The sequence below is a fragment of the Chelon labrosus genome (assembly GCF_963514085.1).
Source record: "Chelon labrosus genome assembly, chromosome: 8".
Taxonomy (NCBI): domain Eukaryota; kingdom Metazoa; phylum Chordata; class Actinopteri; order Mugiliformes; family Mugilidae; genus Chelon; species Chelon labrosus.
The window spans coordinates 16037754-16109463 of NC_140358.1; the positions used below are offsets into that span (position 1 = coordinate 16037754).

Consider the following 71710-nt stretch of genomic DNA (forward strand, 5'->3'; position numbering starts at 1 on the left):
ACAATCAATTGTCTTCATGGAAAATCAACATAAGGTGATGAAAGTTAACCTAAGTAAGAGGATTTCCTTTTGTTCTCACTATCTCTGAGGAGAAAGGGGTTACCAGGCGATCAGACTTTCCATAACGTATTTTCAGTGGCGAAGAGGTGGTTAAGTTTAGACAAACGGAGGTTCGGCTTTCAAAAAGGCTCTTGAAAGCGACAAAGCTGCTACAATTTCCTTTTGATGTTGTCCCCCAAATATTATCATGTAGTTAAACACAATGTGTTACTTTATCACTTGGCAAAATGCAATTAATCTGTTTGATGACAAGCACAGAGATCGAGAACAAAGATGCTGCTGAAATACGTTTTCTGTTAAGATCCTGTCGGCATCAAGGCAATGAAAAGAACTCCATGGAGGTCTTCGTTGTCACTTAGAAACTGCCCACAAGTAGCACGACATGGACACGGTGTAATGAAATGCCTTTATTAAAACGCACACAGTCCTCATCTGAAATTTCCATGATTGTTCGAGACACTCAGGTCTCCACCCTCGAGCAGATTTATTTTCACACATGCTGGGTGAGGTGTCTGCAATTCCTCCCTGCCCTGTCATTGTTTGTTCTGCTGTTAAGTGTGAATGTGAGCAGAGGCTAGGCAGAAACATAGGCTCGTTTAAGGGCTTCTCCTGCTCTGCTGAGCGCCGCTTGCTGATGTCACACCGGCTCAACAGCTTTCCAGACGTCTGAAGTCCGCTGTGTCCATCAGTGCGGTGAGAACCAGACCTTGAGGCTCTGCAGTCGTCCTCAGAGTCAGAACATTTGACTGTGTGACGTAAAAATGCAGAAATGGCACGCACCATTCCCCCTGACTCAAACCTGACTTATTCATACATACATAATGCATCAAAACAGCTTTCTAGTCATTTCTCACTGCAGTGCATTCGTGTTAATAGGTTAATGGTAGAATGGATTAAGTCTTTTTCTGTGTTGTGTTAAGCTAAATTGCAAATGACGTGTGTGACCATGTTCTGTGAAGTCATAGCTGTGTTTTCTTGTACTGGTCTGTTTCTCTAATTGCTCCTGTGCTCATGTCTGATTTTCGCACACATACCTTTTGTCTAAATGTGGGCAACTCAAAACACCGCCGCTTTGATCACCTGGACACACACCAATGACAATATGTTAAGATGAATGCAGACTTTCCAATATGTGCTCCATATTGACTTCAAACGGATGCACACGCGATGAACTCCCCGTCCAGACTCTCAAGCATGCAGGGAATGAAATGGAAATCCTATCAAACTCAATACTGCATCATCTTGCGGTGCTGCAAGAAAAAAAAATAAAAAAAAAACACAGACAGACATAAAGTCTGCAAACACACAAAAACAAACAATGCCTCTTCCTCACGTGCACGCGCGCACAAGAGCTTTCTCTCCCCCGCGCAAACACATGCACACATGGAAACGTACACACACCTCCCAAATGAATCACCCTCCCAAGTGCTTAGCATCATCGGCATTCCCTGAATCAGCCGTGACTGCGGAGCACAACTGCATGACATGAGAGTCTCAGGGGTCAAATGAAATGCACACTCTAAGTGCCACTTCATCTTCAAGGCATAACAGTGAGCTGCTGCTCAAGAGCAAACTCAGCTAACACTGGATTGTGTCAGCCATTGTGCTCCCCTCGCCGGTTAATAAGCCTGCATGGTGGTTCATTGTTGGACCGCGGTCCTTTCGCACTTTTCTTCAGCCACGCATGACTTCTCCCCAAACGGGCTCTCCTCCAGCCCCTACTGTCTGTTTATGTAGACTGCCACCAGGGCGGCAAGGAATGCACTTCCAACGTGATGTGCTTGCACACATCTCTGGGACGAGGAGTCTGCCTCAACCTGCTGCTACGGGCTGTTTGTGTTTTACTTTTACACAGGGGTAAATGTTTTGATTAAAAGGCCGTTACTATTTTGCTAGTCACAATGACTTTGTAGTGGAGGGGTTTGCTGCCGCGCTGATGGATGGATGGCCGCTCCCTGCCTCCAGTGAGCGGTTGAATGAGAGAGGAGCTGTCATCGCCCGGCTGCCGACACTGTTGCCTGAAGAGAGAAAGAGGAAGGCGGGGTGGTGGTAAGTGGGGGGCGGAGGGGGGCAAAGAGAGCAGGAATTGGATGGAGAGCCAGCAACAGGACAATGTGTTGAAGTGGGAGAAGATATCGGGGAAAGGAGCAGGCCTCAAAACATGTGTGATGGAAGAGAGAGAGAGAGAGGAGGTTAGTGCTGGGTGCAGCTCACCTCACGCCCCTATCCCAGAAGGCACTGCAGAGAAGGAGTCTGGATTACGTAAATAAGGAAAGCAGGTGGTACTGTGAAGAATTCAAACCCGTCTACACAGCAACAGGCCTGCTGGGCTGTTAGAGTCCACGGTTAAACGCTCCTCCGACCCTGGGGTCCCATGATGAAAGGTTTCACAGCTTTCCGTAATGGGGAGACAATGACACTTGTTTTCGCACACTGCGTAGGACGACCACGTCAGACGATGACGGCATATCATAAATCTTGAGAACGGGAAAAGTCTATGGATGAAGCAGCGTCTCTCTGAAGAGATGGAGGAGGAAGAGTGGGAGGAGGAGGAAGGGTGTATTAAAGATGAGAGTTGCTCACTCATAAACAGAGATCAATGCTGATAGTGACATCAGCAGTCTTCCTGGAATTAGCTCAGTTTGTTTCTTTTTTTTTTCTTCTTCCACTCTTCCTTCTTTTAAAAAATCTCAGTGACCAGCGTGAGCCAGAAAACCACGGGTCTACGTTCAAACAAGTCTAATTACCAGTATAATTGGATACCTTGATGTTCACACACACTCATTCATTATACAGACTCCATCTCCTTTGATGCAGAATTCTAAAACTCGCGGCGCACGATCAACACGGCTAATGAGTTCACATTAAACTAACATTTGACTGCATACAAATCTGAGATTCTGTAAAGAGAAATGAGTAAAAGATGTGTTCTTAAACTGCTTGGATTACATCTGCAGCAGCAAAAGCAGAAAGTCACTGGTTTAAAGCGGTCTCACAGTGCCTCCTATTGGGAAGTCATCCAAAGTGCACGGGGTGTTGATTCTATAACAAAATGTCAAATTCAATTTGACATTTTAGGTGAGAAAAGAAACAAACGATTGCGACTCTGTTTTTTTAACGAGCATCAAGTTTTGAAAAATTGTAGATTCTGTCACCACACTCTTGAAAGCCAAAAACTGGTGGCAAGATGCTAAAGTAGAGAAACAGAAATGATGCAGTAGTTAAACAGTGTCTTTAATAATTAATAAAGACTGGACAATTAAATAATTTTGAGCTGTTTCTCTGGCTCCAGACGTCTTTTCAAGGAATGGGGTCATTTGAAGACTCAGGCGCAAAACTGTAATTAATGAAAAGGAGAGTTGTCTCCAGATTTGTTCGTTTCCATCAGAACAATCCAGAGAGAGCAACTCGAAACATGTAAATAAAAAGAAATAGAACACAGTGATGTTCTCACTGAGTCTCAGCACGTCTCGCTTTGCAGCATGCAAATGTAAATGCCATCAACTTTAGAGAGATCAGAGCATCGACACAGGAGCAACCAGGTCAAGGTGATGAAAAGGTCGGCTGTCACAGGCCTGAAACTGAGATTTCATTTTTAGCACCTCCGTGAAGACCAGAAGCATTGAACGCCCACAACTTCCTCCTTGTACCCCGGTGCTGTAACAAGAAGCCAAGTGAACTCTGCCCGACATCATGAACTTCAAGTAAACATGTGCAAGCATTGTGCACTTCAGCACTTTGGTACATGATGCTTGCACATAACTGTTCTCGGAAACTGATGTCACAAAGAAAAGTTCACGTCTAAGCGCTGCCTTTCTTTATTAGTTCGGTTTACTATATATTAATTCGACACGACGAGAAAGACAAGACCTCAAGTCACACGTGTAGGCAAAATGTTGACACAAATAAAAAGGAAAGTCCAAATCTTATTTCTACTGTGGTTCTTGATGATGGTGTTACACTACATTGTCGTAACACACGTGTAAGACTTACTGTACACACAAAAAGTAAAAAATTATTACATTAATAAGAAACAGGCCAAGATGATGCAATTTGCTCAGCGTTGTTTGTTGGGGTTTAGGAAAGGGAGGGCTCTTTATATTAAAAGCTAATTAACTACAGCAGCATTCAGAGCTTACCTTCAAACAATGATGAAGTCGTTTTGCTCTTGGGAGGTCAAAACAATTAGGGGGTTTCTTGTTCGTGTGTGGCCTGCTGTTGTGCAAGCAACAAATGAAGCACAGGGTGGTAAACAATTTAATTTGATTGAAAAATTACATTTAATAGGCTAATGTTAAATCATTGGCTAGGTGCAGCTGGCGACCCTTTGTCATACATGCAGTTTCTATTGTATTTAATTGTTCAAATGTTTGTACTTATTTGACGTTTTATGTGCTAATGTGTTTAAAGGGTCTGCTGCTACTAATTTCTGGATATTTTGTGAATTCTTTTAGTCATACATTTGGTTGGATTGCCCTTTTTTTTATGTTTCAGAGCCCTGGAAACATGTTATCCGTTAATTATATTACTTGAATTATTTTATTTATTCGTTTTAGCTGAATTATTACAGGGAAGTCAGGCACAAAGATGTAAATTAAGCCTAATTCGTATTTGTTTACTTAACTCTTGACTCTCTCATGTTGCCATGTTATGTGTTTGTTACGCTAATGCATAGAAATAAACCACAGTATGCGTAATATTAGCCACGTACTGCTATAAAAAAAACGGCAAAGATACAGATCTGGCAACACCAGTGCGTTGAATCGCTCCCCGATGTCGCTGATAAATCCCAGGAATTGCAGTCGAGCGCAGATGAGAGCGGCGTTTAGATGGGAGAATATGGCTCTCTCCAGAGGTTTGAGATGCTGTCAAAGGGTTTTCTCCTGGATACCTGTTCTAATCATAACCGCGGTTGTCTTGTGGTCGTACTACGCCTACGTCTTTGAGCTATGTCTCTGTGAGTATGACAAAGTGTTTGTTGTGATTTTGGGCCGTTTCTTCGCGGACGCCGCAGATTACCGCACAGACAGCAGTGTTGATAAAAATAACGTTGTCGGCTCCGGGGGCTAGCAAACTAGGCGGAAGTGGATTAGGGTGTGTGCTTTACATTTGCTTTTGAACTAATTGCGGCGAGCTGTTTTGAAGCGTAATTTAATATGTAATTTCCTCTTTAGAAATTAGTGTTAACCCCAGTTTCATACACAACTATTGTACCAGTGTTGCTCCTAGCTAACAGCAATCTGACAATCTGGCTAATCGTGTTAGCCGGCAAATGTTTCCCTACGGAAAAATAACAAATGTCAGTCGAAACAACTTCAGTGTCGCTAATCTCTGGTGTCCAGCTTGTGATTTATAATGTCACGTTGTTGTTTTGACAGTTACACTCACCAACACGTTGGAAAAAGGTAAGTTACCCCTCTCATATTTATGCCACAAGCATTATGCAAAGCTAAACCACAAGATAAAGTAATGTGGCGGCTGTTGTGTAAATGATTCTGGCTGGTTTTTGTGCTTGCAGCGGCCTATCTGCTGGTGTTTCATGTCTGCTTTGTGATGTTCTCCTGGACCTACTGGAAGTCCATATTTACCCCTCCTTCATCGCCATGCAAAAAGGTATACCTGCACACCAGAAGGTGGTATTTATTCACTGTAGCGCATGCTGTTTAAATCACCTGGTGTGGTTTGTGTCTGCAGTTTCAGCTGTCGTACTCAGACAAGCAGAGATACGAGATGGAGGAGAGGCCGGACGCTCAGAAGCAAATCCTGGTTGAGATTGCAAAGAAGCTCCCCATTTTCACTCGAGCTCAGTCTGGAGGTAAGCCGTGTGGTCAAATAATCTTGTGCCTGCTATTGTTCATTTATCTCAAAACCACCGAGGTTGCCAGGTGGTTACCTTAGCCACAATCCATCCTGTCGCACATAATCTGTGTGCGACGAAAGCAAGCAAGCAGGCTGGCGCAATTAGCTCCGAGCATCCCCATCTAGCGTGATCGGCCAGTGTATCTCTTTCATTAGTGCTGATCGCTAAGATCTGGGCTGCAGGAAGCACGGGAAGGGTAAGCTCGGCTCAAATGTCGTCCATTCAACTGGCCATCCTCTTGTCTCCAGCTATCAGGTTCTGCGACCGCTGCCAGGTGCTGAAGCCTGACCGCTGCCACCACTGCTCAGTTTGTGAAATGTAAGCCACTCTTTCCTCCCCAATTCATTCATCTAGAGAGGTTGGCCCCTGCGAGGAGGTATTTGTTGGCCAGGCGCTGTTGTGATAATTAGAAGATGTTGCTTCGATGGCGTGCTATCTCTTGGAAACAATATCTTAATGGTAAATCAGTGCTATCATGTGTACACGTGAAGAAGGTTGGAAAAAGTTTGTAATTCAGAAATTATTTAAAGGTATTTACTGCCCTAAAGTAAGTGTCATACTCTCAAAATGATAAAGTGTCTTTCTTTTCAGGTGTGTCTTGAAGATGGACCATCACTGTCCCTGGTAAGTTGTAATTTGAGCCGTTGCGATCAAATGAATAAATACTCAGATCTGATTCTCCCTACGCGTGTTGTCACTACTGGAAATACTCTGGACAATTACCTGCTCTATTCACAAATGGGCTCAGTCAGACATTACACAGACTTTGTACTAAAGAGCTGATGGTGTAAAGTGTGTTTAGTGTCTGTTTTGAGTGATTGTGACATTTGGGGTTTCTCTTACAGCTCTTGTGGTTCACGTCTAGAATAGTCTATGTGTAAATGTGCAAAACCTTATAGCTCAGTGTCCTAAAAAAACATGTTGATTTTCTCTTTGTTTTTTCTTTTTTTTTTTTTAGGGTCAACAACTGCGTTGGTTTTTCCAACTACAAGTTTTTCCTGCTTTTCCTCTCCTACTCGATGCTGTACTGTGTATTCATTGCAGCGACAGTCTTTCGGTATTTCCTCAAGTTTTGGGCGGTGAGTGTCGCTACTCTTGTTCGACGCCTGATAATACATTCATACTTTTAGTTTTAGATTCTTCACGGCCACACTGTCCACAAGAACAGAGAAACGAGCCTTCTGTCACAGGTTACGGCTTTCAAAGCCTCCTCATTTTTCCTCAAGCTTCTAGTTCTCCTGTTTCTCTCCTCCAGGGGGAATTGTCCAATGGGTCCGCAAAGTTTCACGTCCTCTTCCTCATGTTTGTGGCGCTCATGTTCTTTGTCAGTCTCATGTTCCTCTTTGGCTACCACTGCTGGTTGGTGGCCAAGAACAGATCCACTTTAGGTGAGGGTTTACTTATTTGTTGGGGGAAAAAAATAACTTTATGAGGCCGGTGAACATATTCAGTGTTGAATTTAATTGAAGCATAAAAACACATTTTGACCTGTAGTTCATTTTCCTTTTCTAGAGGCCTTCTCAGCTCCATTTTTTGTCAGTGGACCGGACAGAAATGGCTTCAACGTTGGCATACGCAAAAACCTGCAGCAGGTATTTGGAGAGGACAGGAGGCTGTGGTTCATCCCTGTCTTTACGAGGTGAGACTTCTGTCAGGATAGAGATGCATCGGCCCTATTAAACAAATACTGTTTGCAGCAGGTTTGCAATGATGAATAATAATCTAATATATAGGGAAGAAGGATAGTTGAGAGAATGGACAATACAACCGTCTGCAGAATACAGAGTGGTTTACATGTTGAACAAAATGTAAACTGATGGCTGGAATAGTCTTGGATCTTTAACAAGCTTCTTTCTCCTTTTGCACTTTGTTCATGTCAGCCAGGGGAACGGCCACTACTTTCCCTTGAAGAACCGCAGTTCTGAATCTCGCAACCCCTTATTAGCTAATGAGGACATGTGGGATGAGTCAGACGATGGGTCTGAGGAAGGAAGCTTCGGTGAGTTCACTTAAACTTTGCCATATTTATACGTACACGCGTTCTCTGTAGGATCTAGAATACGAAGGCTCTTCGGTATCACACCTGTAAGAGCAGTCAGTGCCTTTTACATTTAAGGAAAATATGTTTTATATTCAAACTGAAGAGGGTCTGAAAACATAAGTGAATACGCCCTTTGTAATATCACTGAAATGTCAGATTGACTAAGAATTATGCACTAATTGCTTTACTTCTAAGTTTCACAACAGGCTATTTGCACTAATTTACATTTTTCGGTTGGTCTTGGCTGTAGGGGATGTGTTGCTTTACTCTTAGGGACGGGAATCGAATTAACATAGCTCCAAACTAGCTATATGCTTGTGTTTGGGCTGCAGATGTTTATTTTATTTTATCATTTTTTTAATTATTCATAGTTTGTGTTCCATGTTACTTAAGTAATTTATTGTTGAGCATGTTGAAATCAAGTGTCAGGAGGAGATTGTACCCTGACAGATAATAAAACAGCTGGTTTGGTGCTGAAAAGTATGTAGCACAGATCAGGAATTGATAAGAGAATCAATAAAGAACTGGGAGCGATAAGCAAGTCTAATAAATTCTTATACCCCAAAGGTGTTTGTTGGTTTCAAGTCTCGTGACAAGCTTGGGCAGGGTATAGTTTTGACTTTTTGTCTTCTTTAGAAATTCCTATTGGCAGTATTCTTTGAATGTCAACATTATTTTCATCATCATGCTGGAATATTCTTCTTCTGCTAAGCGTCTAGACACAGGGATTCATTGTGTCAGACGGTGTCTTGGCCTCCTCTATAAAAGTCATGTTCCATCTTGGTCTCATCTGACCAAAGAATGTGTGCTCCTAATTTTTTATCAGCCGTCAAGATAAATCCTGCAGTTTTGTGCCAAAGCAATGTCTTGTTGTTGTTTTTTCATTTTAGGAAGCTCTGATTAATGACCCTACTGCTCTTTTTGTACTTCCTAATCACTGCTGCGTTTCAACAAATTCTTTTGTTAGTCAGCGATTTCTTGGTATTTTTTCATTTTGTTTGGCAATTTCATCCACGTAGAGCCGTGACAGAGACGTACAAATAGACACGGGCGCATTTGAGAAAGCTTTTGTAATGGTCACAAGTAATCACGGGGTTATTCAGTTTTGTTTGCGTGATCCAACTCGTGTCTCTTTTTGGAAGTGATGTCTGCTTTGGCACAGATGTGGTCAGTATAGTTTTCTGAAGTATCTGTTTTTTAAGTTTTCACAACAGGAAATTCTGTACTTGAAGTAATGCAATAACCGTGTTATTTCCGTATTTGAAATCATTGCATAAGATTGTACTAACTTCTGTGGCATACTGTGGCAGTGCCGCAATATGTATGACCTTATAATATAAAAAAATATTATTCTTAATATTGGTGAACTGCTGTAGATGTGTTTTCTTCCATGGATTATTGCGGACAAAATGTGTAAAGCTGTTTTCCCAGAACCTATAATGTGGATAAGACAGAAGTAAAGACTGATTCAGGGGTAAGAGCGTGTGTTAACTTGCACGTTTTGCCCAACATTTCAGAGATCCCACTGTATTCACGTCCAACATGAACATGAATGAGACTGCCTGTGTGACCTATAACTTGTCTACGTCTGCTTTTTTGGATTAAAGTTGTGTCTTAATTGTTACAGATGAATTTACTTTTGTGATGGCAGTCTTTTTAGACGCACTTAATTTCTATGAATTTAAGATGTATCTATACACACATACAACTGATCTGATAAGATCTTCCCTAGACCCTACATCTTCCAAGACTGGAAACATGAAAATTTCACATTTAAACTATAAAAACAAACAAATATGTTGTAGAAAGTCGCCTTCTACCACCAAGTGTAAGAAAAAGGACACACTTTGTAACCTTTGATTAAAAAATCCTTGGATTGCAAGCTTCCTTTGCTGCAGTAATCACACCGAACAACTGCAGATTTGAAAATACTGGTTCAGTTTCAGCGATCTGGAGGTTTATCAGTCTCGCCTTGTGTAACTGCGGCTGCTGTGTTCGGATTCCAGCCATAACATTCTGCTACCACCTGGTGGTCGTATGAAACACACTGTATAAAACAGCATAATAAGTGCTGTGAATTTGCATACTGAAATTTCTACGTTCTCTTCTATTCCAGTTGAGGATCAAGACCCCTCTGTTACCATAGAGATGGAGGAATAAGTCAGACTGATACAGAGGATGAAGACTTATACATCACACTCACTGTGTAACACGAGGTAAATGCATTCCAAGTCACGACGGTGTTCGGACACACTGGAGCGGGCCAAACGAGCGGAATGAAACCTGGCGTTTGGATCGCCGACTTTACCCCTTGTGTTTTAAATATTGATGAAAAAAATGAACTCGGTGGAGGAACAGTGGCAGCGTCGCCCCTCCTGGTATAGCCGGATTAACAACAGCATCAGTTTTATCTGTAAAAGATTATCGACTATTACCTCGTGTACAAAAAGGCAACTGTTATTCGCCGTGGTCATACTTGTACTGTATATTTGCCTCTCGTTGTTGATCATGATGAAGGCACTGGCCTCTTATTACTAATGTTACTTGGGAAGCTTCTGTCTGGCACTGTGATATGTCGTACGCCTCTGGTTCAGGGTTGAGTTTACAGTGCTGTACATCAGAGCCTGGTTCGCGCAGGGTGGTATCGAAATTGTCCTCGCAACCAACCACAAGGCTCCAGAGATCCCCTGTACTGATTCAGTTGTGTGGCCTCTACCAGTTTGGGTTTTTGCAGCACATAGACATTTGACTTTATTTTATTTCCAGTGAACATAAGCATTTTAAAGTACCCGACTCAACCTACGCCTTATTTAATGTAAGTATCCCTCTGTGTCAGGAGTCTGAAGAATGTACCCTCCTGCTCATCGTCTTGTTCTCATTTCTGATTATCATGTTATGCTTTTATTGAATACTTCTTTTTTTTTTTTTTTTGTAATTTCTGCTGAAACTGGTGACGGTAACAAAAACAAAACTAGTACAGCTAGAGCTCATTACATCTGACTGTTACTGCAATACGTTTGACATTTTTCAGTGTTGTCATATCCTGAATATAATAGTATATCATGACCTTAGTGCTGTTGGGTACATTTGTTTGGGGGGGGGGAAAAGTACAGTGATGGGGTTGATTTTTTTTTTTTTTTAAATCTGGGATGAGACATACTGTGAAAAGTTTTTTCTCGTTTTTGTATTATCCCAAAAATCAGATTTTCCATCATATCAGCTGTCAACTAGTAAGATAACACTTGCTGGATGATGAAGTGAAACAGCTTTCATCATCGGGCACAAAATCACTCATAGGAGAGGACGTATTTTCTTCTCCATTTCCATTTTTGATCATTTAAACGTTCAGATAATGTACATATCTATATCTTAACAACTGCTCCTCATCCACTGGTTGGTAGAGGACAGTGGTCTTCTGCAATATGATGTTGGTTTATTTTGTACCTGTGTCTATGTATTTTTAAATTTTTAATACCGATTAAGCAGACCCTCGTTGTCGAGGCTGTGTATTTATCCGGTGTACTTAGTTGAAAACCATTTTTTGTATCCAAGTACGCTCCTTTATTCAGTAAAACGCTGGGCCTAAATCCACCTTTGGATTGTTTGATCTTGACACTTTAAGTCGCTCCATCAGATCTGTATTTCTATGTTGGGTAAGCCAAATCGAATGCTGCTCATGTCTGAGACGTAGTTGTTTCTTGATTAAAAGAGTTTTATCTAAAATATGATTTCGTGTTTGAACGCACGTATCAAAACATTAGGAAAGATGTGGACGTTGAGTGTTTCTATGTAGCCTTGTGTCTATTTATTGTTATAATGTTCACCCTTATTTTCCTCTGTGTATTCATTGATTCATACCTGCTGCGGGCAGTGTCTGTATATTTTGCTCCATTAAGTGACGTTTAAAATGAACTGTAGAAATGATGTAGGATAATTTATAGAATTAGAAGATGAGAAATCATACCCAGTTGTCAGACGGGGATTAAGTATTACTAGAGCACATATGGTCCCATTTGAACTCTCTTTGGATCTTTGGAGTATGTGATTGTGGTGCTTCCCCTTTTTCCATCACTACCAAAAATACTGACACAGTTTCATTTGCAAATATAAAGTCTTTATTGAGCCGTCAATCGTTGTAACATGCAAAATAAAATGCTCCAAGTTAAACTCTTTATATGTTTAAGTGACTTCTTTCTATAGAACGAGTATACACTGCAAAAAAAAAAAAAAAACATAATACATACAGTGGATCAGATTAATGATTTGGTATTGGTTTGGAAACTTAGCAAATTAAGAAGCAGCAGCATTTGGCACAACAAGGAGAACATGAGATATGATGAGATAAGTATAGCCAAAACAATATGCAAGCCATGTTCCTCAGGTTGTCCTCGGTTCAGTCAGTGCCAAAATACCTCTGTCCAAAATGCGTTGGAGCCACAGGGTGGACCTCTGTGGTCAAGATGGTGATATCTGGGAACTCCTGGATGATAGAGTTGGCTCCTAGAAGAGACACAGGCATCCAAGTAATCAGTGGTGTAATGGGAAACGTAGCTGTAACAAGTTGAGAAACTAGCAACCAAAATCATCTGAGGTGAGACTGCTATTAAATGCTAGTAGGGATTTCAAAAAATAGAACACAAAGACTATTTCCACCAGCCAACTATTTTCTTTCTGAGGTATCTCTAGTTGCCGCTTCATCTGTGGCATGTGGGTGCAAGGGTTAGTAAACACTGGGTGCTCTTTAATACGCTGTGGCTAACAGTGACGTCAGAGGAGTGAGACAAACAACACTGCAAACTTGTGGTCTGTGCAGCTAAATTATTAACTGAAGCTGACTATATCCTCATATGAATTGAAGGAGAGCTGCACATACAGGTTATTAATTGTAGCTCCTTGAAGGGTGCAAATACTGTTGAGGGACATTGGGGTAATTCCACACTCATGTAAACATGACTCAACATTTTAACACTGCAAAGTCCTCTGGGAATCCCCAAAGGCGATATAACGCATTCCTATAGGAATAAAATAAGTCAAATAATATGGATTTATCCAGTTTAGAGCATTAAATAGATTTTAACATTTTGTGGAAACATGCCCTTCGGATTTAAATACTTTGTGTGTTTAAATGGAGACTTTGAACACAGAGGTTTACCAGAAGAAAGGTCAAGAGGTTTCCCTCATTAGAAATCTTTCTCGAGGAAACCGTGAATGTCCACTTTAAATGTCACCACAATCTGGACCGTACTTGGCAGCCCAGTGTGTAGGATTGGGGGAGATCTATTAGTTGAAACTGAACATAGAATCATGTTTTTATTACTGTGTAATCACCTGTAATTATTAATTGTTATGTTTTAGCTCAGAACAAACCCTTTATACATATATGGGGGACATGTCCTCTTCCATGGAGCCCGTGCAGTAGATAAAACAAACACTAGAACTAGACAGGGCCCTGAGTGTTTTTACATCTTCTTCGAAACTGAATACCCTTGTATTCAGTCGGTTGCAATCTACAACCTCACCACCAGATGTCACAAGATCCTGCACACATGTCCTTTAAAGGAGAGAAACATTTTGTAAGGAAACTCACTTCTCACCTTCTGCTTCTATATCAGTCAATTTAGCCTATGTCAGCATCATTACTCTTGTCCTTTGATTTTTCCATCAGCCTTCTCAGACCCAATCCGTCCCAAGACCCTGTCCTTTCTGTTAGACGTCTCCATCAGCCTATCTGCTCCACCAACCCTGGACTCTAGACTCCAGGGGGCGTCTACTATCTTCAGCTAGGACTCTGAGGTTGCTTCTCATCAGTCTGACCTCCAAAATATTTAATCTCACTAGTTCTTGTTACTTGAATAAATTTTCCCCTCCTTTTTGAACTGGATGTTTAAAACGTATGATCTGCAGTGTCACTGAACAGCACTGCTATACGAAGACAAAGACACAGCAGAAACAGAGCTGGGAGAGATAGAGGACAAAAGATGTGGTCCCGTGGGTAAACAAAAGCAAACTGGTGATATATTGCGGTTGGATTGAACTGGGTGGTATACCATGAGGTGTGGAGAAGAGACTGAGTAGGATAATATGTTTGGGCTGCACTCCGTGCTCTATCAGGACCCTCACCGCCTCAATCACAGTGTTGCCTGTACCTGGAGACACAGAAAGTTTAAGGTTAGAGGTTTGCATTTACAGAAATAATAACTGTGTTAGATTTGCTGACTCACCTTTACAATATTGAGGGTTTATACACTATAACACTGCATGACATTTTTCTTAAAATGCATTTCACTGGTTCATTTTGCTAGCATCTCAAAAGATACAGACTAGTGAGCCGATTGATCTGACAATTAGTCTGGGACATGACAGGCTTTAATTTTTCACCCGGTCAACGTGTATAAATAAATCAAATGTTTCATCATTCTGACATAATAAAATATACCTTCCTTCTGGCCAGAATCACTTTTTTTTTTTCTCCAAAATCTGAGAACAGAAAAATGCTGCTTTGTGACATTAGGAAACCAGGGCTATTAAGCTACTATTTTTGTTGGCCCTCATTATGCTATTCAGCAGCCTGGTGGCTATCTCCCAGGCAGTGTATAATTTCTCCCATGAGAGCTATAATTATCAGAGCAGTGTGAATGGGTCTGTACGATGTGGAAGTGCAGACTTTGTGGTGAAGGTCAACCCGAGGGAGATTTCTCAAAATGAATAAATGCATAAAATGTTTTTTTTTTTTTTTTTTTAACTCAAAATCAGATGTCTCTTCACATTTACCTGCTAGTGGAGGTGATAAACTGGAGTCATCAGTGCGATAAACTCTGCTCAACCCTCTGTTACTTACTAAGAATGGGGTACATGAGCAGCACTTTTCTTCTGTACACATCAGGGGGGAACTTGGCATAGTAGACCTTAGCTTTCTGTGTCTCCTCATCGCTCTGGATGAGGATCTTGCCGATGCGGATGGAGCGGCAGCAGTCCCGGAGACCCTGCTCCATGGCCTCACCTGTGAGAAAACAACACTCCTCAGTCTTGCGAACAGATGTGATGTATGCATTAACTACACTTCCTTTGAACGTGCCTCATAAGCATAAAATCAGCCAAAATATGTTGATTTTACCATTGTGAACCTGATTTTCAAGTAGATTACACGAGCAACGGCCATAAATAATCACTTCAGTTTAACAGATTCTGTATATCTCTGGACATGAAGTGACGTTTGTGTGCACCGCTGTACAAACATGCAGAGTGGAAGGAACAGCTGGGAACAAGTCAATCAAACGTACATTTAAAATGGCAATTACAGATGTGGGAAATGCGCACATTGTTCAAATACATTTGACACAAAATCTTTTAGTCACCCCCATTCTGGCAGAAACTATGAAATTAAAGATTTTATTAATTGCCTCTCATATATATATTAAAATGTCCTTGTGGACTAATGTACATAGGCCAAACTAAACGCAATTTAAAATTAAGAATTGCGGAACACAAAGCAGCAATTAGAAATGGTAACTTTGATTACGCAATTGCAAGGCATTACCGAGATAAGAGTCATGGACCAGCGACTACCCTCAGGTTCATAGGTATTGAAAGAATCAAACCCTAACTACGAGGAGGTAATTTAATCAAACAACTTTTGCAGAGAGAGGCCTTCTGGATACATAAACTCAACACAGTAGAACCATACGGTCTGAATGAGGTACTGGATCTAAGTGTATGTAAAGTTTATTATGTATATAGATTATACTTTTGTAAATAGAGTATATTTTTGTAAAGAGTATATTTTTCTATATAAATGAATTGTTGTTGGTTGATATGGGTAATGACCTAAATTAAAATTTATTGTACTTTTTAAACATACAGCATAATTTTGATACAAATGCGCTGAAATGACATAGATTGGGTATATGTACATGCAAGCTATAATATGCAAGACATGGATTTGATGATATTTATTGTATTCTCTGGTGTGTTAGTGTGTGGAGTATTCTCACTGGGTCTGGTGTGGTCATGTGATGTTGCTACCATCTATTTCACCTGCGGATGTCAGATTGACTGTGAACCTGATGAAGCAAATTGCGAAACGCGTTGTTCACGCCAAATAAAGTCAGCATAATACTCTCCAGTGTGCGATGTATACTACTTTTTGATTTTGTAATAGTTATATTGCACACCATGAGCACCTGGAGGAAGAAGGGCTGTGCACAGGGACTTTGTACCTTGGTACATTTAAAATATTTATAAAATATCCACAAAAAATATACGTATATCGATGCCTAAAATCAAAATCACAGCAACAAACCTGTAGACATTTGCCCTCCACCTATATCAAATACTAGTACTACTGAGTACTGCTTAAATTTCCCCACAATCTAATACAAACAAAAGAAAAACAAACAAAAGAAAAACAGAAGAAAAACAAGAAGAGCACATGTTTTGGCTTGCATCACACACTTCCGATGCACGATGCCTTTAAAATGTAGCTTCTAAACAACACTGTGTGTCTGACATGCCCACATTACTCATTCTTCGACCTTGCGTTACCGTCATAAAATGATCACAGGGGCTTAGCATAAGACTATGATAACAGTGTCATACAACTGGAAGGTGGAGGACAAGAGAAAGTCCCTCCTGCTTGTGTTTTGTTTCGACTGTGGTGCTATCAGAGATCTTGCTATGCGAGCATGTAGAAATCTGTCCGTATCTAACTCAAATGCCCAAAATAGAATGGTTTGATGGTGTTATCCAGTAGCCAAGTTTCACTGAGACAAAATCTGGCTCTGGATAATTGAAACAACAACAAACATTGTAACTCCTTACATGCCTTACAAGGGAAAGACAGGTTTAACTCACCACTTCTCATAATGCTGACTCCACAGTTGCCCCTTTCAAACTTGACACCATCATACTTGTACCCTGAGGGAAAAAAAGAAACAGGAAGAGTCACAAGTGTAGCTTTGCTGAATAAGCCCACTCAGTCATATATTATGCTGGAGGTGTAATAGTGCAGGATGGGAGGCCTGCATTTATTCATGCATTTAAAATGGTTAGATGGCTCATTTAGTTTCTAACCTTGTTTTTTTAAACCTGAACAATGGGCCTCATGCGTGAATGTTTGCTATGTTTCTGCTTACATTTGTTCTTATTCAAAGCAGTACGAGGAAATAAGAAAATCCTACGTGGGATTCCTGTAACATGCCCTGACGGCCAAATCCAAAGCATACGTTAGATGTGCGTGCCAAGCACAACACAATTAGCATAAACGTCACGTTAAACCCATATAAGGGCGGCGGACTTGAGTGCTGTGTGGAGAAAACGCGAACCCCTGCAATATGACAGGTAATGTTATACGTAGACAGGTAAGCGAACAAGAAAATTAGCATTTTGCCTAAAGAGGCAGACCTTTAAGTGTAGTTAATAAAAATATATTTACTATTTTCAAGTGTGTGCTAGGGTCACACCCATCCATAAAAATGCAAAGCATGGAACATCATCACTGCAATTAATGCTGTGGCTACGCAGCAAATTGACACACCTGAATTTCACTTCACCCGTAGCTTACAACATGCACATTTTTGTTTAAGTTAAACTAAAACATATCTGGCAACAGTCTTTACTTCATGCATCTGAATCCCCACCTGTTGGTGTGGTCACAGTGCACTCCGAGTAGGGGAGCTGATTCAAGCCCTCTTCAACAACTAGTCTGATCTGTTGTTGGACAGAAAAAGTGATATGTATTCTACAAATGTAAGCCTACATACACAAATGTACAGTATTTAGTGACTATATCGTGATCTTACCAGTCGGTCTGCACAGAACACAAAATCTCCTCTGCTGGTTGTCCTGAAAAAAAAAAAAAAAAAAAAAAAAATATATATATATATATATATATATATATATAAAAGGTTACAGCTGCTCAAGATCTCTTAACAATAACAGGATATGTTCACTCACTCATAGACCTTTGGTGCTTGTGCAAATTATTTTATTGTATTTTATTATCCAGATTATTTCCGTGACTAAGAAACATTCCGCACCCTTTATCAGCTTGTGTCTTTATTAGAACTACATACCGATCAGCCACAACATTAAAACCACCGACAGGAGAAGAACATTGACCATCTTGTGACAATACAATGTTCTGCTGGGAAACTTGGCATTTGTGTGGATCACCCAAGCACACACACACACACACACACACACAAAAACGGTTTAGGAACAACTCAAAAAAACATGTAAAAGTCGCTTCTGTTGATTCTTGGTTGTTTTTTTGTTTTGTTTTTTATTTTGCCACTGAAATAGGCCATCGCCTCTCAAAATAATTTCATGACTAATGCTTTGCCTAGCCACAAGTTTTTAGTTTTCTTAAGTTTGGTTTAGTTTCTAACCTTATGCTCCACTAAGGAGCCTACAACAAGTCACAGTAAAACATGAGCATTTTTTTTGCCATAATAACTAGAACATTTTTAACATTTTTTGTATAAACGGTTTTAACTTGACAAAATTAACAATCTAAATGGAATATTATTTTATTATTTATTTTAGTATGAGAGGGAAGAAACATTTACATCCCGCTCTGTAAACCAGGGCGCGATCAGCGGCAGCTTTGCGAAATGCGCCATTTAGTTTGCAGTCTGGACGCAGAGTGGCGTGGGTCACCTCTCTGCTCTGACCGCTGTCTACTGTGAGACTGACCACCTGTGAGTGCTTTGGGACGGCAGCACCCGCTGCTTGTTGAGGACAGTAACTGAAAACCGATGAACCAGAAAAGTCTCCAATAACACCAGAGAAAGTCGCTAGATTTGTCGCTTTTGACAAAAAAAAAGTCGCCAAGAGGATTTGAAAGTCGCTAGATTTAGCGAAAAAGTCGCCAAGTTGGCAACACTGTTGTTGACCTGGCCTCCAAATTCCCTAGAGCCTAAACTGCTCATGTATCTGTGGGATGATCCATAGATGTCCCTCCCCTCAATCCATAGGACCCACAACTGTTCTGAGTGACAACTGTTTTGGAGGCACAAGGGAGACCTACACAATATTAGGTAATATATTAATATGCAGTGGCAATAATGTTATGCGTGATCGGTGTATATATTAACAGTAAGTTAAATATTCAAACTATTTTTTTCTCCTTTGAAATGTAAATATTATATAAGTCCTGCACAGATTTCCACCAGATTCACATATGTGGTTATCACTGTCATGTTGTGGCCTGTGTGTAAGTACGGGACAGAGGGGACTCACTTGTCTCTGATTATTGTCTGCAATTCTCGGATCTGGTCGTTCAGAGGAAGCAGTTTGAGCTGAGGTCCCAGGTTGTCCTCGCTGTCAGGCTGTGTGGGGACATCACTTGGTTCTGAGTTGGGCAGCACTGCAGCGACGTTGCTGTTGTCTGCAAACCGGACCTGCTTCATTGAGTGCTCCTGGCCACTGTTGACACTGTTCATCTGCTGATTGTGGCATGGCATCTTGAGCATGAGACCAAAAGTCCCTGAGCTAAAGCTAAAGCCTGCTAGCGCAACTTGGCCGAGCGACACTCTTACTAACAGTATCCCGCCGATTTAGGGAAGCAACGCACGGACAAAAAAAAGGCAAAAAAAGCACATATATACTCTACCACGTCGTGTGAAAAGCAATTTAACGGGTGTTATTTCTCCAGAAGCGTTTCATAAAGCGTACGTGTTTGCTCGCTAGCTTTGACACTGACGCGCTGACGTCAGCCGGATATGACGTAGTCGGCGTGTTGACTAACCGCCTTTCTACTTTCCTCAACATGGCGCCGATGTTGGCACCGCTGAAATGCGGCTTTCACTTTCAAAGGCGAAAACTGGCGTTTATTATCCGACAGACGAGCTCGTATCACGTTTGGAACAAAAGTCGAGCTGATCACGGGACGGACCATAAACGCCAAAGTACATATGTGGTGAGTGAGGCGGCGGTCGCTTTGGAGAGGACACGGTGTTTTTGGTGCGGCAGTCACCACCACGCAAGGGCAGAGATGCAAAGTATTTCTAAGTAACTTCCAGGGAAGCCAGGATTAATTATTTGGCTTAAGTTTCACGTTTATTTGAAAGTCCGTTCGCTGTCATGTTAATATACTGTTTGTTGACCATTCTTCTAAGTTTGCTCTGGACGACACGGCTAGCTAACCGGCTAACTTAACAACTTAGTTCAGTTACCTCTGTTGACATTGGCTATTTACCATCGTTGTCAGTGGTTACAAATGCGTGAAATGTACCTTGAATTGTGACAGAATGTCAAGTGAACGGATAATATAACACATATATTTGTTTTCTTAACAATAGCAGCCGGTAATCAGCGTGTGCTAACCATGTAGCATGACAGTGGGCTCAGTCACGTGTTATTACTGACAAGTTAGATAAGGTTGTCTGTCCCACCCGGACAACTGGTGTTGACAGACTGGTATAAGATGATATGGTACTTTTACTATTACCCAGCCACCAGCCTCTTAATTAACTCTTTATCATAAAGCACAGCATGAATTTAGTTTGTTTTAAATATAGCAGTGATTCAGGTTATGTCTATTTCTGGGGGGGTCACAATTAGTTGTTTTGTAAGTTTTTCTGTTATTTTGTCATCCATCCGTCCATTTATGTCTGTGAGATCGTTGCATTAGTTGTAGCTGGTCTTACCCAATAAGCTCCCAGCTCAGTGGGGTTTGCCAGTATTTCATACAGAATCTGTTTGCATAATGTGCCAGGTCATCAGAGATAAGCAAAATATTCAGTGATTCAGTGTCTTCAAGGAAATAAAAGTATTCAATATTTGCCCACTCACACATCAATAAAGATACGCATGTTTTGTTAGAGTCTTATTGTAAATGTGGCTTAAACATAGTCAAACCACCCACACCCGTTTTGCATTATGAAGCATTCAACCTCTGTAGGCGTGTTAGTCGGTTTCCTCCTGCATAAACCGTGGCTGCTCAAGTTGAGTTTTTATTTTCCACGGGTTTTGAAACGATTTGAACGTGGTTTGAAGTGGATCCTATAGATGTTTTACAGTGTCTGCTAGTCGCACATTTACAGAACGCTTTCATAGCATTAATGGCACCTTCTCAAATCAGTCCTGCAGCTCAACCAGCGTCTCCTCTATTCAGCTCTTTTCCCATCTTTGCATAACCTTTGAACTTGGACCTGTGTTGACTTTAAACTATGAGAACTTTGGTGAAAGTGCACAGGGAAGAAACTGTTCTGTCTGTGTTTGTTTCTGTTGGAATAAAGTGCAATTGCAGTCAGTTATTAGCGTGTCTGAATATTTAAACATTCGAATGAAGCGATGAGAAATATCAGTCAAATGAGCCGTCTCTTGTGTTTCAGTTAACGTCCCCTCCCCTCCTACGAACAGCAACATGGAACACAAACGGGAGCACAAACAGTCGTCAGATTTTGGAGGCGGCAAAAGTAAGTGTGCTTGAGAAACATATCAAGAGTCAGTGTCTGTGTGATCACAATCAAACATAGAATAACAGTTTATTATGTTTTCACAGCATTTGCAGGTGACGGACAAACGGACATGTTGGCACGGACATGCGGGAGGAGGTCTAAGTGCAAATCCAAAAAATGTGGTGAGTTGAAATTATTCAGAGAAACACTTTTTTTTTTTTTGTTGTTGTTGCTGTGTTTGAGAGCTAAAACAAACAAAGCTCTCATTTTAATACAGTGTACTCTGCCTAAAACCAGTGGGTATAGTCAGTATAGATTTATGTTTACTTTAATATGATAAGATCCTTTCGGTTACAGTTGCAATCCTCAACTTTGTACAGATAAAACTTTGCTGTCTTTGCTGATATATCTGTTTATCAATTCATTGTTATCTAGCCTTTGTGTTGGGGTGACTGTGTTAGCTTTCTAAAGCTATGTCCACACGACTGATTGAACTCTTGCAAAAGGCTGCAAGTCATTTTCAGTGGAAGCTGCCGATATGAAGCTATAAACCGACGTCAGACATTTGACGCTGTGTGACGCATGTGATGTCCAGCTTAAATTTAAACCGGCTTCAGCGTTTTTCATGGCCTTAATGAGCTCTTTTGATGCTCCGGCCAATCACACGTGTTTTCCTCACCAGCTTATTTTGTAAATGTATGATGACAACAAGCACTTGAGCAAAACTTCAGTTGCTACTCACTGGCCGTGTACCTGTTCATGCTTGTACATACGGCTGATAGATTAAGTAACTTTTGTGTCATCTGTGCTCATTTAAAAGCAATACAAAGTTGTATTTTTGCAGTTTACAGCTTAAAATGTTGTATTTAAGTAAAGGACAGTTTAACTTTAACCGAAAGCTGTCTTAGTCTTTCTTCTTCTGTTTCCTCCTTCACTCATGGTTCAGAAAACTTCAATAATACGTTAAACTGTTTGTTAGTCCTTCCTTCACAGCGTCACATATTGCTTGATAGTATTTGATTAAAAGCAGGTGTTGGGCACATTCACTGTAATTTGCTCGGAGGTGCTGCCATACAGCAGAGTTGTAACACGGGGGGCCACCATATTGAGTGGATTAGAGGAATTACTGCATATCCTTTGGCCTGCGGAGAGTCCCTGTGGCAGATGTGTGTCGGAGTGTAGGTAAACAGCCATGTTGGCACCAGTGGGCTCTCAGCTTTAGCTGGGATGACAGCCCAGGTGTCTCCTGGGACTTGTCGTGTCAGACTGGATCCCCAAGTCCACCTGGAGACTCTCCTGTCGTTGCTGCTGCCAGATCTCCCGGGGGACCCCCGTTGACATTTGATGTTTCTTGTGTCTGCCCAGAGGTTATTGTGATTGTCACACTGAATGGAAAATGCAAGCTAGTTGCCAATACTGGAAAACATATGGCAAGTTGTAAAGTTCACATTTTAGTAATTACAGTTGTACACACTTGACATGTGTTTTTCAAGACGGACTGATTTCTAAAACCAACACTCTGTGATCTAATAAGAAGTGTTGTTATCATTTCTTCTTCACAGCTGAAGGAGGTGAATTCAACCCAGATCCTGTCAGCAATGCTGTCTTACGTTTGGCCAAAGGACAGACCAGACCTGCGGGCCCGTGTTGCCATCTCTCTGGGCTTGCTCGCTGGAGCCAAGGTCAGTGGACAAGTCACGTTTATTAAATTTAATGGCATCTTTCCCATTTATTTCTTTTTATTTTTTTGTAATATAAACCTGATGTGTGATTGAGAGACACATTTATTCCCTTAACATTAAGGAAGTTGCTCCAGTCTATGTATCATTTTTGTCCTTACTTTAGTCATACTTCTCACTTCTGCTTTGTTGATTTCTTCCCCCTCAAAGTAAAAGTTTTAACAACAGCTAACGCCCTCCTTTATTTCATTAAGACTTCGATATTCTCAGATACATCTTGATCAAGCTGAAAGACTCCAGTAAGATGTTTAGATGAAATAAACTGTGCTGATTATAGGAGCTATTGATGGCCTTGTTGGCCATCATTAGCTTTGTGGTAGCTTACATAACACCCACTCCAGGCTTCACTCATCATCCATTCCAACAGCTTCAGAGTCAGTCTTGCGTGTTGCTGCTTGTTTTAATTTGTCCCTGTATTCAAAAGGGATGCATCATAGAGAATTGATAATTGGAAAAGGCAATTATTAATTTTTCCTCCGTTGGTGAATAAACAATACCCAAATTCCTAATAAGAATAATAAATCTTGTAAGTAGCTGCAGATATCCAGAGCCTCTTTTTTTTTTTGACTGGGTCTTGCATTGAAAAAGCAGCCGTACCTTTTTACAGTGAAACCGTGGAGTACGCTGAACAAGAGAAGGGATGATCCAAGGTTGCTGCTGACATGAATTAAACCCACAAGATTAGTGTCAGAGATCAGTCTTTTAAATTCATGCCGTCTCTGAGGCAAGAATTCAAGAAAGAATGACGGTGTTCAACCAATAAGCCTGAACAGGCACAAAGCCTCCTAAACACTAACTCATGTCAGGGAAGGCCACAGGATCACTGGTTTGGCAGCAGCACATCATTGTTTTTTGGCAATTCTGGTATGAAAAGCACGGTCATGTGATGCATCTTTTCTCTGGTAAGATGGTCTGAATTCCTACAGCTGAGATTTGGCCACTCATACAGAAAAGCACTAGTGACCAAATAGTATTTAGTAACTCTGGAAGGGAACAAGCAATCACGTTTGCAGAATTAAAGCCTAATAATTGCAGTTATAATATTATGTTGTGCATTTGCTTGCTATTTTGAATTGCAGAGGTATTCCTTAGTTACATCAGAACATAATAATGAATGTGCATAAAGTTGACCTCTAGTTTCACAAATGACAGACAAATGTCTTATTTCTTAGCATTTTAGAAGTCTAAACGCATCTCTGTAAATGACAGGAGAAAAAAGTTTTAATAATATATCTAATAATAATAACGCGTTTACCAACTTATAATCAACTGCTCAAAGAAAGTCTTTTGTTGTCATGGTTGACCCCTAGCCCGCTGCGTCATTTTGTCTAAATGTCTGTAGTGGCCATCGAGTCTTTCCAGACCAACCATAAACTGTAATCACTGCTTTATGAACTGCCTACATCATTTTGTAGACATCATAAAATTGATAATTTTGAAAATTACCTACCCATGATGCCGTTGTCTTTTTCAACTATAGTGGTGTTTTATTGAAAACCAACATCAAAACATTGTAAGACGGGGTTATTAAAAATCCTTCTTTGCGTAATCAGATAACCTCTCTGCTTTGACCGCCTTTTGCTCAAACAGCATGAGCACTTACCATAGGTGATTGCACTGGGTAAAGAACCCACGTAAAACTAAGAAATCAATGTGCATTTAAAACTGATAGCATTTTGCTAAAATAAATAATTGCATGCATCAATCAGTGTGTGATGTAGTTCCTCTTCCTTTGTTGATGGTCTCTAATTTACACCCTGGAAAACAATCACAAATTCACAGCTCCTAAATAAGCATGTCCTGCTGCCACTCAGCATGGCTCCCTCTAGTGTGTGCTAAGGAGGAGAGAACACGCACATGCAAGCCAATCTTCTCCCCCTATTTTCCTGCTTGGCTGGAGTTAACCTCGATTTCTCCAGTTTGTCTGGTTGAACCGAAACCACCAGCAGTGTGGTTGCAATTTTTAAATCAACTGAATAATTATGTGGTTACAGTGCATCACACCTCTGCCAGCCACATTATCATTGACATTTTCATTTCAAATAAATGATTATACACAAGCTCTTGTTTTGTTGCCCTCTCTGCCTGCCTGCCTGCCTGTATGCCATACTATAAGCTTAAGCTGATTCTTTATAGCCTGAAGCCTTTTCTCCTCTACTTGACACAGCCTCTCTATTACAGGATGACACACTGCCAGGTACAGATTGACATATTGCCGATTTAATCTCGGCGTTGGTCGTTAATGGATTAAAAGAGTGCATCCAACCTTATCATGCATTAGTCGTAAAATTGAGGACATGTTTTGGCCCTCTGATAATAGGCTCAGGCTATTTTTGTGTCATGTTCTGTTGTCTTGGTAGCAAAGTGGCAGATATTGTTTTTCCTTGAGGGACTCGGAGGACTTCTATTGTCTGAGTAATACCCAAGTGTATACAGCAAGAACCCTGGAGATGTAGCTTTTGCGGTTTAAATGGTGCATTATTAGGTGTCCTGGTGTGGGTTTGTTCTTTATGTGTTATTTTTTTTACATCATTGTAGCTATTTTATCGAAATTGTACTTATTCGGAAATCGACAGGAGCGAAAGAACAAAAGGCAACCCTCCGCTATGTTAGGTGAAGAGGTTCAAATGAAATGGGTTTCAAATGAAAATGCTTTGCTGTGTTCTCTCTGTCCTAATGTGCAGCGGACCGCCCAGCCTGAGTCACACAGCTGTCCCTGTGCTTTTAATTAGCCCTAATAACCATTTCAATTCCATTAGCAGGAAGCTCCAGCCTCCTCACCAGCACCAGCACAGCCAGTCAAGAAGAGTACATGTGCATGAATGCACGTTCACACAGCATACTATACATAGGTATACTTGAATGCACCTGAATAGGTGGCATCGGATGTACCTCGTAAACTATTCTTGGTATGATTGGTGTGCATGCATAGAGAGGCACCGCAGAGAACTAGAAAAATGGCAATAGGCTGCATCGAGCATATGTCTGCGTAATAGGCTATTTGAAACCGTTTCCACCGCTCTCTTTTTTTTTTTTTTTTTTCTCCTCTTATCTGAATGTTTCCTTCCCTCCCTCTCTCTCTCTCTCTGCCTTTCCAGATCACCAATGTGATCGTGCCCTTCATGTTTAAGTATGCAGTGGACGAGCTTAACCAGATGTCGGGACACATGCTGAACCTGAATGACGCGCCAAGCACTGTGGCTACCATGGCAACGGCTGTGCTGATTGGCTGTAAGTCCCAGACTTGTACTGCACTGGCAGGTGCCATGCTCATCAGAGGGGACTATGGGACTGCCTATTATCTACAGGTTGACCTTTCGCAACACATTCATATCAATGCCGCTCCCCATCGTTCGCTTCTCCCTCTCATTGTTTACACTATGAGCTTCGTTCTGCATCAGAGTTCACTTCTTTTAATCCACACGACCCTCTTGTGAGTACTGACGACTTTTCAGTGTGATACTTGTGTGCTCCCAAGGCAAACGGAGGTGGATGCGTTCCTAAAGCAAAGGAAAAGAAATGTCCTTTGAAAGAGGTTGGATATGTTTTTAGTGAGGCCAGGGATGTCTCTTTCACTTAATTTCTTGAGAGTACTTCTTTTTTTTCTCGCTCTTTTTCCAAATGGGCAAGCAAGTAAAAAAAAAAAAAAGGGAGCGAGGGGTGAAATGTGAATGTTTAGTTCCCTCCTGATTAGAGTAGTTTCTCTCTGAGCTGGTGATGAAAAGTGGTAAAAATGAATAAACATCGTGAACTTGACACCCACTGCAAGGCCTTTCCTGAGACCAGCTTGGATGCAATGTACACCTAGAACAGTGGCCACTTATTTTAATGAGCTCACTTAGGCCTTGCACACTAATGGTACATGTATAATAAGAATGCAGGCATTTCCAATATAGAAGATTTTTTTTTTTATTCCTTCTTCGTGACACCCAGGACCTGGTGCTTGGAGCCTGCAGTGACTGGTGTAATTTGGCTGAAAAGGTTGCACAGTGCTCATCCTACCTTGTCAGATGTGGACACATTGTTCATTAGATGAGCATTCCTATTTAACGCCACATTACAGCCCCATGAAGACCGGCAGACAGAGCGATTATTACCCTGACTTTGGTCTCGGCAGACAAGTCATGTGTTCACACAACTCGGCGAAATCACCACAGGAAGACCATGTGTCATTCAAACACAGACTAATATCGATTTGTGACAGTCATGCTAGCCACCTGGTTGTATAACAATTTATGAGCAGTGTGAGAGATTAAATAATTGACTTTTTTTTAAGTATTACACTGGGTAATTTGTTTGGACTGAACTTCTTTGGTTTTGCAGCTTTTCGGTTATCTTTCTTCAAAACAACTCCCCGTTCATGCAATAACAAAAATAAATTACAGAAAAGCTATGCTGCTAACATCCACCCTCATCATTTAGAGCCAGTCTCTAACCATTGTGAATTTTATTGACATTTTTTCCATCACAGTCTTGCTAAACCTCATCTACCTCTTCTAGTATTCTGCTCACTTGCACACAACACTTTTGTGCACCCTCCTTTTCTTCAGTCTGCAGTGTGCCGGCCCGCCATAGTAGCGAGGTTTCAGACAGCATCCTGCTCTGTAATTACAGACGCAGGGCTGTTGCAGCACTGCAGGGCTAGCAGACAGGAGATGATTTGAAAGACCTGTCCTGCCACCTCAAACAGTATTTCCCTTCAGAGCAGTCGATGTCCTTAAAACCTGTCTATTCTCAGCTGCCTCAATATGCTGTATTACTTCTAATAGGACAGGAAAAAAGTATGGGTCAGATTCTTGTTTTGCTGCTTCATAACAGTCTTCAGTATTTAAGATGACGATAGATTCTCACTTGATGGCCCTGCTGTTAAAACCTCCCCGATTTTCACAGCAGGTGTCCTAAACTCTCCGTCTCCTCCGCTATCCCAGATGGTGCCTCACGGGCTTGTTCAGCCCTCTTCAACGAGCTGAGGAACACTGTGTTCGGCAAGGTGGCCCAGAGCTCCATCCGTCGCATAGCCAAGAACGTCTTCCTCCACTTGCACAATCTGGATCTGGGTTTCCATCTCAGCCGACAGACGGGGGCGCTGTCCAAGGCCATCGACCGCGGCACACGGGGCATCTCCTTTGTCCTCAGTGCTCTCGTCTTCAATCTAGGACCCACAGTCTTCGAGATGGCCCTTGTCAGTTCTATTCTGGTGAGTTCCAGGGCTAAATCAAGGCAGTGTTGATGGTAATCACAAGCTTTGTTGTTGTAGCATGCTACTAGAAACACTACTTAAAATTTGTGGCTTTTATTTCTTGTTGCCGTTGCCATTTCAGTCCTTAATGTTAGCTCAGGACCTTCCATCACCTTGACACTCTTCGTAGCAGATTGTCCGTAAATTAATTTCGGGGATATTGTCTCATTTACATTCTAAATGGAATATGAATCCCTGTGAACTTTTAGTGGAAACACAGAGTCCATTAGTGTCAGTGATGAATCCCAATGCTTTGTAGCAGCTTAATGTCCTCCTGCAGAGTATGCCCTAAACAGATGCCCCCCCCCCCCCCCCCCCGCCCCCGCCACCCCTCCTTGGCCACCACTGAAAGAATTGGCTCATCTATAGCTTCATGCTATTACTCCATTCTGGACCGTAATGTCAGATTGCCTGCAATGACGGCAGACTCCATTGCCCAAATAGCTAAAGCATTAGCACGATTACTTCTTGTAGTTTCCCGTCCATTTGTAACACTCAATTTCATAGTGGAATGGTCAAAAACAGTACCTTCTCAAAATACCGTGTGATTTCATGTATAATGAACACAGAAATCTGGCGGTGTTATGTGGTCGCTTGACTTTTTATCACAGAGCTTGTTGAGTTACATTATGTAAAAGATCCTTTGTCCCGACTCTTTTTTCTTCTTCTTTTCATTCCCCAGTATTACAAGTGCGGTGGACAGTTTGCAGCAGTGGCCTTGGGAACCTTGTCAACATATGCAGCTTTCACGATTCTTGTGACTCAGTGGAGGTATGAGGGAGGATTTTGCTACTATCTTCTGTGTGTAAAAGACATTCGGTAAATCGTTCTGTGTCTCCGCCGTTAAAATGGTCACTAATTGGCCGAAACGTGTCTCCGCACGCAGGACTCGTTTCCGGATAGAAATGAACAAAGCTGACAACGATGCGGGCAATGCAGCTATTGACTCGCTGCTCAACTATGAAACCGTTAAGGTGAGTTTCAGCCCACACACACACAAACAATCACACATGTGCTCACGTACACACAGCTATCATACACCCCTTTTTAAGTCCTCCTCGACTCCCACCCCTCCCCCTGCGTCAATCCTTCCCTTTTATCTCCTGCTTGCTGCTCTTCTTCCTCCTGCTCACTTAAGCCCGGCACAATGATGTGAACAAATATTTGCTTGTCTGAGATAATAGTGTTTCACTGGCATGATTGCCACTGTCACAATTTGCCTTTTAATCCCTCTCTGTGTCTCATGCTACGTAAACATCTGAAATCTTTTTGACAATCTCTTTGAGAACAGTGGAATTTAGGGTCGTCATAGCCAGCCCCTGTATCGGTTATCAACCTATTACAGAGCTGTGTCTCAACAATATAAGCCCATAGACCTTGGTTGAGATTACGATTTGAAAAACATCTTCATATAGAGTGATAGAGTGATCTTGAATTTCCCTCGGGATTAATAAAGTATCTATCTATCTATCTATCTATCTATCTATTCAATATGATAAGATTTCAAATACTAATATTCTCTACACTGATCAGGCCTAATATTGTGTAGGTCTCCCTTGTGCCTCCAAAACGGTTTTGACTCATCAGGGAATAGACACGGGCCTTCTGAGGGTGTCCTGTGGGTGTCTAGCTACAGAATGTAGTTAGTCGGGGCTTTTGGGTCCTATGGGTTGAGGAGAGGGGCCTCTGTGGATCAGACTTGTTCCAGTGCATCCCACAGATACTTGATCAGTTTGGGATCTAGTGAATTTGGAGGCCAGGTCAACACCTTGTGCTGTTCTTCATGTTTTTTTTGAGTTGTTCCTAAAGCGTGTCCCTGTGTCAGGCTGCATTCTGCTGGGTGGGGGTCTGGTCTGGTCTGGTCTAGGTGGGTGGTACATAGGGTTAGGGTCTAAGTAACATCCACGTGAATGCCAGGTCCAGAAGTTTCCCAGCAGGACATTGCATCAGCACAAGATGGTTATTTACGTCACCTGTCAGTGGTCATAATGTTATGCCTGATCGGTGTATGTTGCCACTAAAATTACTGAAAGCGTACTTTCCTGTATAAACTGGACCATTATAATCAAATCTTTGCCCTTAGAAGTAGGATCTTAATCTGAATCATTGATGGTTGACCAACAATCAGTGTCATTGATTAATGTATCTCGCTCATCTAGATCAGTGGCCCCCAACCTTTTTTGCGCCACGGACCGGTTTAATGTCAGACAGCCGGAAGGTGTAGCAGATAAAAACAAAATAAAATGATAAGATCGGCATAAAAACTGTAGTATTTTCTCTATAAAATAATAATAATAATAAACGTAAATCCACTGTGTATTCATGTGCAACTTTATTAGCAGCGTCCTAATAACGTCACACCAGCAACAGAACATGACATGAGTAACATCCTCTCTGCCCCAACGCTCTCTGGTCGCTATGGTAACGTTAAAACATGCCTTCAAAATAAGACACACCACAAAAACAAAAAGTGCATGAAAATACTAGCTACTAGCAATAGCACTGAATCAGTGGGAGCCCTGCGCTTGTTTTGCTCCAACGAGACGGTCCCATCTTGGGGTAATGGGAAACAATGAAACTCGAAGTGTGTTGCTTATGTCCAGTCTGCTCCGTAATTTTGTTTTGGTTGCTGTCACTGCAGAAAACCCTGCTTCACACAGACAAGATGTCGGAAATGGCAACAGCGTTTTCAATGCTGTTGTGGCTATCTCCAGGTATTCTGCCATGACTTTAATCCAGAACACCGGCAGAGTTGTTGTCTCGAACAGACGTTTAAGGCCCCCGTCATTTGCGATCTCAGGACGTATCACGTGATCTATGGTCTCGAGGCCTTGACATGCGTCAAGAGTGAGTCATAGACGGATGTAATGGAGAGAATCTGGTCATTTTTCAAAATAAAACATCATTCAGACTCAGATAATAAATCAAACGGAAATAATGGAAGTTATTTATTATCTCTGTGCGGCCCGGTACCAAATGACCCACGGACCGGTACCGGTACGCGGCCCGGGGGGTTGGGTATCACTGATCTAGATGATGTGGGTCACAGTTCTCACTTCTTTGTTTTTACCAAAGCAGAGTGTGGGATTTTAAACAAGTCTAATAACAGTCTTGCACTAAATCCCCCTTCATAACTGTTATAATGTTCAGTTTATGTTGACAGTGTAATAAAAGGTGGTAATTCAGCTGGATGCTCATTTTGGTGGATGTAGTTTGTGGTGCTGTTGAACTGAATCATTTAGACAATAGATGCATAGTATTACAAACAGCCTCCAAAATAAATAGCACAGTTGACTCAGCAGCTCCCTCAGTTATTTTAAGCCAATGCTGAACACTATAACCTGCATGAAGATGAGATTTAATGCAGGGCTCATTATATTAGAATGTATTTCACTAGTGTACCTAATAAACTGGCAACTGAGGGTATGTTAAAACTTAATTATGTTAATAGAGATCATACAGTAACAGTTATTTAAACAAATAAATGTGTACATATGATTTCTACTGTAAACCACTGACATTTACTTACTAATAAATGTTTTAATGGCAAAAAATGCCAAAAATACTAAAAAACAAATCCTTAATCTCAGAATTATGTTACCCAAATAAATAGCACAGTAAGAAGAACTGGAATTATTTAGCATTTTTATTTGAAAAATTAAGCTCAAAATAGTTGATTCATATTCTGTCGATAGATTAATTAATCATTTCAGCTCTAACACATTCAGAAAACACGCAGTTTGCCAGATTTCTACCTTTTTCTTCTTTCTTTGTCTCCCTCTCTCTCTCACTCTCCCTCATTCTCAGCGATGCTCTTCTTCTCTCAGTGTGAAATTGTCCACCCATTTTTTTGTAAATGTCACTCCAGTCGCTCCAAACAATGAGACATTTATCACTGGACATTCAGGACTATTTTCCTGGGTTAGTCACTGACCCAAAATTGTGTCTCAATTATAGTTTTGGACTGAAAGGTGGCTGCCATTGGAGGTTTTATTTAGAATAGAAATGTCAGCTGAGAGCCGGGGTTGTTTATGGGTGCATGTGAGACTCACAGACACCTGGCATGTGTGATTTGGTCTGTAAACATTACTTTATGGTTATTTTTAATCTGCATCTTTTGGTGTTTTAGGGCTCTTTCTAAGTAAACGCGTTATACACATACAGACGTAACCACCATCAAGTTTTGGGTGATTAGTCGGCCGTTCCAGATATATTTCGGTTACCATGTTATTTTCTTTGCTGTATTATTTTCTGTCTTGTTTTTCTTAACGGTTTGTTCTGTGTTATTTTGTGTCATCTGTGTCAATGCGGCCAGATTTAGCATCACTCTGAGCTGTGAGTGTGCATATGTAATTAGATCTCCGCCCACTCAGAAATCCGTTCCACTTTCACAAAGGGCTGGATGAGAACCTGAACACGGTGCCTTGCGCTGCTTCGGTTTGTCCTCCATGTGCTACTTTCTTGTCTTTCTCTCTCTTTCTCTCTCTCTGATTCGCTGCATTTCCTTATATGCAAATCAGTGGCAAGTCGGTAGCTGCACAGCCTCACTGCCGTTAGCTGGAGAAGCAAATCGCCCACTTAACCAGAGCAGGGGAAGAATAATGCAAACTAAACAAACAGCAGCACAGCAACAATATTAAGTAATTGGCAGCAGAGCTGAGGAGGTCTGTTGTTATGATTATGCTGTCGTTTTATGTGCTCAATATAAGAGATGTGCTTGTGACTGATTCATGAGGCCTTTTCTTGCTAAATGATAGCTGTATGTCTTAATTAGAATTAGTACTGCTTGTGTTGCATTACACTGAAGAGAGCTATCCGTGCTCTGCAAAGTAGGTGTCTGTGGAAGCTGCTACACATGTAAATACTGAGGGTGATGACGGCGCCAGTGATGAAAACTCTGCAGCGGGTTCTTGTTTAACTTGCAAGCGATGATTTGGCTTTCCCTCCAGTGATAACTGTATAAGATTTCTGACTATTGTTTTGCCACAATCGCTAGGCTCTGCCAGTGCTTCAGATCTAGACCGGTTTGCAAAGCGGGCTGTGGATTTTGCTCTATCGCCCTCTACATCGTTTAAAATCTGTTGGGAGCAGATGAAGATACAGAGACATGAAAAAGTGCTTTAGAGGCCAACCGAGTCCCAGACTATGCCCAGAGCGGTCACTGAGAACAAATGCAGCCTTGAGGCAGGCTGTGCTAAAGTGTCTATCTGCCTGACACTGCTCTCCATGCTTCCTTAACCTCTAACCTCAACCATATTTGTGTCTCTCCCTCGTTCTCCCTCATCCTACACTTCCTATCCTTTTGTGAATCCTTGCGTTGTCTCCACGGTCTGTGCTTACTTCTCTCCTCTTTCTCATCATGTTTCTCTTGTACCGCCACAGTACTTCAACAATGAGAAGTACGAAGCTGAAAAGTACGACGCATTCCTGAAGATCTACGAGTCGTCATCCCTAAAAACAACATCCACGCTTGCCATGCTCAACTTTGGCCAGAGTGCCATCTTCAGCGTCGGCCTCACCGGCATCATGTTGCTGGCCAGCAAGGGCATCGCAGCAGGTGAGCGGGTCTGGAGTTTTTAGTTGGTGATGAGAAAATGTGGGTTAAAGTTGAGGAGATTTCTGGGAAATCATTCTTTCAAGACATAAAGCATGACTGTTGTAATAGCATCCAAGAGTAAAGGTGAACAGTACCTCACCTGACCTGAATTCACTTCAGCCCGGAGAAAATAAGATTTGAAAAAAGGAAAGCTTTAAAAAAAAAAATAATAATAAAAACACCTGAAAATCAAATGGACAGATGAAACTGACAAATAAAACCCTGACTGAACTGTATAATAGAAACTAAACGAGAACAAAGCACAGCAAGCATGAAAAAGTGGCATGAATAGAAAATAAAACAGCCTTGATGCAGAAAATGAAATCACAGGGGGGTAGAGATGCTTTGTCTGCTTTTACTACTTGAAAGAAAAAAAGGTTGGAGTGTTATGTTTTGGATCTGGCTTCCAAGAATACATGTATGATACAGTGGGACTGGGTTGTGTACAGTACTGTAAGCTGTTTTGTTGCCATCTTGCAGGTACAATGACCGTAGGAGACCTGGTTATGGTGAATGGTCTACTCTTTCAGCTATCCCTCCCTCTCAACTTCCTGGGTACAGTGTACAGAGAGACCAGGCAGGCACTAATAGACATGCACACTCTCTTCACCCTCCTCAACATCGACACCAAAATCAAGGTACTTAAACGCTCTAACAGAAAAGACAAAAATTGCAGACAGTAGAGCGTTAACACGGGGATCAGGCCCTTTCTTCGTCAGCAACACTGACTGTATAATTGACCAAATGGTTAGAGATTTAACACAGGACTGAGTTATTTTTTTTTTTTTTTTTACTGCTGCATGACTAACCTATCCACATGTGCTGTAAAAAATGATAGGTTGCAGTCAAACGTAGTAATTACATGCTTGATGTCACCCGGGTGCTTCCTCATCTATTGCCATGTGTAATGCATGACACGACTTGCTGCAATAATCTGACCTGCATGTTGATATTATGACAAATCCCTTCAGATCTGTGACAGGCTTCTGCTTTGCATTTAATTTATATTCATATTTAGATATTAAAAAGCTTGGAACTATTAACATTTTAATTAGTGCGTTAATAATTTAGACTGATTTCATAGTAGATAAATAGATAGATAGATAGAGATAGCTAGAGATATTGTTTTTCTTTGTGTAAATTATTTATTTCAGTCCAGTGTTGCAGTTAATTTGTTTATTTGTCTGTTAGGTTACACTAATAATACAACACAAGCTTGTTAAAGTAGGGTGGTTTAGTTTACCACTGATTGGGAAAAGACAGAAAGAGTGACTGGGCAAGGTGTGAAAGGAAAGGTCAAACTGTGTTCAGATGAATGGCGCTTGATTAAAGTTTGTGCGTTCATGCAAATTTGCCCATAGACTAATATAAGGCTTTTAAAGAAAGGCCAGTAACTCATTAGCTACTCACAAATCTAGCTACCAGTCAGTGGTTAGTAGTAGGGAAGTAGGTGGCAGCCTCTTAAGGTTCATTTTTGCCTCTGTTTCATTAATGTTCTTGAACGGACTCTTGTTTTTGATTGCCCACGCCAGCTAGGTCTGCAATTAACCACCATTTTCATTCTTAGAAATGAAGAAATAATTCAATCATAATAAAAAATAATGGTTGAGTGATTACTCTACCAATGGATTAATTGAATAACTGTCTCAGTCCTGGTCCCAACCAACAGCTGCTGCTCTTTATATGCGTTTGCGGCACAACACACGTGTTCTGTGTCTATAAACGCACCTTTAAAACACTTCGTCATTAGACATTTTAAATATATAACCCTCATATTTACACTTCAGTGTAATAGCTATCTTTGTGGGACATTTTATTGCATTTATCTTTTTTTTTTTTTCTTACACAACGGCCCATCTTGCATGCAGAGAGTGCACTTAAACATGTGCCTGCTGCCTGACAATATGAAGGCCATCCCCATCTCCAGCCTGTAATTACACGAGGAGAAATGAATCTGTCCAGTTATTTTTCACTCATCAGTAATATTCCTTTCCATTGTGAATCCCTGTGGAACGGCACTGCCCAGCGGGCCATTACTGTCTGAATGCTTTTTGTGTGTGCGCGTGTGTGTGTGTGTGCGTGGAACACATTGGCCTATTATGTAGATGTAAAATAATTTAAAACTCCTCCTCTCTTGAAACGGCACCAAAAAAATAACAAAACATCATTTTTTTTTTCTACGTTGAGGGGTGTGGAAATTATCATCTGTTTATACTAATGGACTACGAGTTATTTGTATTAATTGACTGAGGTGGATTGTGGGTGATTATGTTGCTATTAGATGGTATAGAAATAGAGCACAACAGGCTTTTACTCTAGGACGAAGGACAGTGTTTTGTTCGCTGCTGACCTTGGCTGCATCTCTGCACTATGCCTGAGCTCAGTATGTATGGAAAGTTTTCATGCTTATTGATCTTTCAGTCACCGTGAAGGGCAGCGCGTTACAAATCAGACGGCCTTTTGCTGTGAATGTCTCTGCTTTATGCTGTACGTGTAGGCTCCATGCTCCCGCATTATGCCTCTTTACAAGGTGTTGGAGTAGCATTGCATCATGTCGAGGCTTCTCTGCCAGTGGCGCTTCTGTATCTGTCTCTTTTCTTTCCACTTTTTAGTTTTTAACCCTCTAATTGTTTCTACTAGGAGAGGGACCTGGCCCCACCATTATCCATCACACCACAGGAGGCCACCATCCGCTTTGAGGACGTCTATTTTGAATACCTCGAGGGCCAGAAAGTCTTGAACGGCGTGTCCTTCGAGGTGCCCGCTGGAAAGAAAGTGGCAGTCGTCGGTGGCAGCGGATCAGGGTAGGTCACCTCTCAGAAAAGCACACTGATTGTCAAAACTTGAGCCAGGTGTGTGTCATCTCATTTGCATGTACGGACGGCCTTATCATCAGATGTCATCAGTAGACAGTGGGGGTGCAGCTCACAGCTCGCAGAATAATGCTGACGATTGGTTCCGCGTCTGGTTGCAGGAAGAGCACCATTGTGCGGCTGTTGTTCCGCTTCTTTGAGCCCCAGCGGGGGAACATCTACGTAGCGGGGCAGAATATCCGAGACGTCAGCCTTGACAGCTTGAGGAAGGCTTTGGGGGTTGTACCTCAGGTCTGAGACACTCCAACACAATAAAATAAATTAAAAACAGGAATGCAAAAATCATTTTATCAACACTATATATCTATAAATATACATATATAGCGATATATATATAGATATACACACACACCACCAATGCATTGTATGTACACCATTGTCCTCAAGTAATAGATGTAACATAAGAGATATTATTGATGATTGCACACAACAAGGGGGCAGCATAGAACAATTTAATATTAATAGCTACCAGTGGCTGTAGAAATAAGCTGAATTCAGATTTTACTGCAGTGAGCTCAGAGGCTGTTCTGAACAGATGGTACATAAACATATTTTTGTCATATGCATGCTTTCTCTTTCTCCCTCTTATTCTCGTCTTTGTGTCTGCAGTCCTCTGTTTCTGTCTCTACTGCAACAGAAATATTCTCCGAAGCCTCATTTTTTTTTCTTCTCTCCCCCCCCCCTCCCCCAACCATGTTGTTGTCAGGATGCTGTTCTGTTCCACAACACCATCTTCTACAACCTGCAGTACGGGAACATCAACGCTACACCAGAGGATGTGTACCAAGTGGCGCGTCTAGCAGGCATCCATGATGCTATCCTCAGGATGCCCCATGGCTATGACACCCAGGTTGGGGAGCGGGGCCTCAAGCTGTCAGGTTTGCTGCACCACTGTGCCTACTGTTTAAATATGGTCTCTCCACACGAGCCAGTGAAAGAGCTGTGTGTTTTGTCTTTTCCCCTGGATAGTATACTAAACTGAAACACAAAAGAACCGGTTCTATCTCAAATAAATTGCTGGTATTGGTTTAATGGAACATAGAAACTCAGGAAGAGCAAGGTCATTTCATGATTTATATTTAATATAATATTATTAATATCGTACAATGATGTTCAGACCAGCTGTTGTTCTGCATCATCCTCTAATTCTTATTTATTTCATGCTCAAATTGGGTTTTTGTCCAACTAACAATCTAAAATCAAACAAATTACTATTATAAAAGAAAAAATCAACTATACACCTGTAAAAGCCACACCAGAATTAATTCATTATAAAAACACACTGCCTGCATGGGTGATTATCTTTCAACCCCAACTGATGCAATGAGCAGCTTCTCATTTCTTAAACAACCATGTCTAAAGAAACTTCCCATAGTCGTGGAAAAGATGTTAGTCTGTTTGAGAAGGGTCAAATCACTGGCATGCATCAAGCAGAGAAAACATTTAAGGAGATTGAAGAAAATACTAAAATCGTGACTGGCGATTACTTAAACGTTTGGTGAAATCAAATGGAAGGAAAAACAACACTAGAACTCAGGGCTGTATTTGATAGTGAAAGTAAGAGCATTTCCACAGTGGTCAGACTCTCCCATCATCAATAGAAGATCTTGGTTAAAAATTAATGCAACACCGGATGGAAATAAATCTTGTGACATTGCAGAAGCTTATCGAAACAATTCCTGCAGCGAATGTGTGCTGTAATCAAAGCTAACCAACGAAATATTAGAGTGTGTGACCTTTTTTTTTTAGGTGACTTTTTTTTGGCCACGCAGTTTAGTTGTGTGATGATTTATTTATTTATGGTTTGAGGCGTTGCATTATTATAAAAGGATAAAAAGGTTGTGAAGTTAAGACGGTTTTAGTTCCAACAGCTAAAACACATTGTAATCATTATCATTTATAATACTGGCAGTACCAAAGGCAAACTATACATTTCAGATAGGAGACATTATATTATGTACAGGAGTTCCTAATGCCTCTTAAATGTCCTTCATCTGCTGCCTTGGACAAACGGCGGCTCAGAAAAACACAATTTATACACTGAACAAACTTCCATTTGGTTATTTAATAAGATTCCTCATAAAGATAGATTAACTGATATGTTACCCATGGAAAAATGTCACTTGATTATTCTGAACATACCACAGTATTTAAGCCGCTTCTGAAACGTAGTGGACCGTGTCCATTGGTAATGTGATTAACTCCACCTGTGTGGAGGTTACTGACTTTATACGTCCACTAAAAATTCTTTTGGAGCTAGAGAATATTACCAGATTGGGCTGTTTAATGTGTTTTTCTTGAGACATGTAAATTCCAAATATTTTAATAATTTTATGGTCCTTTGTATATTCAGTAGTTTCAGTATGGTATGCTGTGAGAAAGGACTGCAACCACATAATAACCTGGACTCTGTGAAGAAGCCTTGGGAGATTTGAGTCTGCACAGCTCTAAATGACGTTACAATCTCTGCAAAGACATGGCATTTGAAATAGTTTCTAAAACTGTGATTAATCTCAGGCTGCACCATCATTATTTTATCATTTTCTTCAATTAGTGTGTGAACTTGTTTAATGGCAAGTACAGTTGAAGTCAGCCTCATTTGATCTACACAAGACTGTAGCATTAGGCCCCTAGCATCACTCCGCAACTCATTTAGTCCACGTATGCACACAGTGTGTGAGCAGTTTCACTCAACAGTCAAGATGCAATTACTGGCAGCACAGATTTCTTTATGTGGAGTGACTAAGTGAGTGAGAGAACGGACAAAATAAAGACATGACTAACTTCTCATTAATTTCACTGCTGCTGTACGTGACAGCTGCCAGCGAGTTTGTGAGAGGAGGAGGAAGAGGAGGAGGAGGGGGGATCAGGAAAGGGGCAGTCTGGGCTCTGAGGCTCCTAACTTCCTTCATTGCTGCTCTCCACTGCCAGCAATATTTACACTCGCTGAATGCCGCTTGCTTTCAAGAGGCCACACACGGCTCATATGCAATAAAGGCAGAGTCAAACACAGTGGGAGAAATCTTTGAGTCCTGCTGATTTTTCGTCACAATTAAATGAAGGTTCTGTTGTGCCAGACTGAAGCCCGTAGCATTGGTATTGTCTGTGCAGACCCTCTGTTTGAGGTAATTATCTGGCGAGGAGACCCAGACAGAAACTTGACGTATTTTAAATCTTCTGGATTTAGCCTGATGTTTATGGCGTCTCTTGTACGTTTCAGGAGGGGAGAAGCAACGCGTCGCCATCGCCCGCGCTATACTAAAGAATCCACCCATCCTCCTGTATGACGAAGCCACATCCTCCCTCGACTCCATCACTGAAGAGGTTGGGCCGACGATGAACGAACACACTGACAGACACTAGCGCGCATGCATGATGTACCCACAAATGCCCGTTCTCTGCTGCACGTACAGGTTGACACCTCGTCGTGACTGCCTACTCGTTTAGCAGAACAAACTCCCACTCAGTCACCTGATGTAGAAACACAATAATTCACCTCACTCCTGCGTCACATACCTGCTGCGACACACACCCCCCAACACACACCCCACACACACGCACACACACACCACCCCCATGTTCTCCCTTGCCACCTGCCACTGTTTTCTCCTTCCTAATCTCCAGCTCAGCCTAAACCACGCAGTCTTTGTAAATGTTACAGTTAATGAGAAAGTTCAGCGTGCCCTCTCCGAACTTCAGGGAGAAGAGTGGGGCAGTAGATGGTAGCTGTTAATTAAGATTTCTGATGTTTTTCCATCATTGTGTTTTTTTACATTATCATATGTAAACACTGGAAATAAAGCATATGAAGGTGGATGTTGCTGAGCAACATTGTGTTGACTTAGCCTCAAACTTTGGGAGTATATTTCATATATATCCTGTCATTCATGTGCTTTTTTTCCCTTAGTATTGTTTTCAGAATCCACATTATTGCAAACTGTGAACTATTTTCCTTTAGATTAGGGGAAACTGTTGTAAAGCTTAACCCAGGGATAATGTTATTTGTCTTTGTGCGCTTCCAGAACATCCTGAGTTCAATGAGGGGGATGGTGAAGGACAGGACATCAGTGTTCATCGCCCACAGGCTTTCAACAATCGTAGACGCAGATGAGATCATAGTGCTCAGTGAGGTAAGAACTCGTCCACTTATTTATTTTTTTTTTACTTGATCTCGTACCTTCTCTGATTAACATTTTCAGCTGTGATGTCAGTACCATGAATAGGAAATTATGTGACAGTTGAGAGTGTCCAAGTATAAACATGCACCGTGTTAATTGCCAATCCAATTAGCCGGTTTTACACTGAAGGGAAGGACGATGACTTGCCCTCTGCCTAACCTTCAGCCCACTGTGTCTGCCAGCAACAAGAATTTAGCAAGTTGCCTCCGTTTTTTGGCACTCATTTATTCTCAGTTACCTTTCTTCGACGTGCACGATGAAAACATGCTTTGTTTAGTTTTTCTCATTAACTTCAACAACAACAGGACACTGTTGGTAGAAGTGAATGTATTATTTTATCCATAAGGGCTCATTAAAGCAGTCAGACTCGACTGGCTGTTTTGGTCAGATGGCGTGTCTTGTTTGTCTCGGTGACTAATAATGTATGGGCCGGCTTCCCAGACACTGATGAGGCCTTCTCCAGGACTAAACATGTCTTTCAGTGGAGATCACAACTCAAGCGGCTTTTCTATGCTGTTTTTGGTCAAATGTGTTTTCACCGAGGTTGGGGGAGCCATGGAGACGCGTACAAGATTGTTTTAACATGTAGGAGCAGTGAATATTTTCTGTGGATTGCCCCTGTGAAGAAAAGCTGAATAGAAAAACGCTGCAGCATGTAATGGGTAGGGCTTGGAGACACTCTAAACCACAAAAGAGACGGAGGGAAGTTGGTTATTATCCGGAAAGTAAGAGTTAATATAAAATGTAACACAGGTGAAGTGACATTTTCCACCAGTGCTGTAGTCAGATGGGATAAAAATGAGAAGAGGATTCTTTGAACTGTGGCGAGTTGAGCATGTGTCGTTCCATGGATCCAGAGTCAGATGGCAGAGATCAGAGGGTCGTGGCGAGGAGGCATGTTTGCGTGTGATGTCGCCATGGCGTTTGCGGGTGTCACCAGCAGAGGACTGCCTGGGGTGCTCATTAAAATAACGAGCGGAAGCAGTCACATGCTCATCTTGGGCGCGCTAAAGATGTTGCCAACACCTCTGCATGCTCATGGGAGGTGGGGGAAGGGGGTGCCTTCATTTGTTGTTCGACTGTGTGGGAGGGATGTGTGTTTGTTGTGTGTGTGTGCGCGCGCGTGTGTCTGCGAGTCCGTGTTTCGGCGAGAGGAATGCAACAGTTGTTGGGGAGGCGGCAGGGATTCTAGGGGGGAGCTGACTCTCCGCAGAGAGTGTGGTCAGCGCTGTGTGGTCATGAAGAGATGCTAACTATAGGAGTCTGCGTTTCTGGCCCCGTTATTTTCACTTTGTGTGAAGCACTTTTTTTGCTTATTTGTTTTTCTTTTTCCCCTGGTTCTTCTTCCTCCCTTCCCCTGCCAGGGTAAAGTGGCAGAGCGAGGCACACACCACACCCTCCTCAGCACCCCGGGCAGCTTGTACGCGGACCTCTGGAACACCCAGAACAACAGAGTCCTCAACAGCGGCAAGAACTCGGCCGAGCCGCCGGCCGAGCGTCTGTCCCAGAAGGAGGAGGAGAGGAAGAAATTGCAGGAGGAGATCCTCAACAGTGTGAAGGGCTGCGGGAACTGCTCCTGTTGAGAGAAGCTGCCACCTCCATGTTTCCTCATCCCTCACAGATGGCCTACGCTGGAATCCCTGGTCTGTGCGGTAATGGGGAGGAAGGGGGGTACATCCCCAGCACCAACCCAGCCAAACCCAGCCAAACCTCCACGCACGTCACTGCCTCTCCTCCTCTTCATGTGAATAAAGGCCACCGCTCGCCAAAATGAAGGAGGAGGAGGAGGAGCAGAACAGGGAGCAAGTGTGTTTAGCGCTGGCTGGTGTCCAGAGATAGAGCTTATATGCCAGTTGTCTCAGCTGAATGAAAGCATAAGAGACCTTGTATATCACATACGTGTGTGTAAGACATCTGTTAGTCAACATGGTTGCCCCCTCCTCATTTTTGACATCAGGTTTATTGACATCTTCAGTTGCACTGGAAACAGATGAGACAGAAGATTTAAGGACTTACATATGCCTCGATGTTGACACAGAATTTGTATTGATTTAATTTTTTAATTTATTAAGAAAATAAATTGAGCCGGTAGTTTGCTTTTTATATCAATGGTGTGTACATACTACAGTATATCCTCCGACTGGGGGATCACAGTTAAACCTTAACCTCGTCTGAACGACACTTTTTCTTGTAAAGCAGATACACGTTGTCCACAGTAATGTTTTCTGATGGTGTTCGCTTTTAAATTGTCACATTTTGTTGATAAATCAAAGAGGGGGACTACAACTTTATTAATATGTCAGGACTCCTCTGTGAGTTGCCAGAATGTCTCAGTCACATTTATAAATATAACACTCAGACTAACGGGGAGGAACTCTAATAAATCATGAATGCTTCTCACCACAACCGGAGCCACATTAAGAGACGACAACTCTTCCATATCATTTAGCCTCGGCTGGGGGACTACGTCTTCTGAGAAGTTATCAGTGGAGTTTCAACAGTGCTAACGCAGCTTTTTAGATGGTATGACCAGAGTACAGAGTTTTCCTCTGACTCTGTAGATGGATGTCCTCATTTTCTGAGGGCTGTTTTGATGGTGATATGCATATTTTGTTATATTCCTTATTGTATATCTATAAATGAAAAATGAATATTTGGGTGTGGATGCAACGATCTGAACCGTGTATTCTGGACTATGTTGATGCGTGAGCACACTTCAGACTAATAAATGTTGACTTTTGTCTAAATAACAAAGCTCCCAGATACTCTTTTTCTGATTAAGCCCGTATCAGACCAGCGTCTCCCATCCAGAGGACAGGTAGCCCTCTAAAACGCTCACGAAGAAGTAATGAAACAAAATCACATCTTCGCTTTTTATTCGTCAGAGGAATACATTTACCCTTTTAGGAGAAATGCTTATTTATTTGCTGGCTAATTTTGAAGGTGATCCATGCATGTCAGTGTTAAATGTGAACCCGCAGCAGCTGGCTAACTCAGTTTAGCATAAAAGAGTGTAAATAAGGGGAACGCTGCTGACCCAGCTCTGTCCAAAGGTGAACAAATCTGCATACCAGCAGCTCATTATTATATCTTGTTTAATACACACAAAGAGCATCCTGGTTTGCAGAGATGGGTTATTCTGCAGAGCTCACTCAAGAATAGTAACACTATATGTAAGATATCAAATATCTTACATATACCGTTTAATTAGTGTGCATGATATTATTACCTTTGGACAGAGACACTGCTTTGTTTCCAGGACAGTGCTAATAGAAGCTAAGTCAAGCTAATGGACTAATGGCTGTTGATCTCTCATCCAAAAAGTGAATAAACCCAGATCCCATAATCTCAAACTATGTCTTCAAATATACCCTGTAATATCACTTCTCCCACCGTCTAACAATATCCCATTCAAACAATCTGAGATCGTAATAATGATTCCTATTTCCTTCAAATGCTAATATGTTAATTTGGACAAGGAGTTGACTTTGTTCGAGTCATGAGCTAAAAAAGGAAAATGTTAGCAATATTGCATTGGTACTGTATTTGCATCAAAATCTTATTGATCACGTATTTAATTAATTGAATTTCCCCGTCTCATTAAAAGTGCCTAGATGCAGGAGCTTTATTAGCTCAGCACTGCGATGGTGAATTACATATGCAGTGATTGTTTTTTACATAAATCACAAAGGTAATTTTATCTTTGACATTTGCAGTTTAATACAAACCACATTCTTATATCCAGCGTCGCTTTGATTAACATCAGAGCGACGCTGGATTCTGAACAGGGTGTCCCCGATGAGTCAGTCCAAGATACTGTTTTAGATTTTGTATTTAGCCGGTTATTGATCTTTCGTCCGCAGAATCTGAGAGGATAAGACCTGTCATGGGGGCTGAAGCTATGGACACAACGGTGACACTGACACTCTCTTTGTGTTCATCGTCCACTGGACAGAATGACAGTGGATCCCCTTCAAGAACCCCAGCAGCTCTCCGGGTCCTCCTCTGGGACCGGGGACGTTAGATGACACTTTTTCGTGAGGCCTTTCGGTGGGATTATAATTGAAACCAAAGCGTGACAAAAACATCCACATAACGTTACAGAGAGGGGCCTGCTGCGCCCCATTGTGGCGCCTCCACCACCACCACCTCCCGAGGAAGTCGCACGTTACAGATGAAAGTAGACTTTGATAAAGCCCTGCTTAAAAAGGGAAGCAACTCGATGATTACCGGTTGGATGGGTCTCCTTTCATGCGTCAGATGTCCAGGCAGAGGAGTTGATGTTAATGGCGTCCTTCTAATCTAACCTGGGAAGAGATTATGAGACTATTCATTAGTGGCTCTCAATGCCGTTCAGCTGCTGCCCCTAACAGGTTATTCGCTAATTATTCAGCGAACATAACTCGCTATGATCTGCCTGGGTTCTCTGAAAGAGCCTCGGATATGGCGCGGTGCAGAATATTTTGCTTTTCCTCGCCTCTGCTGAGGCAAATCTTTGTGTGTGTCTGACGCGGTCAAGGACATAACACTCGAGTATTGAAGTTACCAAGCAATCTGAGATGGACTTACACAGAGAGGGTGTTTGCTTTCTTGCTATTTATGTTTGAAAAAAAATAAAAAAAAGGAGTCACGGGGGATTTTGTTCACTGACCCCCGATTGTTCTGTATGTCGTGCATGTGATTAGTAGTGTTGCGAGCTGTTTGTCTGAATGTCTCGAGGAGGTAATGAGGAAGCCATTTCCCTGTTTACCATGCAGCATTCTGCAGGCGCAAAGGAAGACAGACACACAAAGGCCTCTAATAATGTCCTTAATATGGGGCGCAGCAGGAGAGTCAGCCCCGAATGCAAACCGTGACCTTCCACTGGATGAGAGATTTCCAAAGAATATGCTCCTGATGAACAGAAAAGCATGATATCTCCTGCTTGCATCCACTCTTTCTTTCATTACCGTCCGCGCATGGCTACGTCATATGTGGTGCTTTAGTGCTGCTGCATTTAATATGTAGATCCTCCAAACATGCCCAAAGACCTGCATCCCCGGTCCCAAGAAAGCTGTTGAGAGAGCACAGGTGATAAGAGTGATTCGAGCACACACGTCAAATCCCCGCTGACCCTTCCTTGGCCCGCTGCTGAAGCCTTCTGCGCTTATTTTCATCATGATAACAGGCAGAGCGGGCTGAGACTCAGGGCGGTCCCTCTGCACCAGACAGTCAGCTCACTCCCATCCCACTACAATGGAACTAGTATGTGGCCAAGGGCGTCTACGCCTCGATAAATATGCATCGATGCCTCAGAGAAGATGTAGTTATTTCCACCGTTTTGTGTGGGAGTGTAAATTTATGTGCGTAATCCCTGTGTACTATATCAGTGCTCCTGGTCAAAATGAGAATGAATATTCACAAATGTGTGCACTCGCGCACACACAGCAGGTCCTTTTAAAGTCAATAAACGCAGATAGGGTGGTATTGCCATCTCTGCGCATACAGTGCGCTGCAGATGATGCAACCTCTGAGCAGAGCCTCGTTGATCCGGGCCACACATTTGTAATGTGCACATATGCTCGCAGCAGATACTAAACTTAAGAATCTCTCATGAATCTGAATGGGTTTGGTCCTGATAGGAGTCAAGGTCTTCCTTTTTTGGCACAATAAAAACAACTGAATATGATCAGATACATCAGATGATACTAAATGTCTCATTTAGACTCAATAGATCTTTTTTATTCCTTTTTTTGTGCAAAACTTGCAAAACTCCACTGAAAATGAAACCGCTTTTGGAGATCAGAGTTATTACTGTCTCGTCTAGGGTGAAAATCATCAGGTGACTGACACAGAACTGGTGGATATTTTAAATGTGACTGTGCTAGCTGTAAATCAGAAAAAGTCCCAGTAAGACGTCGCTGCTGTCAAAGAGTCCCACAGGGGCAGTCCCATTATTCACCGTCTAGGACGCAGCTCTGGGGTTTGTGTCTACGTGACATCATCATCATCACTACTACTGCTGTCTCTTTGTGGTTCAGCGAGAAACTTGATCAAAGCCACGTTACACGAAAACAGAAGTGACTTCTATTTTAGGAGAGATTGTCAGGTCAGGGCCTCAGTCTGCAAATAGACAAAACATAAGTGGTCAACATAACAGATAGGTGTGGCAAGAGTGAAACAAAAGCTAGAGCTCTATGTTAATTTGGTGATAACAAAGCTTTTTGCCTGTCCCCCTGTCATACAGTGGTTTTTCGAATAGATTCACATGAATCCCTGAGAGAACCTGCATGTACATTTCAGCTCCATGTTGGGTCAAGCTCAAAGCTGACAATTCAGACCAAGCGCCCCCCTCTCGGACCGTTTGGTCGGCCACAGTGCCCATAATCCAAAGATTGATTCATGCAGGTTACGACTCTGGTTTTCTTATTGGAGATTTCACACTGACTGTTGTTGGCACGGTGAGCGTCAAAGCCTGAAATTTCTGCATTTACATTCTGCTCTCAAAGCATTCAAGGCTTTAATTTTACATGAGCTTGAATGGCGGAGCCACCTCCTGTGGATTTGTTCAAACTTTAAAAAGAATCTGCACATTTTCCATCACATAATTCAGAACATCTATCCAGCTGCTCAACCTGAAAAACCAGATGAGGTAAATCATCATGTCAAATCTGTCACATGCTGTCAGTCTGTACTGCCTAATAACTGTTTACTGTACATGTGTTTGTCTCGACATATAACAATGATTTAGATATAATTAGTAAAAGCTGTCCCTGTATCAACTGCAGTCAACAAATAATAAGTGTAAATGTATTTACTTTCAGAAACAAAAGGAGAGCGCCTGATGCTCAGTGCAGTGATAAAGTAAGAACAATGATTGTGTGACTCATTCCCAGTGGAAACGACACAAACGTTTTTTTTTTCCTACAAAAAGTGTCGAGTGAAACTTCTGAAACTTCATGTCTGTGTAAAATTAAACAAAAAAAGAAAGAAAAAACAAGAATAAGAAGCAGAATTTGGACCAGTAAAAGCCTCCAGCTGTGATGGACAGCTGTTTGGGGATTGCATTTAGTGAGCTTGTCAGTGAAGCTGTTTTTCCGAAATGCAGAAATGCAAACAATTTGTCATTTTTCATTTCTGGTTCCTGCATATCATTTCATCTAATTTGCATTGCGGTATTTATTTATTTATTTACTTATTTATTTTTTTTCAGTCAGCCAGCTGTGAGTTTAGTGGAAGACATCAAGGGTGCAGAATGTGCATGAATTTCTACTGTTTAATTTCTCCTCATGTCAAAACTATAGGAACACCTGACTCGTTTGTGGCTAACCTCTTATTACCAGCCTTTTGTGATATGGTTTTATATCATTTTTTTTTTTGTTGTTGTTGTTTCCAGACAGGGCGGCACAGTGGTGAGGTGGTTAGCACTGATGCCTCACAGCAAGAAGGTCCCGGGTTCGAATCCATGGGGCGACTGGGCCTTTCTGTGTGGAGTTTGCATGTTCTCCCTGTGCCTGTGTGGGTACTCTCCAGGTACTCCGGCTTCCTCCCACCGTCCAAAGACATGCTCATTAGGTTAATTGGTGATTCTAAATTGGCCGTGTGCATGTGAGTGTGAATGGTTGTCTGTTTCTCTGTGTTAGCCCTGTGATAGACTGGCGACCTGTCCAGGGTGTACCCCGCCTCTCGCCCGATGACAGCTGGGATAGGCTCCAGCAGACCCCCGCGACCCTTAACAGGAATAAGCGGGTATAGTAGATAAATGAATGAATGAATGTTTCCAGACACACTGGAAGAGCTTTATTTTTAGCTGCTTTTTCAGCATAAGAATCATGTTTATTGCTACGTGTTTCGTGCAATAAATATAAATCTAAGAAAGACATGAAAGCATTATGAAAAGTACAAAGAATATATAAAAAGTCTGGATTTAAATGAAGAAGGAGCTGTTTCACATTGGAAAGAAACTGCACAATTCATTGCAGTCATCTAATATATATTGCTTTATGCAATATATATAGACGCACACATGCTTTAAGAGTCTGTGCATGTGCGTGTCAGGGGGTGCTTCACTACTAAACATTCATAAGAATAATGCTAATACCTTTATAACACTTTATTATGCCATATTTATGCTATTGGGAGAAGAAATAGTACTTTTTGAAGCCATTTTGTCTGAATGGCTTCCCCCAATAACCAAACACTTAAAATTCTTCCCAGCCCAAAATATACATGCACATTCATAAATTCTGGAGGTAACATGTAACCTTGAGTGTGAATTTGTACAGCCGAGCGTATGACTCTTCACACTGAACCCGCAGTACTGCAGTACTTTAGTGTAAAAACACGAAAGAAAGTCTGTAATTATAGCAGCATGAAAATGTTCTCCTCCTGTCAGCTTTGAGTTTTGTTATTAACTTGCGGCGCTAAATGAAGCCTTAATCTAATTTGTGTCTTTCTTAAAAACACCTGTAACGACGACTGCGGCTGAAAAGGTATTTTAAGAAGCGTGGATATGATTTCTGTTACTATGGAGTCACTATGGAGATCATTAGCATACGTCTTGTTCTTTGCGTTTAAACTGAAAACACAGCTAATAAAATAAGTGCTACTCTATCTATCGCCAAGGTAATTTGCAGCGTGTGCGTGTGCTCAGACAGTAATAAATAGACAGATAGATACAGTGAATCAAGGCACGGCTATGAGCGTGTACCGACAGGAGAAGGAGTTCAACGTCAGCCTGTCTTTACATGTGACACCAGTAATGAGTGTGGGACTGAGGTGCAGGGCAAGAACAGTTTCTGTCTTTTGCGCTGGGGGCCATTACATCTCAATCATGTAACCACACAACAGGAAATAGCATGTTTGGTTTGAATGATTTGTTTAGTGCAGTGCTTCTCTTTCATTGATCATTACTTAGATCGCTCACAGGCCGTCACAGCACGGATGCCTCAACATTTACATCTAATGGTGAACGTTTAGAGAAGACACGTCTTTAGTGATGTTAGGGTTGAAACAGTGAGTTGGACTAATATCAAGTAGCTAAGTGATAGACATTTATAGATTTATAGACCATTTATATAATCCATCAATAATAATCAAAGATGACTACTTTCTTTGTCTTCTTCTTCTTACAGTCCACACAGGAATCCATTCCTGTGTATAATCTGTCTCTACAAGCTTAAAAAAAAAACCTCTTTATGTCGATGTGAAAGGACCGTTTCAGACAAGTGAACAGTTAAGTACCTGAATTAGGGTTCTGTCTGTAAGACGTTAGAGAATAGACAAAAAGTTGTGTCATTAGTACTCAGAGCCCAGTGTAACATCTTTGCATGTCAAGTTTAATCAGACAAAAACCTGAAGATATTCAAAAGGGGGAAAAAAATAAATAAATAAAATGGAGAAAGCAGCGTATAGATGAACGTTTACACTTGATCGGCCGTGCACACGGTATCACAGCTGACACCCCGTCAATACTCAGTTAGCTGATGAATTGTTTTGGGCTCCGTAGATTAGTCAAACAATTAATTGTTTTCATTTGCTGGATGAAGCCTCTTATGTGTCGGGGCTTTGTTGGTTTTCTTTGTCAGTGACAAACTTTGAGTCAATCGGAAACAGTGGCCCCTGATGAATGATAGGAGGCACGTGTCCCTGCTGTCTGACATTTGCGACATCAGCTATAGTGATCTGTACTTTTAGAGCGACACGGTGCAATAGCATGTACAGACAAGTGTACTAGAAACACCAACACTGTGCTGTGTCACTATCATTTTCCACATGCATTGATGCCAGCTCAGCCTTTGAGAATTATTCAAATCATAATTTTTCTATATTGCTTTTAGTTGTTTGCTATTTTTGCACCTCATTGTGCCGCTGTCATGCTCTCCGTGCTGCTGCAACACTGCACAATACACCAATGTGGCCAGCTGTAAAGGATTATCTCACTATATCCTGTATTTTATAGCTAGATGATCAGCAAATCAGCATATTAATAGCTGATGAAAACAAATGTGACTGCAGTTGCACACCAAAAGATGTCTGCTCTGAATATACGGTTGTGTCTGTTTCATATTTATGCTTGTGGACTTGCAGCAGCGCTTGGTTTTACCTTCTTCTTATTTTCCTGCTGTTAATGTTTTGCTCCACACACCCAGATAAATCCATTGTGTGTCACATACCTACTGAAATCAGATCCTGACTGTACCCTGAAACTTTGGGACCCCAGAGGCAACCATATTTGTGCTCTAATAGGTCTAATTCTTCACTATGCATCCATGAAATCAACCATTTAGCCAAAATTATGCAAATGCTTTTTTTATTTAAATACAGATTTTTATGTAGTCTAAAGGTCTGATCGGTTGGTGGGTTGAATGATCGTTTTTTTCTGGTTTGCAGATCTAATTCGGAGAGGGAGAAAGAGAAAGAGAAAGAGAGAGAGACAGAGAAAGAGAAAGAGAAAGAGAGAGAGACAGAGAGAGAGAGAGAGAGAGAGAGACCCTCAAGTCTGTCCAAATATTGCTTCCAGTCCAGTACGCGTTATGAGTGGTCCTATCATCCAACACAGGCAAACATGAGTAGCCTATTCATTATTCATGTCATTGCAGTTGCCCTGTTATGATACAGTCGTATTTGGAGTGGGCTACCTGATTTGCTCAGCGCGTCCGTCAAAGCAGTGCGTGGCCCTGCGTCGGCTGGCTGTGCGCGCTCATAGGTCGGACCGAGAAGAATCGGAGGGGGAGCAAAGCAAAGTGCGCGCCTACGAGACTGCGCGTCGCAAGGAGGGGGAGAGGTCCAGCTGCAAAAAAAAAAAAAAAAAAAAAAAAAAAAAAAAAAGAGAAAAGAGAAAAAGAAAAAAAATACGCCGTGACAATGGCAACATCAAGCATCTCGTAAAAAAAAAAAGGTAGATACCAGGCGAGGGGGCGCCGCGGATCGGGAGTCGGGAGTTTGACGGCCCCTGTTTGTCCTGAGAAAAGCGGCGATATTAGGACATGCTGGCTGCCCTATAGCGCGTTTCCTGGAATACGAATTCTTCCGTAATTGAAAATGGAGCGGCGGGGGAGAGGAGAGTCGCGCTGTCTCCATCATTGAGAGGCGCGTCCACCTGCTATTACTGGAGGCCCGGGCTGCTGCTGCTGCTGGTGCTGGTGGTGCTGCTGGTGGTGGTGGTGGCGGGGAGGGTGGGGGGGGACATGCAGGGGAAGTGTTTGCATTTCGGGGGAAAGACGCATCTCTGATACTGTCCAGGGCAGCTGAGGAGGATCCCATTGCGGCGGGGAGAAAGACGCAGTTCGGGCGCACACACGCTCTGGAGGTAGGCAGTGAAATCGTTATTATGCTGCTATTCAGCGTGCCGTGTGTATTTGAACAGGCGGCGAGCTCTATTAGGTATGCACATGACAGCTTGATTTATACACACGCCGCTTTATATCCCCCGATTTGGTCTGATCGGACATTTTATTCAAAGGGAGAACACACCATGCATGCGGTGTAGTAGCAGCACCTCCTTGGGACAGCTGTCGTAGCCTACATTCATTCGTCTCTTCTCCATCGATTACCTCTTCCTCTGCGAAAAAATACCCCTACTTACTTAAAGCACGGGCTCTGACTTATTCGCTTAAGGCTCGGAAATCCAACACAAATACAGATGCCACGTGTGGTTGCTTCGTATTGAAGCCAGTTACCTTCCACTGTTTGTGTGTTTTGGAGACAAACAGTGGCCTGTGGACGTCATTTTGAATCAACGTTATGCATCCCGAGCAGCACTGCCCCAAAATGAATAAGGAATGAATAAAGGGGAATAATCTATAGTCCAAACTAATGAATGATTCATGAATGGGCTATTGAAACCTAATGGGATAACACATCATCTTACAGCTATAGGCCCCTCCACTGTGATATGGCCAATAAATGATTCATAAACGGTTTATAAGCACAGATTCTTTAAAAGAAAATGGCCTAAAGATTATGATAGCGGGGCACACACAGGTGCACCGAGGCATGTGTGAATGCCTGCACTGTCGGGTCACTAGATCAGTAGCTTACTGTGTCTGCGCTCCCCTTTAAGGATGCCTTCATGACAGATGTTTACTGGATGTCCCAGGCAGCCACACTGAAAGCCAGACAAGCCGTGCTGAAAAATAATGAGCTGCAGCCCTTAATAACAGCCTCTGTTCTTGGATTTGTGGAGGTGTAACTTTGTTTTAAATAGGATTTTAATTGGATTAAATTTTAACGAGCTACAAATTTGCCTAGCTGATGTTTATTGGGATGCCTTGTAAGACGGGATTTTTGAATAAGAACTTGGAGAATTTTCTCGACACAGTTAATGATCTGCGCTGCACACAGTCGTTGACCTGACGTGACTTGGTTTGATTTAAGTTTGTGGCAAATTCGACGGGTTGCTTTGGACTTTTCGGCGTGCTCCGGGGTGCTTGTTGGAGTATTTGCATATAAAATGCTTTGTAATGTTAAACTGCAAGGGCCCAGGGTTCGGTTACGGCGGGTTGTTAGCAAAATGCTTGTCACTGCCCTCTCCTTCCCCAAATGTGAAGACAGCAGTGGAAACCAGATGGAAAGCCATGCATTGATTGAGTCAAAGAGAGCCTATAAGAGGCCCAAATTGAGTTGACACGTTGATGGGGGTGTCATTATCATGTGTGACGGCACAGTGTGCCATTGGGCTCGAGGCGATGTGACATGTTGGAGGGGAGAGGGCCTCGTTGCTCCGGCCGCCCGGCCTTGTTTGAAGATCACAGATGCGGAAACTACGATAGCTATCATATCAACTGTGTCTTCGTTCTGTGATCTGCCACCAAGCGAGCCGCGGAGATTTGCCTTTGCAGCGTTTGCCATTTACATCTCCTCCTGGTCAGTCTCATTGCTCTCACTAAAGTACCATTTTCTGTTCAGTTTAAATTGGGTGAGAAATTGAGCCCAATGACACATTTCAACACCATGGCTCAGTTCCACAGTAGCAAGGACGGCGCTGGCAGGTTCTCTAAAAATGTGTTTAAAATGCTATCCGAGCGTCATGTTGCAGCAATAAAACCAGGAGCTTGTGTACATAGCCTCTTATCTTCCCCTGTCCATGTGTGCTCTGTGGCTTCTCCTCGGCTTCAGCCTTAGGCACATGTGCTTGGGCTCTACTAGCATGTCTCTCAGATGGGAGGGAGTCTCAATTATACACAAAGAACTGATCCTCATCAGTCATCCCTCTTCTCACAAGTGGACAGGTTCTTCATATATGAGCATCATGCTTCTAGTCAATAATATTGGTCTTGTATATTGTGATCACTACAAAGCAGGATGAGGAAAGGACACATCATGACACACTGCAGTATTAAACACCCATTTTGTGTCAGTGACTGATTGATTGATTGATTTTTTTTGTCATTTAGAGATCCCAGTTCACTCGTGTTACATGTTCTGACTTTTACAAATGGCAGAGAACAGGTGGGAACATCTCGCAAAGCCTACAGAAAACGGCTTTCCTTGCATGTATGTAGCCCCCGCTGTGTCTTCATGTCTGGAGTGCTGCAGTTTCCTCTGCTCATTGTATTGTGATATTAAAGAAGCACCTTGGCTCTGGCTCGGCTCATGTGGAAGCATGCTGAGGCCATCAGGACGGACTGCATGCATGAGCATGCTGTGTTTATGTCAGGCCACTGTATGCGGAGGCCCGCTGTGTCGACCCCCAGCCCTGAGTTTGGGCTGTGACATGCTGGCCGCGGCCCAGCAGAGGCACTCGTTCTCTGTTCTGCTGAGTTCTGTAATTAAAGGCAGAGGTAAGTCCAGGGGAAAAGGCTGGGCTCTGATTGCTTTTCATGGCCGCGAGGAGAGAGCTGCAGCGTGTCCTGGGGGACCGAGGCGCTGCTGAGCTCTTTGCTGCCTGCTCTGCCCCCCAGACGGGGAGCTGATCCAGGAAGACACACACGTTTGTACTCACACGCTGCTAGCATGCTCATGTGCAAACGCGCAAACGTACTCGAACGCGTTCTGCTGCGCTCGCACTCACACACACATGCCCTGAAACATGCATGCACAGTGGCTGAGAGAAGCAAAAATTACATCTGTAGCTGACAGGCAAACTGTGCTGTTCTACTTTATAGAATGCCCCGTTTTGGAAAAATATGTGTCAGTGCGAGGCGCGAGGTGCTGAGGCAAAACTGTTACAGTGCACTAATGAATTAAAAACAATGCAATCAGAAAGACATTAAGGTTCTCTGCCTTGATTGGCTGCTCTTTGGCATTGACAGAGCAGTTGATGTGTGATTGGGCTAAGCGTAGATGTGTGCAGAGGCTGCCGGTGGCTGTGCCCCCGCCCCTCGCTTTTCACTTCCATAGCAGCAGCAGCAGCAGCAGCCAAACCGGTGAGGGCAGCTCTGCACTCGGAGGGCTGGGCAAACATGGACATGCTCACATATAGGATCTGGGTGGGCCTCTGTGCTTTTAAAAAAAGATGGGGGAAAATGGCCTCGGCCCTCTCCTCTCCTCTCCTCTGTCTGTGGATTCATTCACGGCGGCGTGCTAGTTAAAGCACACTGAGGGGTTTAAACCACCACATGCCTTACAAGCCCTATCAGAGAGACTCCCGTGGCCGGCCGAGGCAATCGCACTTTGAGGATGGAAGGTCTGACAAAAAGGGAGCGAGGAAATGATATTCCGGTGCCAAGTCCAGCCACGTTTTTGCGCCGTGTTCATGAATTAGTTCTGCCAGGATAATTAAAGTAATGCATCAGGATTTCAGCCATTAACAAATAAAAGTCCAATTAAACTGGGGTCTATTAAACCACTTTCCGCATTGCCTACTTGATCTCAATATGTAGGCTGGTGGCCACTGGGACCGTGAGCATGCAGGCCTGACGTTCATAGCTCATTTCCTGCTTCCACATCAGACCCTTATATTGCAGATGGATAGATAATGTGAAATTTCCCCAGTCCTGCTCGCACTCTCCTGGGCCCCCTTGCATTTCAGCTCGTGGGATTCTTGAAACAGATAGTGGGGATGTGATGCAGGGAAATTTGAGAAGGAGCCGAAAGAGGTGGAGATTTAATGCAGTGGACACAGGTGCACTGACATGAATGGTGTGAAAGCGCCATATTCACAACATGACTCGGGAGGGAGGAAGCTATATGACAGGGCTGGATTTTAATTGGTTTCACACAGTGTGCTCCTATGTATTGTTCCCTTTGTAATGGCACACATAGTGGCAATAACAGCCCCGGATTTTGTTATATAATAACACTAATAGATTCTCCTTGTCTGCAATGCCCCTTGTCTAATTTGGACGTGATGCTTTTTTTTTTTTTTCTTGATGTTTGAGCCGTAGGAGCTCCATATTCATGGTACGCTGGATGTGTACACTATCAGGGTCCTGAACGCTGGAATAATAAGCCACCTTCATTAGCTTTATTTTTGATTTGGTGGCCAGGAAAAGAGGGGGAGGTGGGTGAGATGAAATAAAGGGGTTGATGAAGAGAAAGGGACCAAAACATTGGTTAGGATGCACAGAGAGAGAGAGAGAGAGAGAGAGAGAGAGGAAAAAACAGAGGAGCTGCCTGGGAGAGGGGGGATGGACATGGTGGGAAGATTAGAGGAAAGGCTGGACAGACACAAGGGAGAGACATAGTTACTGTTGGTGGTGGGGGTTCAGGGTGCGTCTTTCCAGTACAGCCAGTTGGAACAAACAAACGGCCGCGAGACAGACAGCGTTGTTTCTAATGGGAGAGAAGCTCGCTGTGCCCTGGATGTTTCCCTGCACCTTTCATTTTCTAAATGCTGTTTTGTCTGTTCACCACTTAACAAGCCACCAGTGCCTCCGAAAGAAACCACGCTTTATTTGCTGCTGTACATAATTACCAGCCATTCAAGACAGCCTTGTTTGCTACTCTAAACGATGTTGTGAATTTATGTACAAATAAGAGACAGGCTATATTTTGCCGTAAATCTTTTTTCACAGCCTACGAGTTCGTAGGTAGGTTTAGAAAATCCACGTCGTGAGTGTGCTGGCGAGTTTTCGATCAGGGGTCTGTTGCAATTCATTTCTTTTTAATTGCGCTGCTGTTGGCGGGGAACTGCGGCGTTTGTGGCCTAATCAAACATTAGCGCTAGCTGAATCGAGCGGCTGTTTTTTTTTTTTATTATTATTATTTTATCGTAGTTTGCGGTTGATGCGGGGGAGCAGGAGGGCAAGACGCCTGTTGATGCAGCGGCCTTCCTGTCAGATACAGTCAGCTGACGTACGCCGCTTTACTTTTCATTTACCGTAGCACGCCAGAGGCGAAACATAATCCGCGCGCAGCACATCTAAGCACAAGTCAAACGAGAAATGTTTTTGAATATCTTAACACAGAGGATGTGAAGTGGATTGCAGACATGAATTTCAAGTTGGATCTGACCCTGATCTGTTGGATGATGTTGCTGATGATACAACAGCATGACTGCTATTCTACTACGGGTAATAATTATAATCATTCACAGCTAGTGGTCCTTGTCACAGGAGTGGGGCACAATGGAAATAATAATTAGGACTTCTCATTTCACATGCATCGCAGGAGAGTGTATGAAGTGTGCACTGTGTCTCTTTGACTTCTAGGATGTACAGCTGTGTGTATACTCGCCTGTTTCCCTGTGTGTGTTAGCTCCGGCGCGCCTCACTAACATTTTCTGCTGGCTCTGGGTTTTCTTCAGCTTTGTGACTCCTGTTATTTCTCACACAGCGCACGCAGACAGTCCCACACAAACACGCTGTATATTTTACATGGTGACAGTGACCCACTCTTTGCTGTCATAAACAAGCAGCTAATTGTAGCATAAAGAGACTTGAAGGGCCAGGACGTCGGCTTTCGCGTTTATTCCGGGCTCACCCCTGACAGCGACGCTCGGTGACGTGCCGAAGCCCTGCCACGCACAAACAGACATTTTTCAGCTCGCTATCTCTCGGTGCTCTTCTAACCCATTTCCCCAAGTCATCCTTCAGCGACACTGTCAGAATGCAGCCCACATATATCACAGTTGAGCCAGTAAAACGTTCTCCAGAAGGAGTCAAATGTGCACCTCGGTGCAGCCGCCGCTGATAAAAGAGCTAATTCATCATTTAGTCACACAAAGCCTCCGAGATTCTTTGTAATATTTTGTATACTGTCGGAATTCAAGATGTCTGGATTCACTAAACAGTCTCTTTGTAAAACCAGTGCTGGTGTCGGGCTATCTTTTGAAGGAAGAGCCGCATTTATTTATCGTTTTATGCATGCGATGCTAGTTTTAATTGGTGTTCATGTCCTTCCACAGACAAAGAAAACCACTACTCAGAAATAAGTATATCAATTTAATCAAGGTTGTACGTCGACCCTTTCTGAACTTTCTTTCTTTTTTCTTTTTCATACTGACTGGCTGTGTTTTTGGGCAACGCTGACTGCTTTTTTTCCAGTATTGTTTACTTAATTTTTCATCATATATCCTGATGAGAATTGTTCTTCAGCTCCCTTTTAAACTGTAGGATTTAATTAAAGCGAAGTTCCCATTTGGCTGTTTTGTGATAAGACTGCGGTAAGCTCCTAAATTGGGAGCATCTGCTGCATTTCTTTGACTTATTTAACATGAAACTGAATATTTTAAGGTCTTGGGCTGTTAGTCCGACGAAAGAGGAAGTCAGCAGATAATGAAAATAATCCTTGGTTGCAGCTTAGGTAGAGGTGGAGTTAGCGATTCTAATCCACTACTTTTTCTTTCTTTTCTTTTCTTTTTTGTCAAATTCAGCAAATATCTCCTCACGCTCCAGTAGCTGTCTGTACGCAGTAAATAAATAAAAAAATAAAATAAAAATCTGGTGTTTTTGAACAGTGCTGGCTCTGTAAATTGCTAAAAACAAAGAATATGGGCTTGGAGTGATTCACATGACACATTTTCAGTAAACCAGCAGCACTCAGGCTCAGGACAAGAGGTAAGAGGAAGGAAGGAGAGAGATCTGGCAACCATCTGTACTGTAAACGGACACTATATCTGGCACATGATATGCTCAACTCTAAAAAGAGTCCAAGAGGAGAAGGTCAGAAGAAGGAAAAACTGAAAAAGAAGGTGTCGCGTTGCCCGGGATTTGTAATGGCGGAGAGACCTAAGACCTATGTGACATATGTGTGGATTATAGGTTTGTGCCGAAAGCTAACCATGATGGAGACATCAGGTTTGATGATAGTAATATGTCTGTTGTTAGTGTCGTTGCCTTGGCAATGCGCCTCCCTGAATTTTCGGGGCCTGGGCTTTAAAAGGAGCTCTGAAGGGAAGCCTCTGTGTGCTGGGCTGCTGATTTCAAATATCAGCAGTCTTTGTCAACAACTCCATGATTTCACTTTGATTTCGTCCCAGGGAACTCTTTGGAATCGCCATCAAACCCTTTTGCAAATGCTGCACAGCTATGCTATGAACGTGCTGCATTTTCTAATATGCGTATTGGTGCACCAGAAACACATGTATCTGCACTCACCGCTACAGGCAGCGACTTGGAAAAACCTGATTCAGTAACATACTACTAATTAGGATAAGCAGTGATTTAAAGCACCGTTCCCTTTATCTGTCCAGTTCTACTTCCTGTTTGATCATTTTCCTCTCTGTTCTGTTTCTGTCACTGTGGGCTAAATACTTTGGGAGCATCACAAAACCAGGTTTTTTCCTTTTATATTCAAATGACGTTGTGTATAACCAGCTCCTCTGAGATCCGTCTCTGAGGTGTGTGTGTGTGTCTGTGTATACGCTCATGCGTGAGTGCACCTTTTTGCCTTTTGTGTTCACTATTTGGGATTTGCTTATGGTTTATGTATGCCGGTAATTCCACTGAGGGAAACTCTTTGTCAGGGGAGAGCTGGTGTACAGTCTGCATGCATTCTTTATAGCCATATGATCTAATAGGTCTAAAACCTGCTATCAAAGATGTATGCTGCTGCAGTGTTTTGGCTCGAGTGATGAGGCCTCTAGAGAGCCGGTGTATCTGTGTGCATTGTGCCCGGTGTATGTGCTACGGTATGTGTGTTTACGCGTGTGTGTGTGCCTATGCATGAATTATCAGTTTTAGGGGCAGCCACAGCTACTAGAAGCTCTCTGACTGTGCTGACTGTTAATCCCAGGATGCTGTGAGTCTACCTGGACTTAGTGACCTGACGGAAAATTAGCAATAACAAACACCGTAGCACGCCGTCTGCATCGCTCTCTTATGGTCTTACAAATCTGCCCACGACTATTGAGACGCCGCGGTGAATGCAGTGACAGTCTGCCAAGCATTTGGAGATATGAATGTGTACGTACGCATGTGCACATGCTTACTTGGCCCCACGAGCTCCTATGTGGGCACGGGAGTTTGTTTTTAATGCGCCGCATGAGTCGGCCCTCATTTGTATAAGAGTGAAATATTTTTTTTCATCGTTCTCTGTGCAAAATGATAACGAGCGAATGCAGTTATTTGGATAGCTCTGTGTGCCTACAAGGAAAACATATTCCAGTGACAAAAGCTCCATTGTTGAGAGAAAAGCAAAAAAAAAAAAAAAAAAATTGTAACAATTTACACTTTGACTCCATCTCTGGAGGCTTTACGAAATGTTAATTTAAGTTCCCATTATGAAATGTATTTAAGGGAGACTAAGAATTAATTCCATTATTCTTGGATGCAGCTGGGGCCTCTGTATCCGTCGAGACGGTTTTCTGCTCCCTCCTGAGACCTGTGGGTTTTCCCATCACTTTTAAAATCAATTACCTTTCTACCTCCCTCGCCTCTCCAACTCTCTCTAAGTACTCTTGTCATATTCTTCATTAGAAAACCCACCACTTCACCTATAGCTACTATGAACACCTCAACTGGAACTGTGTATTTTTAAGTGTTCCTGGCACAATTGAGTGTCTCTCTCTGATTTATTAATATGTCTTACACGGTGGCGTATAGGTGCAGGCCTGTGCAGGAGTGTAGACAATGTTGCTGCCTCGGTTATAAATAGGAAGACAATCTGTGGCTAGCTAAGACCTGTTAGTCCTATGTGACACTAAAGCCACAACAAAGGCATTGGTGTGCTGCTGCTGCTGCTGCTGAGGAGCGTCTGCAGCCCTTGGGAGAGATTGTGTTATTCTCCCTCGTGCGCCATCTCACAAACATCTCACTGCACTAACTGAGGGGAATAAGCATGGATGGGCTTGACGGCTGCTTCCTATTTTAGTCATCGGCAGGTAGGCGGATGAGTTGAACTGTGGAGGATCTCTGTGCAGCGAAGTCTTCGTCTAATTAGTTTGTCTAATTATGTCTTTGTGCTGGAAATTTCTCAAATTAGTGGTATCGTGCAGAATGTGAGCATGCTCATTATGGTTGTCATGAGAATTGTTGCGGCAGTTGGAGAAGAGAGGGGAAAGGGAGAGGGAGCGAAGGAGTGTCACTGGACCCAAAAGCTCTCTGTGGTCTAAATCCCTTTATCAAACACAAATACCTTGTAATGGGAGATGCGGCGCCCGGCTTCGTCCCAGGAATTCACAGGGAAAATGTTACGTTTGCCGGTGAGACAGCCCCCCGAACCTCCACCCTCGCCTCTCTCTCCCTGAGCAGGGGCTGCACCTATTTGTGGCAGACCACAAAAAGGTCCCCTTTGATTTCCCTTCCTTGTATGTCAGCTGCAAGAGTGTCACAGCATCAGGCTTGTAAGTGTCTCACATGGAGACACTTTTTGATTTTCCCTCCTCGCGAGGTGCCACAGCATCAGGGATGAAGACCCCCCCACCACCACCACCACCCCCTCCCCTCCTCCTCCTCCTCCTCCTCCTCCTCCCTCTCCTCACCATCAGCGGTAACTCCGAGCTGTTTCTCCTGGTGACCAAGTGAGGACAAGCGTCCCGGATCACCTGCCAACTAGCAAGCCATTTTCCCTCCCTCCTCTCCATGTCTTCTCCTCTTTCTTTCTTTCCTTCCATCCCTCTCTCTCTCTCTCCATTTGCCACCATCGCACTTTCTCTACCTCCTTCTCCCTTTTCACTCCATCCCTCTCTCTCCCTCTCTCTCTCTCCTTCCCCCACTCCTGGACCTACAGTAATTGGTATTCCGAGTGGCAGCTGGGATCCATACAAACATAGCAGACAGAGGGAGAGAGAGAGAGCGAGTGAGGCAGAGTGTGTGTGAGAGAGAGAAAGACATGGAGGCAGAGAGAAAGAGAAAGCCAGCAAGTCAATACGCTGGTTCATTAGAGCACTGAGTCACAGTGGCCGCTGCCTCGTTTGTTTGTGTTTGTCCAATACTCTGTCTTAAGCAGAGCCCACCGCCTCTGTCCGCTCACACTGGCAAACCTGACAGCAACACACCCCAGGCTGCCTGGTCGCCTGTGATACGGGCTTTTCTGTGCCTGTGAGTATTTGGACATAGCGGCTTATGAAATAATTACCAAATCAATAGCTACGAATTAAGCAAAGTGAGGACTTTTCTTCTAACTCTCACTAACCTAGTCCAAGTTCAATGTGAGAGCGAGGCCAGTATGGACATTGGCCTCGTGTATATATATATATATATATATATATATACCACTGGCCTGTGTACTATTCCATATCAGGCTGCAATTGAGTTATGTTTTCCATGACTGATTATGTGTCAGCAATATGTGATATTTTTGACCGGATTAACCGAGGTGTTGATGAGACGCGCAGCGACGAGAAATAGCAGGTCCTGATTATGACAGCGAATGTAAAGAAGACAGGCCAGTTCTCAGAAATGGAATTTAGAGATGAGGGGGAGACAGAGAAAGAGAGAGAGAGAGAGAGGGGCTCCATTAGGAAACAAAAATAGGATTCTGCAGTTATTGAAAATATGAAAGTGGATGTTCCAAAAAACAAGAGAGAGGAGTGTTCTCTGGTCACGGCGAGCTGAGAGCAGACCACTTGTCAGGATATTGAAAGAGAGGGAGATGGAAGGGGAGAGGCAGGTTAAGAGAAAGGGCTGAAATGGCCTGTTCTTCTCTTCAAGGCCTGTTTATTTTGGAGGAAATAGTAATATGTCTGTGTGGTTGTCTGGCCAGGGCTGCTGGCTCCCAGGGCCCTCGTGGTGCAGGGTGACCTCTCATTACCACTGCTTGAGGGAGCGTGAAACGGAGGAGATCACTCCAAAGGGCAGCTGTGTAGATGCGCCTAACCTTTTAAACCATCGGAATACGTCAACCATACAAATAACTCATTAACCTTATCCATTTAAATGAAAAGCTCCTACTTTTATCCCACACCCCTTCCTCTTTCCAGTATTAGATTTGTTTAATTGGCCATTGCGCATGATGAAAATGGCGAGTCCCTCCGCAACGTGGCGTGGTCACGGGAGCCATAGAGGGGAGCAGCGGGGATGTGGCCCCCTTTGCCTCAACACTTAATGAAGCTGCTTTAGGACTTGGGCGAGGAGGGGGAAGAGAATTGAAGGGTTGCGGAGGTGAAAGCGTGTTAGCATATGTGTGTATGTTGTTTAGGAAGTGGCCTCCAGCTCCGTCCAGTAGCACAGGAGGGCATTGATTGGAGGAGCTCAATAGCTCGGGCCTTTTAATCACCTCACTCAGAGGCTGCATTGTCCCACAGGTCTGGAGAATAAGCGCTGCTAATACCCCAGTGCATATGCACACAGCCACTGGCTCCCAGCTCCTCACAGACCCACACAGGGGCTAATCAATAGGCCTGATTACCAACAGGGAGGCAGACCGTCCTTTGTTCTCATTTGTCCAAAGAAAAGCAAGCCCCCCCCCACCCCCTTCCCGAACATCTTGCCAACTTCCCTGCATTCAGACACAATCTGGTTTAAAGACCACGACTGTGATGTTTCTCCTGTTTGTGATGAGAAAATTGACCCGCTGCGCCTCGAGTTGGATCTGAGAGAGTCAAACGTCGAGCGCTAACAACCTCCGAGTCTAGAATAATGTGCCGTTCTGACCCAGTTGTAAAGAAAACATTTAGACTTACACATCAGGCTTCTAAAAACGGCATTTTCTCTCACCCTCACTCTGTTTTGCACTCCATCTCCATCTCTCTCCCTCTCTCTCTCTCTCTCTCTCCTTCCCTCAATCTGTCTCTCTGCCTCCTTGGCTGTCATATCTCTTTATACTGTTTAGAAATGCTGTACATTGTGTTACAGGGTTGTGACTGATAGCCTGCCAATTTCAGCTGTGGCACATCAGAGAGTCTAACCCCCCCCGCCCCCCCACCCCCCAACACCGAACACAGCGAGATACACATTAAAGCCGTGACAGTGTGCTCCTTTTTACTGCTCTCACTGATTCCATACCGGCCGATTAAGCGTTTCATAAGGAAACCGGGTTTTTATTTATTATTGAGAGAGCCCCCGTGAAAACACAGTGGCCAAAAAAACTGCAGCAGAGAGAAGAGTGCCTCGATGCAGGAAAACACAGAGACTCCCTCCTGGTGTGGTTTGCGTTGCAGACGTGCTGCAGAGCAATAGACAAGAATTATTGTTCTCTCTCATCAGAGATTCTGAGGCCATTTATATTTCCATCTGCACAGCCTATCAATAAGCCCCTAAGCCGGGTTTCAAAAACTAATAACATCAATGACTTTAAAAGGGAAAACAAATATCAAAGAAAGGCGGCGTATTAGCAGCCAGAGACGGTGGGTGAATATCGAGATTTGAGTTTGCCGACGGTCTGAAGGGCAGGGTACTGTTGTTGTTCCGTCCCGTGTTCTCCTCATTATTACCCCCCAAACACATTCAAACACTCTCTTCCTCTGACTGACACCCGTCTCTGCATTTTCCCGTCTTGTCTCATTGCTTTCTTCCCCCTCCGCTCTGCCCTCCCTCTCCCGTTCCCTCGTTCTCGCTCTCTCTCTCTCTCTCTCTCTCTTTTTCTCTGTGTATCTCCTTTCTTCTCCTTCTGTCCTCTGCTACCCCCCCTCCTTCCACCCCGCCTGCCCCTGTCCTTTGGTTTTGAAGCCAAGTAAAGGAGTCGCCTTCTGAAGCAACGGGGAAATAATTTGTGGCTCCGAGAACAAAGGGAAATCTTTACAGCGAGTGTAATGGAATGGATTTTGTGATGTGCATGAAAACTGTCTTCAGTTTTTAGGCTCTCATTTTGAAAAACAAAATACTGGGGGGGGGATAAAAAAAAATAAAAATCTAAAGAACAAAAATCTACCCTTGTTTCATCATGGGTCATGGGTGTTAGATTTAAAGAAATAACACACCTCAAAGAATCTCACCATCAAATCGCGGCAGTTCACAAAGTGCAGAAGTTTGCATCAAATTGCCGCTGCCGCAATTTCAGGAGTGAAATGCAGCTCTAAAAAGCGCCATGTGCAATCCATTATGGCCACATATTGACTGGAAATTCCTCAAAGCCCTCCATGCTCACTTATTGAGCCGTTATCAATGAGCTGCTTTTGTCTTGGCTTGGGAGACTGTGGACGCATTAGCAGGACATTTACTGTGTTGAAAATACGGAGTTGGGAAGCCAAAGAACGAGGGGATCTGTCCGCTGAGCACTCTCGACGGATACTCTATTATTCAGCGTCTCAAAACGCTAGTGAGCTCAAGTAGGAGTTTTAATTTCCCGCCGATGACAAACGAATCAAAATAATTCATACTCGGCGTGCAACTTCCGTCTGTGTTTTCCCTTTTTCGCGATATTCTTCTGAGAAAATATTAAAGTATTAACGAAAAGGAGACACTTTACACCGGAAAGTTCTTCCATTACTTGGATGAATAAATTAGTTTGTGACCCTTCTGTATTCAAAAAATCTCAAAGTAAGCTGAGAGTACATTATTAAATCATCAAAAATATTTTTTTTAAAAAAGAGAGAGATTTGCAATTACTTCCAAAAAGAAAGTGAAGCAGTGCTGTAGGATTTAATGACCTCTTTCTACTTCATTGCTTGCTGGCTTTCTGATAGGTGCTGAAAATCCACTGGACTTTTCGCTGGATACAGAAAATAAGTGTTTCGTTACTTGGGAACGACTGGACACACGACTGATGAGTGACTGCTGAGAGACCACAGGCTTTGCCAGCAGTCAGTGTGTTATTTGCCTCAGTATAGACAAATAACTCAAGTCATAGTTCGTGACATGTTAAGCATACGGCAGTGTTCATAGTAGTTCATGTTAGAGCCATTTAACAAAAAAAAAAGAATAAATATTGAAGCTGGAACCCAACTTAATTGACTTTCACTTGCTATGCGCAGAAACACACTGTCGTTGTTTCCCAATAACCTGCTTTCAAATCCTTCCGACACGAAACAACACGAGCATTGTTTAGGAGTTGTGTTTCTGGCCCAGTGAGTTGTCGGTTGAATATTTACTCTGCTTTTAGCTCAGGTTTGATCTCCACCATCTGGGCCCAAAAGACGCTCGACTTTGTTCCCATGAAGGGTGCTCGCCTTGTCTGCTGCAGGTGCTGAAACATAGTGCATGAGTATTTGGAAAAATATGCCAATGAAGTTTAACGAGAGCAGCTCTTGCATCAGGTGGAATGGTTAAACCAAAACAATGAGTTAGTGTTAAAATTAAAAAAAAGGTTTTTAGTGGCATCTTGGGTGAGGCTGCAGATTGCAGCCAGCTGAATACCCCTCCCTCGCAGCTCCCTTTCCAAGCGAGCAGGAGAAACTGCGATGATGGCCGCTGCTTAAATGTAAAAAAATGGGAAAGGCCCCTCTGCAGCCAGTGTTTGGTTTGTCCGCTCTGGGCTACTATACAAACATGGCTGTGCATCATGCTGGGCTCTGTGGCAGAAGGTCCTGCTCCCTTAGCAGACATGAAGGGCTCTTTTTGGGCAAACAATCAAAAACACAATGATTTGTAATTACAGGTGATTACGCACGAATAAAAACCTAATTATCAATATACTATATTCCCTTTCTGCTAACGGCCCCCCCTTCCACTAAACCCGACCCACATTTTGATTGGAGTATGTGTATAAAGGAGCTTTGGAGAGAGCTGGGCTAGCTGTGTCCCCTCTGCTTTGAGTCTTTATGCAAAGCTAAACTAATAGCCTCCAGGTTCACATGAGAGACACAGGAGTTGCATTGTTCCCCACATAAGTCTCCGGCTTCCCTTTTTAAGTCTGTTTTAATGCCATGCATTAAAAACTGTCTATCTTTTTTAAAAACATGATCTTTTCTAGTAAGATAAGAAAATATCCCTCACTCTTAACAGTCTTTGTTGAATATGAAATCCTCTTTCAAGCAGAGTTTGCAGCCCAGACTGTGAGTACCAATGCGAACACCGCAGATAACCTGTCTTTATTAATTGTTACGAAACGGTAAATCTCCGAACGAACGCAAATCTTGCGAAAGAACTTGCGAACGATTTGCGCAGCAGACTCCAGGCCACACACGGCGGGGAGATACTGTAATCATTGTATCAGCAGCAGCAGCAGCAGAGAGTCCAGCGGCGGCCAGAGCTGCATCACTTCTGCAGCCTCCTTCCTCCTCGGTGCCAGCTAGCAGACAGAGGCAGTGGGGGAATGACCTCAGCTTCCTCTCTGTTAGCGGTGACAGTCACGTTGTTAGTCATCTTTACTCCACAGCCATCGGCACAGTCGCGAGGGAAACAGACCTTACAGCGAAACAACTTTACTGGCCTTTTGTCACCAGCAATTAGACATGATCGGTTTTAATGTAATGGTTACGGCTGATATGTTATCCAGCTGACTGTTCCTGAAATAATACATGATACTGAATCTGCTGTTAAGACAGCTGCAATGCATGTTCGGTTTAAAGTGACAATTAGACACCTTTTATGTGGTTCTAAAGCAATTGTTGATGCTAATTGTTGTAAATTGAAGCTGTACGTTCCTCCGTGCAGGCTTTTGGCAGAAAATGTTTTTTAGAGTTGTCCTGCTTGCACAGTGCTTATTGAACAGGCTTACATGTTACCTAACTAATTAAGTAGAGCTCTGACAAAATAAAAAGTATTTGCTATTTGCAACTGAAATAGAAAACTACTTGGTTAACATATCAGTGTATCACTTCCTTAGCCTGTAGCTGTTACTTTGTTGGGCCAAACATAGCGTTATATGACAAAAATAACATTACTTACTGAATAGTCATCTGCCCTCTTGGTCCCGCTAGTCTCGGCTGTTTTTCCAATATTTTTGGGGATCTTAAAGAAGGTCTCCACACACCTCTGTCCAAGTGAGGAGTAAAACATTCGTGCATTGTAAGGCAAAACACACACAGGCTCCCTCGTGGTTGGCGTCAGTAACGGCGTCCAACAAAAACAGCCCACACTGAAATTCTGGGCAAAAGAATGATTCCTTTACTTTTGGCGTCCGAGAGCAATTTGATGAAAGATCTTTGTTCGCTTCCAGCAGCTCGGTTTTTGGACATCCCCTGCCTTCAGCGATCTTCTTGCAAGGCTAATGCAGCTGCAGCCTCTGCATGTCTCCCCTCGACTGCTTCCTCATTTCTCCGCTACGGAAAATTAAATACAATCGCTGTCTACATGAGTCGGCCAATACACTGTAAAAAGTATCCTCTTTGATATTATCCCCTTCACCCATATCACGTAGTTGGTTCCAGGTTGCGAAAGATGCCAACTCATTGGACGTAACAAGACTGGAGAAAAACAAAAGCATCAGTTGTTTCATCTAAATGAAATGTTTTATGATGGCTTAAAGGGGAACTACTGTTTTTTACAACCTGGACCTTATTTCTGGCATAAAATATGATCGTTTACTCACCCATATAACTTTGGTGTTATTTGTAGTCGTTCGGGAGATATTTAGATCTGCGTATGTCCATATACCCCGGATGATGTCTTCTGACCTGGATGATGTCATCTATGAGCGCCGCGCGCACCTGCGACGGTCGGCTTGTTAACCTCTAATTTGCTACTGCTAGTTTTTTGCAACATGGCTGAATATTTTTCAGATTCTGAGGTTGTGGACGAACTATGAACAACTAACTCTGGACTCAATTGGGAATAGCACTAGTGTACGATAACAAAATATTGGTGAACTGAATGAGTTTTGCAGCAGTTTCGGTGCCCCAGTCACTCCCACTATATGGATATACGCTGATCTAATTATCTTCCGAACGACTACAAATTACAGAAACGTTATATGGGTGAGTAAACGATCGTATTTTATGCCAGAAATAAGGTCTAGGTTCCAAAAAACAGTAGTTCCTCTTTAAGAAAGTAGGATGGGATGATGATAGGAGCAATTGGCATAGTAGACAAAATCAAAAAAAAAAATCAGGTTTTAGAACAGCTACAGCAAGAAACACAATGAGTCAATCGTGTCGTACCAGCACAAGTGCACACTTGAGGTTCACAACAGTATTAGCTGTGCGGTGGCGTAAGCAGGTGCAGGTGGACTTACCATTCTTTTGACTTACTGTAACCATAATGTCAATTATCACGCCATTTCTTCATGTTCTTTGTCTTTTTTATTTGACATTTATAGAGAGCATTAAAGTCCATTAAGTTTGGAAATAACCTGAAATAACTTTGGCTGCAATGTGACGAGACTAACAGACAAAAACAACAAAAAAAAAGTTTACAGCAATTATTGTCTGACTTCACTAAAAACCCGACAAAAATGTCAGCTAAGCTCTAAAATGTAGTCGTTATATTTCAATGTTTTTCTTTCTTTTTTTTTTTTTGCTTAAACCATAGTACTGGAACATCATAAAGCAGATTATTTTTTCACGACTGAAATCTAAGTTTTAGAAGGGACGGACAAATGATGTCGTCCTGCTGTGATAGGGGTGTTAGATGTGTTTTTCTCGAGGGTATGCACAAACAACACATTTTTTTTTTTTTTTTTTTTCATGTATTTCAGAGTTCTCCGCTCCGGCTCCTAACTTCAGCGCTTTACGAAGCGTTTAAAAATCACTCTGACTATCTGAAAAATGCACTGTCATTGAGCGAGAGGCTGACATTGTGAGGATCCATTGTTTTCATGGCACGGCGATGATTTGTTGTTTTGCCCTAGTGGAAAATCTCAAGGTAAACAATGCAGACACAAGAAAGAAAGAAAGAAAGAAAGAAAGAAAGAAAGAAAGGATTTGAATTTTAAAAATGAAAGAAAAAATTTGCATTTTGTGGTATGGATAATTAAATATAACACATGAAACATGTAATACAACCTCTAGGAGATTTGGATCTGTACCGAAGCTGCATTGTCATGATTCATTAAAACCTACGAATTCACCGTTACGGGACGTTCGCTGTGTCCTCTGTTGGTGTGGTTTGATGCTGACATTTTGCCGAAGTGGTCAGGAGATCAAGCCACTCGTGTCTTTAACGATGCTAGAGGTGCGTTCAGAGGGATCTTCCAGCCAAACGGTCATGTCCTCCACATCTCTTTCGCCATCTTCGAGCACAGGCAGAGAGGATGGATATTTGGAAGGCTGCCTGTGCATATAGCCATTAGTCACAGGCCCAGAGGTAGTAAACACTCTTTGATGGTCATTAGAAAACAGTTCTGTTACAGAGGTTACTGTGTCTAGCGGTTAACCTTCTCCTCTTTGATGTATAGCAGCGTGGGTTTTTAGAGCAGGAGGAGAAGCAGGAGGAGGAGGTGGGGGGGGGAGCATCCTCACCTAAGCTGGAATGTCCCCCTTCAGCAGCTTTTGAATCGTTGTGCAATCATCGTGCAACCTTTTGTTTCCCTCCCCCCGGTGCTCCCCCCCTTCCACCCCTCCATCATTCCCTTCCTCCCCTTTTTCTCCCTCCCTCCCTCCCCCCTTGTCCCTCTGAAATGTGCCCCGCATAAGTGGAGGCAGCTGCTTAAGTGCTGAGAGAGGGAGGAGAAGGGGAGAGTGGAAGTGGAAGGAGGGAGCTAAGGGCCGAAGAGAGAAAGAGAAAGAGAGTCTGACTCACAGTTAGCTTTGCTTTCCCTCCCTGAATGCTGCAGCATCTACTCCTCCCATTGCACTCAAGGTCTCTCTCTTGCACACACACACACACACATTTTTACAAGCATAAATAAGCTGGGTTCAGTATTTTACTTGAGGTTCCTGGGCTGTTGGAAATAATTTTGCATTGTGCTGCGCTCGGTGCATTATTGACTTGAGAGGCTTTATTGTCATCTTGTTTTTGTGTTATGAAATTTTAATGCGGACCCTCATAATTAGGGTTGCCGTGTTTGATGCAGCCACGGGGCTTATCTCAGTGCTGCTGGTGGCGTACGCAAGGGCTACTGATGCAATACAATAAATAACACGTGGCTGGAGCGGCGACAATTGTCTCTGTCAATAAAATGTCAGATGAAATATCTCTGGAGCTTGAGGGCAATTTGGCGAGGGTTTGTGCCGGTGTCTTTAGTGCTCTTGTGACAGTGGGCTTCATAGCTAAAAGCACACTCCCCTGCAGTGGAATTACATAGTGGCGGTGACGCCAGCAAAAGCCCAGAGCTTTTATCGGCTGTCATTCACACAGGAGAAGCTGGATAGAGGCAGCAAGGACAAAAGCCCAATACTAGGCTCTAATTGTAAAGAAAAAAAAGCAACTAACAAGGTCAGAGAGGCGCTGTGCTGAAGCTGAGGCACTGTTTCTGTGACATAACCGCACTGTGGCCTTGCTTTGGATCAGAAAATGCACTTTTAATGCTTACAATATTCTCACATCTCATCAGCAGCATCATTTGGTTGATGGACTCACATTAAAACGGAGCAGAATGTGTTTCTTTTATAGCAAAACAGAAAACTTAAGATAATACTTTAATTTATCCGACAGTGGGGAAATACGTACTTACAACAGCCACAAATTCTGCTCTTTAGCTACTTTAATAGCTCACATTTTAT

General features: G+C 42.7%; 3 protein-coding genes across 3 annotated transcripts; 2 read left to right on the forward strand and 1 right to left on the reverse strand.

The window, feature by feature from the left end:
• Positions 1–4884: 4884 nt before the first annotated feature.
• On the forward strand, positions 4885–11750 carry zdhhc15b (zDHHC palmitoyltransferase 15b). The gene is made up of 11 exons (XM_084549640.1): positions 4885–5017; positions 5439–5465; positions 5579–5673; positions 5755–5875; positions 6169–6238; positions 6512–6544; positions 6879–6999; positions 7176–7308; positions 7433–7559; positions 7801–7919; positions 10078–11750. The coding sequence occupies exons 1-11, from the start codon at positions 4900–4902 to the stop codon at positions 10119–10121; spliced, it is 1008 nt and encodes a 335-aa protein (XP_084405766.1). The 5' UTR covers positions 4885–4899; the 3' UTR covers positions 10122–11750.
• Positions 11751–11933: 183 nt separating this feature from the next.
• Positions 11934–19650, reverse strand: uprt (uracil phosphoribosyltransferase (FUR1) homolog). Its single transcript, XM_084549641.1, has 7 exons — positions 19200–19650; positions 17759–17801; positions 17597–17666; positions 16812–16874; positions 14800–14961; positions 14009–14107; positions 11934–12461 (listed from the first exon to the last, which is right to left on the reverse strand). Exons 1-7 carry the CDS (start codon positions 19430–19432, stop codon positions 12355–12357), a joined length of 777 nt encoding a protein of 258 aa, XP_084405767.1. The 5' UTR covers positions 19433–19650; the 3' UTR covers positions 11934–12354.
• A 73-nt stretch (positions 19651–19723) lies between these two features.
• On the forward strand, positions 19724–44140 carry abcb7 (ATP-binding cassette, sub-family B (MDR/TAP), member 7). Its single transcript, XM_084549638.1, has 16 exons — positions 19724–19878; positions 21296–21379; positions 21466–21543; positions 22924–23043; positions 26199–26331; positions 28029–28297; positions 29022–29110; positions 29226–29313; positions 33722–33896; positions 34416–34573; positions 36576–36739; positions 36910–37039; positions 37515–37686; positions 40029–40132; positions 40831–40938; positions 42351–44140. The coding sequence occupies exons 1-16, from the start codon at positions 19729–19731 to the stop codon at positions 42567–42569; spliced, it is 2241 nt and encodes a 746-aa protein (XP_084405764.1). The 5' UTR covers positions 19724–19728; the 3' UTR covers positions 42570–44140.
• The last annotated feature ends 27570 nt before the right edge of the window (positions 44141–71710 follow it).

Bases quoted from the DNA above. Each gene is read 5' to 3' on its own strand.
- uprt (XM_084549641.1), bottom strand. From the start codon at position 19,432: ATGCTCAAGATGCCATGCCACAATCAGCAGATGAACAGTGTCAACAGT. The intron at 14,962-16,811 runs GTGAGTTAAACC...GTTTTCTCACAG, and splicing joins AGTCAGCATTATGAGAAGTG to GTGAGGCCATGGAGCAGGGT. The intron at 12,462-14,008 runs GTATACCACCCA...TGTCTCTTCTAG, and splicing joins TCTCTTCTCCACACCTCATG to GAGCCAACTCTATCATCCAG.
- zdhhc15b (XM_084549640.1), top strand. From the start codon at position 4,900: ATGGCTCTCTCCAGAGGTTTGAGATGCTGTCAAAGGGTTTTCTCCTGG. The intron at 5,018-5,438 runs GTGAGTATGACA...TTGTTTTGACAG, and splicing joins CGTCTTTGAGCTATGTCTCT to TTACACTCACCAACACGTTG. The intron at 7,000-7,175 runs GTGAGTGTCGCT...TCTCTCCTCCAG, and splicing joins ATTTCCTCAAGTTTTGGGCG to GGGGAATTGTCCAATGGGTC.
- abcb7 (XM_084549638.1), top strand. From the start codon at position 19,729: ATGGCGCCGATGTTGGCACCGCTGAAATGCGGCTTTCACTTTCAAAGG. The intron at 28,298-29,021 runs GTGAGTTCCAGG...TTCATTCCCCAG, and splicing joins CCCTTGTCAGTTCTATTCTG to TATTACAAGTGCGGTGGACA. The intron at 37,687-40,028 runs GTTTGCTGCACC...TGTACGTTTCAG, and splicing joins GCGGGGCCTCAAGCTGTCAG to GAGGGGAGAAGCAACGCGTC.